Source organism: Chamaea fasciata, unplaced genomic scaffold (assembly GCF_029207755.1).
Source record: "Chamaea fasciata isolate MVZ Bird 193981 ecotype frontalis unplaced genomic scaffold, bChaFas1.0.hap1 SCAF_3, whole genome shotgun sequence".
NCBI classification, from domain to species: domain Eukaryota; kingdom Metazoa; phylum Chordata; class Aves; order Passeriformes; family Sylviidae; genus Chamaea; species Chamaea fasciata.
Genome location: NW_027094088.1, coordinates 51,379,684 through 51,451,772, shown reverse-complemented (window position 1 = coordinate 51,451,772; position 72,089 = coordinate 51,379,684).

Here is a 72,089-nt window from a genome sequence, read left to right as displayed (position 1 = left end):
TATTTATAACCGTATTCAGTATCTTAAAAAAAAGGAGCCTTTCCTCCCACCTCCACCACCCTCCCACTGTCTCATAGTTCAATTACTTGTTTTTCAGACTTGAAAGAGATCCCACACAATAGCAACTTCCTTTGCAATCCCAGTAACACCTGTTCAGAGAAGCAGCTCTCGCTGGTAAGTCTCAAGTACCTGATAAGAAAGGAAGAAAAGTATCCTAAAGCACTAGTTGAAAACTCTGCTGGACAGCAGGAAGGACAGAATATTGCCAGTGATGAGAAATGAGCCTAGTCTACAAAGAGACTATGCAGTGTGGTGGTTCTTTTATTTTAGTGAACAGTGCTGAGAGTCCTTTGGAAAAAAAATTGGAAGAAGGCAAAGCTGAGACAATGGATATGCATATTTGAAGATTTCCCATTTATTTCCTGAATTTTGTCAAAAAAATAAGGCCTTTTTTCATATTACATATTTATACATGTTTAAGAACAGTTTTCAAAAGTGAAAAATAATTTTGAAGTTCCTATATAAAATTCCATCCTTTGAGGATCTTATGGGAAAGTTTCACTCTTGAGAAATCCTGGGAAGAAGGTCTTCTTTTTTTTTTCTTTTTTTTTTTCATATCCAACTTAAAATTGTTCTACAAGTACAAAAATAGCTGGCACCAGAATGCAATCTAGTCTAAATTCACCATTCCTAGAATTGGCACCCTACCTACACCAGCATCTAAATAAATGATCTAATGTTATACAGTAATCATGAAAATTTTCAGAATGAATATATGGTACTCATACTGTAAATACAGTTTGCATTATGTTCATGGCAGTTTTATGGTTTCCTGTCTTATCTGAAATTGCCTCACCTCAGATTCACTGTAAAGCTATTTTACTGTAACATCCTGGCAATTTTCACCAACCATTTCAGTTCATCAAGATACTTGTGCATCTCCAGGAAGTTGATTAAAACCCCATCACCCTTTTGCTTTCTCGAAGTAGACTGCACTTGAATCCCAACAATTTCCATGAGCAAAATATCAATTTCAACATAACAAAGCTTTAAGTTAAAATAGACACAATATTATATTCCCCGGCATAACTGTTTCAAGCCTCATGAATCCATAGCTTGCTCTGTTGCAGCAAATTCTGTGGCCTTTAAGAGAAAGATTTTGTAAAGAATTTAATTCTAATATGTGCAAAGCAGAAGAGTATGGTACAAGATCTTCGGTTAAGAAACAATGATGGTATTGATGTTTTCAGATAAACCAGAGGCTTTATATTGGTAGAACTCTGGGATGAGTGGGATGACTTGATCTGCCAACTTTGAAAGATTTTTCTTGTGTCCTTTCTTCTCCATATCAGTTGACTGAAGTATATAGAGAGGACATTGGTAAAAAGGCTAAAGTTTTGTGGTTTTATTTATGAATATAAAGTAAACACAGAGAATGTCCATACATATATGAGCCTATGTACATACATGTATATACACACAGATAAACTCTGTGGATTTTCAACGATACAGAAATTTTCAAACTGACAGTTACACCCATACATAATCTCTAACATATTACATGTGTGTATAGCATAGTTTTTATATTTAATATGAAACACATATAGGACACACATGTATAAAATATATACCACATATGTATCTAAAATGCATGTTTTGTTCCATTTGGGTAGAAAACTTTTATTTCCTTGAAACACAACATTTCCAGTTAACATCCTCTGTAAAAACTACTGTCTTTAAAAATACATCATTTCTATCATAAGCTATGATAATGGGGAGAAAATCCCCAGCAAAACCATTGTTGCCATAATTCACAACCAGTTTGTTAGAGGCTTAACTGCTTTCAGCTTTGCCTTGGGCCATTAACTAACAAACCAACCATTAACTGCTAGTAATGACCATTTTTTCCCTGAGATTATTGCTTAATTGAACTCCTATGCTGTGTTGGTTATTTTTATGCCATCTCACAATGACTATGCATTACTTCATTTTCCTAGCATACCAGCCACATACTGAAATAAGCAAGATAAGTGTTGGAGAATTGGATCCTTCACTGTATATACTATTTAAAATACATTACTTTAATGAACAGCTTTGATGTAGCAGACGTGCTTTTTCATTCTTCCTGTTCTCCAGAGCATATGCATCAAGGAGCTTAGATGCAGAATTAATGCATGCTGTTGTTCAGTAATGTATACAATGTCAAGGCACTGTATTAGTAAGCCCTGTTATATATTCATTTGGGTAAGACACATTTGATTATTAGCATTCTGTTCTTCAGCAACAAGCCACATGTGCTGTCTGTTGCCATGGCAATAAATTAGGAAGGATAACCTGACTACTTATCAATTTTTATTAGTGCAATCATCCTACCTGCTTAACCCCTCAGTAACAGCAGAGTATTTAAACACCACTGATAAAATCTGTGCAATTCTGGGGGTGTGAGTTAAGCTAATAGGGTGGGGAGGAAGCCAAGGTACTGTGGAGGTGGGGGAGAGAAATACTGACTTACAACACAACATTGAGGTGATTAATTTACATTACAGCATCAAAAATGTTAATGTTTCTGAGGATCTTAGCACAGTGGGAGAAGATGAAAATAAATGCAAAAATTTAAGATGAATAAAATGAATAGTGCTTCCATCCTGCGGTGTTTAAAGCAGTATGTGTAAATGGATATGTTTAACTATAAACCTGAATGAATGAATCAAAACATGTATCTGCTAAATGTTAGGGAACATCATATGTTATTAAATATACATTTTAAAGTAGAAAGGAATGAACTCATGGAACATCAGCTTGATTCTTTTCTGATATTACTTTTGGTCTGTGACCTTTAAGACTACAGCTAACACCCTTTCAATTATCACCCACAGAAAAGTCAATTATTCTGCACTGTGCAGAAATAAGAATAAACTTCCCATTCATTCCAAGATCTTTCTGGCATCAAAATAAAAGTAACAACAGATTTATTCTCAGATATCTCATTTTGATCTAAAGATCTAAATGTTCCTGCAGAGCTAAGTATAGTTAATCCATGTTTGATTGTTGCAAGACTGACTATTTCAGTCTCAATATTAGCATTAATGTTATTGCTGGGTTTACACACATCTTAACAAAAAAGAAAATTTGAACATCCTGTTGACTTTAATGAGGCATTGTGACTCACTGGCGTTAAAGCAGGGTGTGAATGCACAGCACACCAGCAAAGGTAGGACAGGAATCTCCTTGGACCTGCTCTCTGCAGGAGACATGCTTGCTCTGCTTTTGGCTTCCAGGATAACCACTCCCACTGCCTCACTCTTACCATCATCCCTTCACTCTCCACAGGATTTGAGTTGATAAATGAAATCTGTCCATCTGTGGACATGGCATTATTAGGTTAGTAAAAGGCTGTCAATTCAAAACCTTTCCCAAGCCTTAGAAAAAGGGAAATGTTCAACACAAATAACTCCTTATTTCAGCTTGGAAATATTAATACATTTTCCAAAACACCTAAATCCTTCACTTAAAAGGCTGTCCATCATTAGCATTTTAGGAATCATGTGGGAATATAAAAAGAGTTTGGTGGCAGCTAAACCTGGTCTCCTGGAGAAATAAGCAGCTCTGACACCCTGGATGAAAACCCCTTCCTCCTGTGATTGAGACTTTGCTCTAAATGAGAAGCAAATCTCTTTCCTCATTCCTCCACTGGCACCTTGTCACGATCCGCTCACACAAGCGGGCTTCATGATGGTTCGTTTTAGGGATCTCAGAGCGCAAAAGACACAGCGGGGGACAAACTCAGTTTACTCAATCACAAATGCACCTTTATTTAGTGCCAACAAATGCGATAGTGGGGAGAGAAAAGAGAATAGTAAGAAAGACAGAAAAAGAGGGGAAGGGGATTATAGTTACCATCATGGAGGGTCGAGTCCTCGAGGCTTTTGAAGATACCTATAGACGCGAGTTTCTCCAGTGGGGTGATCACAAAAGTGAGCAGGGGTCTCCAGGGTTTTTATAGTCCTCTCTGAAGTGACAGGCAGTTGGCCAAACAGGTGGGGGAAATCATTGCAGTGTGTTCATTTAGAGAACTCAGAACAAGTTGGTCGTCAGCAGGTACAGTGTCAACCAGTACAAGTCAGCAGGCGCAGTCACTTAACCATGACTTGCCCATTGTTTCTGCTCAGGTTCTGATGTTCCGATATGCATGCTGGACTTTTTCATCAAACACACCTGCAGGCAGCACTTGGTCAACATCCCACCTCAGCCAGGCCAGAACTCCTGTATTGAGATTTTAAAGTCCCTTTTAGGGGTTTCAGTCTCTGTCCTCGACGATGGTCGTGAGGCAGATGAGGGATCTTCAGACCATCTCTTACACACCTACAGCCCTCCCTGGGGAGGTTAGGAGCCACCACAGGCAGGCTGCACTTTCTTTCCCCACCATGAGCTTGCTTCACCAAAGCAAGCATTCCTGCTGAATGAAAATACGTCTCAGGAGATGATAGGGCAGACTAGTGTAAATCACAGTGCCAGGAAGGGCCTGGGTCAGGATCTGAAGGGAAGCCAGGACAGGGAGCAAAGCAGGATTCCAGGGCAGGAACTGCTGCTGGGAGAGGAGTGAGCAGACGTGGCATTTGAAGTAACCTGATTTGGGGCAGAATAGGACATCTGGAAGGACAAATACCTTCTTTTACTCATTCCTACAGGAATTGTCAAACAAAGTAAAAATAAATCACAGTTGTAATCAATGTGCAAGTTCTAAAGTATTGGAACTCTTTAAATCTGGGAATCTGGGGCAAGTTGGACAATCTGGAGATTAAATTTCTTCCTAAAATGAGACACAGTCTTTCAGGTCATTTAGGTACTTGCAATTACTGAGCTATATAAGCATAAATTCTGTGCACTTTCAATAACAAAAGTCTCAAGGTGTCTTTGATAAGTAGTCTCAGATTATGAATATTTTATTCCATAAAATTTTACTTGCTAAAGGAAGACTGCCTTGTGAAGAAATATTTCTTAGAAGAAATAATTGAAACTAACTTTGCAATCTACAGCAAGTTTCTAATCAGATAAGCAAGATGTTTTTCTCCCCATTGTCAACCCCCAACAAAACATCAGATCACAGCTAGCTGATAGTTCAGAAGTCTTGATTTATAAAAGTTTAGGGTATCCACTGCCTACAAGCTCTGTGTACATGTGCATGCACATGTGAGCATATTCAGTAATAACAACAGGATTTGGTAGATATGAGAGTTCCTGCCTCTTTCAAGGCTCAGCTTTCTGATGGAAAATACGTTGTTCAAACCTCAGATTTTCACTATGCTTTCCACATCCAAGAAGTTGTTAAGATTATTCATTTCTTTCCCATAGCTGAAGAAATATTTTCCATGGAGCCTGATAATGGTGCCCAAGGTCAAAGCTCAAACTGAATTGATGGATTAGTTGCTCTGTTCCAGTCCAGTCTCAGTCTGTAAGGGAAACCAGGCATTTCTATAAATGCCTGTGCATTGACAGATTTCCAAACAGGGCTGCTGTTTGTGCAGACCTTTCTGGAATGAATCTGTGTGCAAACAGACCTTCTCCAATTGGAAGCTGAACAAATTCCAATATCGCTATCTCTCAAAAAGCTCAACCTTCCTTGTCAGCACCTCTTCTGCTAGAAATGAGTTGCAAACCTCTGTATCTATACAAACTGTTTCCAATAAACTGTAAGAGTAGTGTCCATCTAGCTAATACACCCAGGAATATTTATAAATGTTGAGGTTTTAGCATAAAACTGATGTTGATAGTCAGTACCACTTAAACTGGATTTTTCACAATTTACACATTACTGGACAAATGGGATTGGAACAGCAGCAGAAATATATTCAAGTGACTGAGTCTTGGTATCACACTGGTGTCCAATATGATATTCCCATGGGTTGGGCATATGCTTTGAGAAGGCACACAGCTCATCACAAGCTCAGATTCACATGGAAATCAAAGACATCACAAAAGTAGACACCAGAATACCATTAGGGGCTGTAGAAGAGTTCTGTCTTTGTGTTTAACCAGGCAACAAACGCTTATCAGAATCTCAGACAAAGGACACAATAGGGTAATCCTGAATGTGACAGGAAGGCTGAGTTTTGAAGACAAGTTCTTCAAAACTGAGAGGGGGAAGGACAACTTTTTTAAAAGCCAATTTTCTGTCATCTTAAAATGTTGTCTGCAGATTTAATTCATAAAACAAAATAACATTATTGCAGACAAAGAACAGAAACAAATAATGTAAAGGGAAGACTATTAAGTAAACAAATATGGGCCATTCACTGGTTCACTGATGCATGAATGCAGGAAGAAAAGCTTTCTTTTTCTTCCTAGTCCTGGCTATTTTTAGACTTGACACTGCTTTATAGGAATAGGCACTCTTCTCCAGAAAAGGACAAGACCATGCAAAATAGGGAATTTGTCTCTCTGCTTCATTCCTGCAACTGGAAGTACAATTCCTGCTGAAGATCTTCCACAGACACCATAGCAAATCACTCCTTATTCAACAGCAAAAATACATCAGGCAAGTGGCTGTGAGAGACATTCTGTACCAGTCTCCTTTTAGGACCATGAAGCATTCTTGGGCAGGTAATAAAAAAATAATTTATCTCTAAATAAATAAACAATTGTCTCTCAAAATGTCCATCATGTTCCTTTTTTTCCGTCTTCTGATTCCAGTACATTTGATGAAGAGTTTAGCAAAACATATATATACACCTGGGATAGGGGCCATAGAGAGGAGGAAGAGGGATTTTATGGAATGGTATGTTTGCAAAGGAAGATTTCTACAGGATGGGTACATGTACTAGAAAAAATAAATTATATAAACATTCTTCTACAATAGCTTTTAATTCTATAGAAAGCATTAAAAGGTCAGTACTCAGTTCATTTTATACAATTCAAACATAACAGGCAGTTCAACCTTCCCAGTGTCTGGGTTCCAGTTTAAAAAAAAAAAAAAAAAAAAAAAAAAAAAAAAAAAAAAAAGCTTAATAAGAAAAAATATGAAATGCAAAACCACACGAGACAGCAAGAGTTACAACCGGTGAGCAAAACCCCAAATCCCTACCCAATTAACATCAGTGCAAATAAAATTTCATAGACAGAGCTGTTTGTTTATTTGATCTTTCTTTCCTTTCTCTAAGAAAAGCACAAAAAGTGGTGGGAGAAGTCAGATATACAGAAATTCTCTGACAGAAGAAAGTTTTCAGTAATGACAGTTCAGATATTTGTAAAAAATTGCTAGCACACAGAGCACCTCATGTGCTTTCTAGCTGATCTAAAAGCCTTCCTTCACTTTTTCTGTGCCCTGCACTTCACTATAGTCACAATACAATCTTACACAGTTTTCACAAGTAAAAAGTTTGCTAATGACCGAGTCTGGGGGAATGGATACAACCGCAGCATTCTCCTGAGCTACAAAAACTCATGATTTTGACTGAGAGTTTTATTCATTTTTACTTCTCTGTTCATAATGTACAATTGTGGTTCTTTTTTTACTGCTCCTTTTACACTATTGTCAGCTCTCTTCTGGCTCCTTAAATAAATCCTCAGCTAAATCCCAAGTGTAAAGACCATACATTTTTTCCTCTGAACTAGAAGTATTTTAAGTATATTTGTGATGCCTTTATTTCTACAATATGCTTTATTTTCTGTCTTTAATTTATACAGTTTCTCCAGAGAAATCAGCAGGTGCAAAGGCAAACAGCCAGATGTGGAAGCTGTGATTTTGTATAAGCATTAGATATATTGTAATTGATCACTCAGACTAACAAATAACAGGAGTTTAGAAGAACTCAAGAGAGACATATCTATATGATATGAGAGCAGAATATTTAAGTCAAATACTTAAGACATACAGTTTTGGTTAATTCTAACACAGTTTACAAAGTGGGTCCCTGAGCTCCAAGACAAATGAAACTAGTTTTCTTATGAACATCAGAGTCTAAGATATAACCTATTACTGGAACTTTTCCAAGGTTGAGCATTCATAAAGTATTTCTCCAGAACATGGGGCCTTTAGTGTCTCATAAAGACTGAATTCACAGTGCAGATTTTTCCATAGTTGGAAGGAAATTGATATCCTCCTTTAAGCCCCTTACCTACTTAACCAAAATCCTACAGGAACTTCATAAACTGTAAACTTTACCCTTTGGTCAAATTTGGTTAGAATCAGGGAACTAATGCAAGAGTTGTTCTGTAGGTGTGAAAAACAAGTGGGCACACAGCTTTGAGATGTGTGTGTGCCACATACAGGTAACCATGCACAGAGCTAAGCGTGTAAGCCTTGTTTTCCTTGGAAACTACAATAAGATAAATGGATACTGGTCCATCTGGGTTTAATAGTTTCTCTAGCTGTCAACATGTGTTTTTCCCTGAGATTACTCAGATTAGCAATACAAGCTTTGCAGTGTGCAAAGTCTAGACTGTGAAGGGTGAAAGACAATCCAGGGAGGGGAAAAATTCCTAGGTTCAAGACCAGTTTGCTGACAGGAAGGCACCGATAACATCTCATTTTTTACTTCAGCTTCAGACTGTTTCCCTCAGCTGTGCAAAGCTGTGGGAGTGCCAAGCTGACCAAGGTGTTACATCTCAAAACAGTATCTAACTGCTGAAGGTTTTATAATGCAAAAACAAAACCTGGAGATACGTACCGAAATGAACAACCCTGCATTCTCACTTTCAACAACAGCAATATGAACACCACATTTACCATTTTCAGTGTACAAGGGACCTGGGAAATCACTGAATGCTGTGTCAGAAGTCTTCCAAAGATACCAGCGGGAGTAGCATGTTCTGATTTCAGAAGAAAAAGGAAGATTAATTCTGTGAGAAGAAAAACTAAACAAATAAGGTTTAAAAGCTTGAGCTCTCTATCTGAATGAAGCAAATACTGAACAGGGTCATGGCTACAATGCATAACTGTATAAAGATGGACAACTATTTAATGTAAAGGACAATGTCAACACAAGGACATTGATCCATTAATAAAATTGAGCATGTGGTCTTCCAGCTGGAAGGACACTGGAAGAACTCTAAATGGCCTCCCTGTATGGACAGTGGGTTTTAAAAGGTCAGCTTTTATTTGATAATTGTTCTGCTTATGAGATTTTATTACATTCTTGCCTTGAAAGAAACTGAAGAGGCAGATGGTGTTCACCGTTCTTCCTGTGGAATCTTATGGACTCTTGCATTACTGGTGCCTAAATGCAGCAGACCAAAGGCAAAACTGAAAGCCCAAGGGACATTTTCAAAGAGAAATTTTTTGATTTTGCGTTATTGTAAACAAAATATTATTTTCTACTTTAAGCTTCAAAGAGGAAGAATAAGCATCCTCTCCTCACTATGCCTATGCCTGTGTTGCAAACAGTTAATATCTCCTTTCAAGAGATGCAAAGGTAGAATCACAGGAGGGTTTGGGCTGGAAGGGATCTTTATGATCCTTCCAACAGCCTGTCATAGGCAGGGAGCTTCCAGTAGACCAGGTTGCTCAAAGCCCCGTCCAGCCTGGTCTGGAATATTCTCAAGGATGGGGCATACACAACTTTCCTGGGCAACTTACAGTCTATCACAATAAAGATTTTTTTTCGTAATTTCCAAAAACTTGCCCTCTTTCAGTTTAAAGCTGTTAGCCTTTGCCCTATCACTACTTACCCTGGTAAAAAGTCACTCTGCATCTTTTTTGTAGGCCCCATTTAGATACTGACCTCTATTCAACTCTTCAGACCAGTTCTCGATTCCACCGTTATCATTTCCCTTTCACGTGGTTTAATCTCTTAGAAAACATCTACAGTTGTGGGATTTTTAATTATTATTCCAAAGAATGCTGTTAACTACCAACACTTCTGTCTTTATGCTCACTTATATCATTTTACCAAGCAAGTTTGCCTTGGTTACTGTCCTAAAAACCTCATAAATTCATAATACAGTCATTGTGAAAATTAAAATCCTACTGCTTGCAAAAGTGTTAAGGTTTAGCGTTTGAGAGTCTGATCTTTGCAGAGCAGTACAAACTTTTTGAAGTCAAGAAGTCTATTTCCCAGCTCAAAGGCAGAATCAACTACACTATAGTTTTTCTAACTGATGAGCTTTAATTCCTCAATTCCCAGATTTTGATCCTACCCAACTACTGAGTTTGAAATCATAAAGTTGACATTAGTGTCTAAGAGTTAAGCAAAGATTCAAACCAATGATTTCATTTGTAAGCAGTAAAGTTCTTCTGATGATTGCTAGGTCAATATTAAACGAGCTGGAAACATATAAGTTCTAGCCCACAGAGCTTCAAGTGAAAATGTTGAGTTATAGCACACCAGCAGCCATATCTAAATTTATCCATTCTAATTAATAATTTTGAGACACAGTACATGATTTAGGTCCAAGTATTCGTTTTTATCATCCTTTGTGACTCCTCAATAGTGCAGAGATACCAAATTGGCTATTTTTAAATGAATGCTTAAACTCTTGATCTTTTAGGTATGTGTATCTATGGTTATTTGAAGAAGTGTAAACTAGATAGCCTGGAGACATATTGCATTTCAAAAGACCATTCAAAAATGGGCAGAAGTGCTAAGAGTCCTTCTTGTACGTGAACTAGATGAGCACTCCAGCTGCATTCTGCTTTCAACTACTTTTGAATCACCCCTAATCCCTAGAAATAAAATGCAATTTAGGAAGGAAAACACAGTTTGAATCCTGCATTTAGGTAAGAAACAGAAAAGCCAACAGATAGAAAAACAATGTCAAAAGAGGCATTTTTAGACTAAGTCTTACTCTTGGGCTGCAGCAGGAGTGTTCTTCATGTCACAGGCTAAGATTATAAGATGTCTGCCTGAGCTTTCCCTTAATAACAATGTTTTGAGCCCAGACTTTCTTAAAAATAGAAGTTTGTTCTTTTTTTCAAGAAAACAATGAACTGTTTTGGAACAGATGTACAGAGCTCGATAAGATGACTCATCAGCTGTGCTCACTTACAGTGGCTTTATCTGCAAATGTGCGCAGAGGAAAAGCCACTCGAGAGGTCCTGAAGGAACAGCCAATCTACTGAGAGCTAATCACACAGTGCTATTCTTGGAGGAACACAATGTTTGTACGTAATGACAAGGGTTACCAATTATTGCCTCTGCTTGGAGAAATGAACAGATCTGTGCAGTTATTTCATGGTGCTCTCTGCAAACACTCTATTTCAAATACTGGAACCTGTAATTTTTTAGTGCTGACCCGATCTGGCAACTGAGCATTCTGCAGTGTGAAGGCATATATGCTTAACTTAAGCTTGTTTTCTCCACAGTAGATATCCAGCACCCAGCCTACTCACTATGTATATTATAATATGTAATTTGCGTAAGGTTTCATTAAATTCAGGAAAATGGATTAAAATCTGCATTTTACTGACAACTGTTTGCATGATATCTGTCTTATGAGGAAATGAAAGATATCCCATCAGATTTCTACTGATGTAAATAAATTACACCAACTTTAAACATAAGGAATATAGGGGTGAATCATACCCTTATAACCAAAATAAGCATTGCAATCTCATTCCCTCTGATGTACAAATTAAAAGCCATTTATTGTGGAAAGTTTTGTTTCATAAGTGAGTACTAACAACATTAAAAAAGAAAAAACATAATAGAGCATCCCTACTAGTAAATTCATAATTTTCTTTTCAAATCAAACAATTCCATTGTTTTCTAAAATTTCTCTTTTGTGACTATTATTGAAAAGTTCCACTTCACCTTTAAAATTCTTCAAAGTCAGCTGTGGTGCCTCTATATTATGTGCTTTTTTTTAACAGATATAAAACAAATTATATAGATTTAAAGAAGGACATATGGTAAAAGACAGGCAAAGAAATTTGTATGATTTATTCATATAATTTTGAAGTAGCATATTTAAAATTTTGTCCTATTAACATCCATTGCCCACCTAATTACTATAAGTAATTGACAGCTCTCATTAGGAAGAGACAAAACTAAAGGGAATTAGGGTCTTGATCTTGCAATTGGATTTCCATGAGCCAGTGCCTTCATTGTTTGGAGCCTCTTTGGCATATGTGGGCCCAGTCTGGATACAGGAGTCCATCTGTGCAAATGTGATTGCAAGATCAGGGCCTAAGTGATATCATGGGAATTAAGCAGATTCTGTAATTTGGAACAGATCTGCTCCAAAGTTACACAGCCAGTTAAAAGTTATCAGTTGTCCTGAAATAGATAAAATACATGATGTTTTCTATCTGAATTTGGAAAATACTGCACATGACCCACAATCTATTAATCCAAATCTGAAAGTAGAGGAATGGATAATTTTGAAAACTTATTCTTTACACTCTTGATGCAATTAGTGAATGTGCAATTTTAAATTATTATTGCTATTTAAATGCTATTGTGGAGATAAATACTGAAATCCTGTTGCAAATTATAAAATTTGTTCATGCAACTTCCCCCCCACATCTTTTCAAATGTAGCCCTCCAGCTCTAATCATGCATTTGGGGAATATAATTCTTTTTAGTTAATAGCCACTTTTAAGATTAAATGTACTGTATCATACTTATTCAAAATAACTTCACTCCTAGTTTACCCACATCCAGATGAGTCAAATTTATCCATGGACTAAACAGCTGTAAGTCCAATTGTGGTGCTCTGTCTAATGCATGACAAAACAATATTGCATGTTACACATGTCAATAAAGTGATAGGTAAATAATGAAAGTGGTGTGCCAGAGAGAATATACAGGAAAGTGTTATCAGAAACATATGCAAGGAGAAGCTATAAAATATCATATCAAAGATAAAAGCATATATATTTCATTGTATTTCTGGCAGAGTAACTGACCCACACATACAGGCAAGTGCTCCTGCTTTTCTGTCTTCACTTTTAGACTCACTCCCTCCTTGTATTTGCTCATTTACTTTCATAGTATGTAAGATCTATGCACTAAATAGATGCAAAATCAATTTTGATACAATTTTTTTTCATATGTAGGATAACTACTCATGGGATAATTGCCACTGTATTTAACCACAGATTCTAACTCCTGGAATAACAGATTTACTGAGTGAAGAATGCAGTGCAATACTTCCTCCACAGCTGTACCCTTTCACAAGCTTTTCCCACTCCTTCATGTGCTTCACACCTGATGAAAACTTCCCCTTTTGTTTGCAGCTCCATCTCATGAATCTGACTTGTTTGAGATATGAAAGAATTGATTGGCAGATGCCAATTGTCATTATCCACACAAGAACTGGGAAAGTAATTCCTTTCTCATGGAGCAGTTAGGTGTTTTGCTCATCTTGCACTTGCCTCTCATCTGAGTTTACTTCAGGCCTGTCTCGCCTACCCAACCCTTGTAGCACAGTTGACACAACCCCACTGGCATTGCTTCTTTCCCAAAGAGATAAAAATGTTCCCTGAAGTACTGCAAAACTGTGGAAGGGATATTCTTTTGTAAATGCTTTAAAAAAAAATACTCCATGAAGGTCATATTTTTCTTCTGTATATGTTTTCTGGTTTTGTGTTTGAACACAAGAAAGAAACTCCCAAGAAATAAACAGAGTAGAACTTCTGTTGTCTATTCTCTAAGGTCACTGTGGGCTGGGTGGCTTCCTTAAAAAAGAAAACACCAAAAGGAAAAAAAACCCTCTTTTTCAACACTTTATGTGAAGGGTATGAAGAATTATAGCCTATATCATAAATATCTTCTTTGCAGCTGGGAATGTGGAAGAAGGCTTAATGGCTGAGAAAAATTAAGTTTATTATACTGCAAGAAATATGCAAGAAAATCAGATTTTACAGGAAGATCAGAATACTCACTGTTAAAGCTCTATGATCAACTACTTTAGAGCTTGTTGGCAGAACTGAAAAACAAAATTCTGGACTTGAAAATAAGACTTCTTGGTTTTTCTCATGAAAAGAGAATTTTTTTTCTTAGTGAAATTAATGATCATTTCATAATATTTTTTATATAAATCAAGCACTAATACCCAATCATAGCACTCATCTTAAATGATATTAGGTTCAAATAGATCTCTTTTTCAATCCTGTCTGATAATTAATTATGTTGTAGATAGCAAGTGAGATAACTTATCTACACTGTCATACATCCAAAAATCTGCCATAGGCAGATAGTAGTGCTACTAAATATATACTAGTAAAAAAAAAATAAAAGTATATAATACTCAAAAAGTTAGCTTGCCGGGCAGAAGACGGAAAAAAACTTTCAATGCCAAAGGGGGGGAAATTGCAAGCAATGCTTTTCAAATCTTGGCTAGTAATTACCACTTATTCCAAGACAAATTGCTGGCAGGTTAAAGAAAAGAGGTCTTGATCCTTTACTTAATGGAATTGTTATTGTGAATTTGACTGAGAGGGTTACTACTATTTCTTCTAAATCAGAATCCAGAAATGCAGGACATAACTTCTGACCTACCTGGCACCATTTTAGTATTCAATTTAGCAGGTCAAACATACCAGTCACAACTGTAAAATAAGTATTTTGGTCTGGCACCAGATGTTTTTCCTTGTCTTATTTCCTCATTCACAGCACTTATGCTTTTAAACTTCTTGGTGATAGAAGTAGTCCTGCAAACATGCTTGGAATATGAGAGAAATCCACAGCAACAGAAAAATGCATATCTTACAAAAGATGAGTGGTCTTGGCTGAGCCTCTTCAGCTTTCTCAAAGGCAGAAAGTTGCTGCCAAGTAACAAACTGGTAACCCTCCTTAAGTAAAACCTTTGTTTTTCCTGTGCTTCAAAGTAACTGGACTCATCTCCCCTGCAGCTTAGGCTAAGCTTCCTCCCTTTACATCAGTAGCACCAGGACCAACCTGGGACCAGCAGGCCTGTAGGGAACAAGGGCTGAACATGGGATCAGGGGGGCAGGAGGGAAAATCCATCTCCAGTGTCTTGGCAAGGATCAGCTTGAGATACAGAGATGAAGACAAAGCGCAACCACATTGTGTGTTCCCATCGTTTACTTTTGACACCTCTCTCACACCACTTTCAACATGACCGAGAAAATAGCACTTCTGTGGCAGCGGGATAAATATTTATTCATTAATTCATATAAGTTTTTGAGAATAAACTTCAAAAAACTAAATCTTGCTTTTTGTGACATACTGATTCCAGAATGAAATCTCTGAGTAAAAATGTCTTTTAATGAATATGAAGAAAAACATAAAACTGAATGTAGAACAGATGTTCCACTATATATACACACATATATGTTTATAGCATGCTCTCTCCCATTCTCTCTATGCATATCTTACAAAGACTATTATATAATTTAAATAACAGTGGGCAGTTCTGACATGGCATATAAATTGCCAATACGAGCAAGTAAGAGGTTCCAACCCAGGAACCCTGTGCTAACACCCATGTTTCATTTTTCAATGGGCAATATCATTACTTTAATACCCTTGAGTGATTAGGGTACTTTAGAAGGTTACTGCAGGAATGCTAACAGAATTCTTCCAGGCAGAAGCTGAGGAACATGGCCTGTCATGGCATTATAATTTCAAATGGATTATACCAACATAAATTGAGAGTCATCAAGCTGTGACTGCATAGTTATATACATTGCTGAGAATGTAGAACAGGTTCAATCTGTAGACGTAAACACATCTGTTAAATAAATGACATGGCAATCCAGTTCTCTGCAAAAATACAAAATGAGGGAAACACACAAGTATGTATAGGAAAGCTTACTGATTAACTGTGTTCTCTCTAGTACCCACATAAATCTATCCACATTTTCTAATGAATATGGTATGATATTTACCTTTCACACAGGAATGAGGCAAGACATAATTTTAATAGTGTTTGCAAAGTGCTATATAAGTGCAAATGATTGATAAAGCCAGTGAATGGCAAAGAGCCAAAGAATATTTAGACTGAGAAGTGCTTAATCCAAGGGCCTTTAGAGAAAGCATTTCTCTTGTAGCTTCTTCATCGTTCACAAATCAGGAATTGGAGGCTTTTTACATTTTCTTATATATTGAGAAAATGAAATAATTTATCAGCAAATAGTTGATCCATTTTCCTATCTCATGAAGTATAAAAATAAAATAGACATATGATATGTAACTATTACACATCAAATTCCCTGGATTTTTCACTCTTGTAACTAAATAATGATCTGTTTTTCTTGATTAGGTTTTGTGGGTTGGTACTATATAATGGCATTTAATATTATTACAGTAGTTTTCTCACATCTAGAGTGCCTCAAAAAAATTCTGATTAATGAAAGACATTTGTCCAGCATTATGTACATCAAGAGGGAATTTCTTAAAAGAAGATAACACAGAAAAAATTGGTACTGACAGAAATAAATCACTCTAAATTACTCTACTTTGTCCAATAACATGTTTAGATTCAAGGATTTAAAAAAATTTTTATTGTACCTTGTAGTCACAGCAGCAAATTCTATCAAAGGATTAGTTTTCAATAAGCTCTGTGTAAACTTTGTCACCCACACAAAAATCACACTGGTTTTCAGGAAGCTGCAGTTTCAGTGCAAGGTTGCAAATTTTAAGAATGGGGGAGGCCAAGGGGGAGGAATAGAGAAGAGAGGCTAAGATTTCCCTGACATGGTGGAAAATACATATCAATAGGCCCACATTTCCATCCATTGTGGTGAAAACACACTTTTTGCTGCCTGCCATTATGCTAATTCTTTGCTGCCATCATTGAAAAGACAATTTTTAACAGTAGTTAAACCAAGACTACTGTTCAGGATTTTGATGGGAGACAAAAATGCCATGAGAACACTCACCTAGAATGCAGAAGAATCAAAGACTAATTTACTTCCTAACTGGCTTCTCAGAAAAATTGAAGAAGGAGATTTCTCTCGCCAGCTCTGACTAATACTGGAGTATGATGGCATCTCTCCTCCCAGGAGAACCTAATGGCCAGACAGTTCTCAGATAAGATGAGACAGCACCAACCTAATATTTTAGGAGTCTGATTTTACAGCTCAGGGATATAGGAAATCCAGATTCACTTTCCCATTCCACCAGCTTTAAAAGATCTAAGATTTCTCCAATGTGGGGCAAAACCTAGCCCAGAAATCTTTATACGATTTACCAAAACTGAATTCTTGTTTCCTGACCAGCCTTAAGAACCGCATACAGCAGCATCTGATGTTGCATTTAATTTAACACCTCACTAGGAAAACTCTCTTGTGTCTTACACATAGTTCTACAGTGATAGTTTAATATCTAATCACCTGCTTATGACAATCACTATGAAAGAACCCCCAAAGCCTAGGAAAATTAAAAGCATTTTTACTCTTGCTCTGAGATTCAGATTTTACCTAAAAGATGAAAATCACAACAAAAGATTATTTTCAATAACAACAACAACATGCCCCTCTTATTAATTACTATCATCAGCCACTACTTCTTATTTGGAGATGGTAAGAAGAAAGGAGTGAACCATAAATCTTAGTGCTTTAGGGAACAGGCTAATTCAACATAAAATAAGAGTGTGAAACTGTTGAAGACATAAGTGGCGTCTTCAAATGAGGAGTCTTTTAAAGAGATAACACTATCAAGGTTTTTTTGAAGATTAGAAAACTCTGGAGATTACAGGGCTGGAGTTAGGTTACATCTTTGCCAGGATTATTTTATTCAGGCTGTATATGTAAAAGGAGCCCGCAAAGATAATAAAAGGAGAAAAGAAGTTTCTACAAAGCTCCTGGTATGTGGAGGCTTAGACTCCATGGCCACTGATCAAATATCTGTAGGAAGTTAATCAAACTTTTCCATGGCCTTCAAGCTGTCAGTTTAGTACAGGCATTCTGCCTGTTCAAACAGAAATTTTGGCATAGGTTAAGCCTATCAGTACTGATTGTCAATCACATCACCAACTTCTTTCAGTTAAATACATTGCAGGGACTTTAAATACACTCATGTTATCCCAAGGGTTATTTTAAACTGGCACGTAAAATAGGACCTTCAGTATTATAGATATGGATGCCAGCAATGTATCCTTTTTTTGTGGGTTTAGGAAAGGGCAAGAGCACAGTAGCCTACAGCCACCAAGGCCTCTCTGAAGTGTGCAGTGAAAAAAATGCCACTACACACAACCTGGTGGTTACCTTCACCAGAGAACAGAAACAATTTTAGTAGTAGACAGGGCTGGGTTTTTCCTCTCCCTCCAGAATTCTGTTCTTGCTGGGAATGTCTCTGTGTGAAGTATTATTCATCAAAGTACTCAGCGTGCAGAACAGCTCGGAAGTGATTGCACAACATAAGACTATATTTCCAAAGTGGGCTCAGGCACTCCTTGTATAAATCACAGTTGCAGCAGTGATAGGAAAAATATACAGAAGCATAAACTGTGCTGTTACAGGTTTTAGTAAATTATCAGAGCCTTGAGGTTGTTCATGGATTTTTACTCGGTGCAGTTACTGACTGCTGGCTCTCCTGTTGTCAGATAGAAAGCACAGGGCAAAACTGGATGCTGTGGGCAGGTTCTACTTGGTCCAATTACGTGCATATTAATGCTTTTGAGGGAATGTTTTTCCTCCAGAGTATCTGGCAACATCAGTGTGATTCACTAGGTGGATCACTGGAAATTCAAGGACTTCAGCAATAGAAATTATAATTGTGGGAAAGTAATTTAAAATTCAGTTCTAAAGTTATTTAAGAGTAAAAATCTATAACTACACTTCAAACTACATGGCACCGTGATAAAAATAAGGGAACATCATTCCTCAACAACAACGCTAGTGTTATTCTAAGAAACACAGACAGATCAAATAAGAATATGAGAAATACGTTTCCCAATTTATGTGCACATACACAAACACAAAAACCAACAACGATAAAAAAACCCAATCTAGCAACAATAAAAACCCAACAAAACAAAGCCAAACCAAAACCTCAACGAGAAAACCCAAACCACAACAAAGATCTGAAAAAAAAGTGCATAGTGCAGAACAGCACTGGCAGAATATGCAAGTTCTTCTGAGCAACACATATTTTGAGAATTATAAATTTAAGTAACTTCTACGATTGATGAAAAGTTTTCCTTTTGAGATCCTGGTTTTCTTTGCATATCAGAGATTACAACAAAAATTGAATTGTTGCCCACTGAAATTCCTACCTCATAGAATATAAGCAGTAGAAGTCAGTTTTCATTGCTTTGGAAATTCTAAGGGTTCTGGACAAGACTTGAGAATTGCTGATATCTTTGCATACAGCCTGGTTGAGCCTACAGGATACTTCCCACAGATCTGAAAGTTGTAATGGACCAGATCACTCCCCATTTTGTCATCAGAGAGAGTGTAGGTCAAAAACGTATGCTTCCCTGTGCCATCACTCACTGGCTAGATGCCTTTTCCCACCCAGCAAGGCAGCTTGACATCCTAGAAAGATGTATGCAAAGGTCTAAATTCTTCAAACTTTACATACAGTATGTACAAATCTATGCAGTGTGCTATACTGCTGGAGTTCACCCATGTCACTATGGGGTGGAGCTTTTATATTAACTCTGTTACACATCAAGACAGAACTGTTTTCCATATAATCTTCAGGGAGTCCTGCAGAAAAGTGGAAACAAAGGATCTGGAGATTCATTTCAGTGCCAGCTAGCAGGAATCTTAAAGATTATTCTATGTTACATATATTGCATTGCACAGCTGATTTCAAAGCTAAAAATGTGCTCATGTGTAGTGTCTTTCAAGGCAGTTTTCTTTGTAAAATGTAGAAATGCATTTCAAATGGTTTTATCAATAGAACAAAAAGTATGCAATGTCAATATTGAAATGGGGGAAATCTGACTACTAAAACCAGTTTTGATTAGGCTATTCGATAAGTTCATCTTCAGTGCTCAGTAACTGTGTGACTATGGTAAGACAGTGAACAGCAAGGAAGTGCACTGATGTTGTTTAAACATGACAGTACTATCTAGTCACAACCTTAGGAAAAAGTACTCAAGATTTTATTTTGGCTAATAAACAGATTTTTATTCCCAAATAGGGATAGATTTTAATAGAAAATAATTCCTAATATTGGGTAAAAAAAACCCTTTCCTGTAAAAACGTAAAAAAAGGTTACAATTCTCAAAGGACAACTAACCAAAAAGACTACAGAGACCTCAGTTCCTACTTTTCTAGTAAATAGTGTTTTCTTCCTAATAAACACTGCCACAGTTTCTTTCACACATGCTGGCCTATGGATTGCTCTCCACAAGGCTTTAATCACAGGTCAGAGCGTTTGCAGATACATCCAGGTATGCATAAAACAACACAGAATGAAACAAATCTGTGGAAAATAAAAAGCCCACCTTCATGGCCTGTACTAGTTGCAGGTGATTATTTGAATCCCTATGGCATTTGTGACCTGCAGATCTGTGACATTTACAAACTTACTAAGAATCTTTCTTTATCTCTGTGTCCACTCTACCACCACCCTCAATTTGCTTTAAATCTCCCTCAAATTATTTCCTAAGCATATTCCTCAGATTTGTGTTTTACAGCTCCCACTTGTTCGCAGTGTGCTCCTGACTGCCTGCGTTGACTCAGGGCCATTACATTTTGTTCCTCTTGCAACCACAGATGGACCTCCTGGACTCCATCCTTGAGTTCGAAGCCAAAACAAGAATGACATACCTTTCATGTTCTGTCTTTTTATATGTAAAATAGTATATTTCTTTCTTGATGAAGAATTAGGACTCAGTCTCAAGTCTGTGTATATTTCTGAAGTCAGGTAGGTCTAGATCACCTTCAAGGTTTAAATGATAATTTTGAATTATAGATGCATTTCTATGTTATGTGCCTCCTGCCAGTTTTGCAACTATATAGTTACCTCAGAGAAGAGAAATGATGCATAGCACACAAAGTATATATTATTTTTTACAAGAAAAGAACATAATCACTTTGCTTTTCTTTTTCTTTGCCACACAAACTTAAAACTGCCTTGTATTTCTGGCTAATATTTCAGAACAAAGTTAGATAATGAAGACTTCAGTGTGCCATCAATCTCAGTGTCACCAGCACTGTTATGCAGGGCTGTTTGAAAAAGTTTTATGAGGTGGGGGGGGAAATAAATATGTCTTTTCAAAAAACTGCATATAGAACTATCCTTCTCCTATAGGATCTTACCTATTCTGATGAGCTGGGTAAATTGAATGACTCCTATAAATAGATAGCTTGCCAAAAACTGTGCTTCTATTATTAGATATTAGATAGATGACAACTAATCAGCATTCACTTTTCTAATTGCACTGCATCTGGATTCTTCTAAGTCCTCTGTAATTGTGTCTTTTAGGAGAGGAAAAATGGGAAAGGAAAGCTCTGCCAGTTTTATTTGCACATCTTTGCCAAAATTATGATTTAATAGCAATAAAATTTCCCACAGCAATGCAATTTTTCCCTGTTTTTATCCCAAAGTCATATCAAGTGAACCTGAATCAATGATAAATGTCTACATTAAAACCATCATTGCTAATAGTATTCTATATCATTCGTCTCTTGTTCAATGTGACCAAATTACAATCAGCACATGACTATAGCTACTTGTGATTAATGGTGGTTTTACTTAGTAACTGACAGTGAAGCTTCTGGGAGGAAAATGGCAATATATTTCGAAATTCCAAGCTATAAATTTTGGAAAAAAATAGCTCTATTTTCAAAGCTGTTAACATGTCTGCTGCTGCTTTTACCACTGTCAGACTGAAGTGCTTAAAATTGCTTGAATTCTGAAGGGATTATTCCTCTCTTCACAGGGTGGAAGTTTTGGCTTAGGAGGTCTTAAATCCTTTACAGACTATACACAGTATTTCAGAAGAACTAGAGAGTATGCAGGGAAGAGTATTGCAATTACTCTGGAAAAAAAATTAATGACCTGGAATAAAGTCTCTCTGAGAGCATGGTAAATTAAAAAATTATAGATAACCTTTATGAATGAATGAATTAAAGAGTAGACTTTGTGAAACATTGGAAGAAAGCTGTGAAAGCTTTCACTTGGGAGAAGCTGATCTTGATAAGGTCAGAAGTGGATAAATCCATTTTTACCATCTGATGGCCACTCAGCAGCTTTAGGCTGGTGTTTCTTAGTCTGGCACAGATGTTCACATCAAAACAAGCACTCCTGATAATCTCAAGAGTCTGATCAAACAGAAAGACTTCCCAAGCCTCTTGCCCACAATTATTCTGATACTGAACAGCTGGGCAATGTATGAAATACCTGTGTTGCCATTGCCAAATTTATTATAAACCTGAGAAACCTCTGCCTTTGGAACTATCAGTCTGTAAATTGTGTCAGCACTATGACTATTTCAAACTGAGAATCAAGTAAAAATAGAAGAAGGTATGTGTTTTAAGTGGCACTTGCTACAGTATTTGTCAAAGAACAATGGTTGCTCTCTACTCTTTACCCCTTGAAGAAGGCAGCAAAAAACACCTCTACCTCTTGGAGCAAAGTGCTTCTGACTCAGAAGAACTTTATAAAAAGTCTGTTTTGAAGGTAAAACCCTGGATGTGAGGTCTTTATCAAAACTTCAATATTGTACTCTAATCCTCCCTATGCAAGAAAAAAAAATCTCATACATTTTTTTAAAAAACATCTTATTAAGAGAAAAATTTTGGAATACATGCAGAGCAAGGGGAACTGCCTCTATTAGCTGTTCCTGTGATCTATTCCTCAAATAATTTTTCTGTCTTAATTTTCTGATAAGTTAATTTGGGATAATTACATTTACCTAGATTCATGTACTGCATTAACCATCTTATGTTCACAAAAACAGTATGCATCCTAAATGTGTGACTTCACAGTGTGTTTTCTTTTCCTATGGATCAGTTATCTAAATATATATAAATGTCTATTCACTCTCTCTCTCCCTGTCTCTCTCTATTTTCTCCACATTTTGAAGTAAAACAACTGGGAAGCATAAATACATTCTCCATTTTTGAGCAAGAGAAGGAAATGTCATTATCCCCCAGAATTTCACAGCATTTGGCCTTTCTGAGTTCTTCTTGAGACCCAATACAAAAATCAATCAATGAGCTAAAGTATCACTTTCAATTTGTGGCACTTTTCTTCCCTCTGAATTATATTATATAATTGATGTCAGGTTATACATGAATGCTATGAGTAATACATAGCTATAGAAACATAGTTTCTAAAGCAAATTAATTAGCGGATCTTTTAAAATTAATTCCTACTGTGACTAGAAATGACATCTAGGAGACTGTTGAAGGCTACCTGTAAAAATTTTGGTTCCTTTTTTCTTTTTTTTTTTTTTTTAACTAAGTAAGTAAGTAGTTGTGGGGTATTTTTTGTTTGTTTGTTTTTAAATGGCAAAGATCTGTGCATCAATTCATCACAATTTTTTTGTGGAGATGACCACTGTTATTCTCCCCCCACTAAGGTTCATCATTAGATATGCACCAGAGAAGGTAAGTTGTTTGTGTTTAATACACTTGAGTCACTACTAATGCTGATGCAGTTCACCACACAGCTTATTTTTTAATATCTCAGAGTTTAAAATTGCAGAAGGGCAATCTCATAAAAATTGACAACACATTCCTCGTAAAATGAGCAGGTTTGATCTTCAGACTATAGAAATATTAGTATTACAATACCTTCCAGAGTAAAAATACTTTGGTTGACTCTGCTTCCTTTAAAAATTAAAGGCCTCTTTACCCTGCACTGCTCTCAGTTCCAAAACTGTCACAAGGTAACACAACTGTGAAGACATGGTTAAATATATATGCAATATTTTGTAGCAGAACTACTTACATAAGGTTCATTTTATTTTTAGCTCATAAATTCTTTTACTCTTTCTGCAATTTTGATGAGAGAAAATCAACAATGTAAGCCAGTGAATTAAAAATAAAGATGCTGCCTGAAACTCTTTTGTACAACAATAACAAATACTTTGTGACATTCAAACCTTGCTGCAAATCCATAGAAAGCGACCTCTGCAATGATTTACAGGAATGTAAATCTGCAAAAGAAATAAGGGAAGTTTACACCTAATTACTTATTCAGAATGTCCCACTAAAACTGCTGCATGCCATAGAATAATATTATACATAAAAGAACACTCTTTCCTCCTTCTGATGCTGCTATTTACAATGATTTTGTCTCACCTTTTGTATGAATGACTTAGCAAAGCACCTTAAGAGTCAAAGATTTTTCTCCAGGATTAGTTAGAGTAAACTCCATGAAATTCAGCGCATCAGAAAAACTACCAGCTTCATTACAACACCTTCAGACATTTCTTGCTCTTCATTTCTGTGATCATTTTCCTTCTCCCACTTAAACTATTGGAATCTTAATTATGTATTTTGACGAGATCAGTATCACATTCGAAAATCACTTTTAGTTAACATTCTGCAGTGTCAGTTACACAGCCTATCACAATACAGTGTGCTATCATTTGGTAAGGTTTGGTTTTCAGGTTAGCTTTAAGGTCAAGAAGTTATCATTGCATAGAAGAGAACAAATTATATCACTGATGTTTTGTGGGGGGAGAAAAAGCACAACAAATCCAAATCAGCAGATTTTATTTTGGTAAGGAAAAGAAAAGCAATATAAATGGTTTGTTTTGACATTGCCTTAATAGTTCAGTTATTGTGAAGACTGAAAAATATTATAAGACACCAGCGACTATGAAGTGTTTGGGAAGTTTTCTTCCAAAATGCCAGGTTTTCTGTGACTTGTTTTGTTTTGTGTTTTTCTTACCAAAACTGATGCAGAAAATTACTTTCACTCCTGTATCTGGAGTTGCTCTGCCATTAAAGATTAAATGTTAGAGATTGTGAATTGGAATCAATGTCAACAAATTGCTGTCTCTTTACTTTGCTATTTTTTTTGGTTATAACTATTACTGTCATCAGATCTGTCATCTGGTAGTAGCCAGAGCTTTCATACTTTGTCCTTTAAAAAATGACTTCTAAACACCCTTTACTTATAACTGTAGTTTGCATATCAAAATTTTGGTGTGAGTTATTAATCTAACCTGGCATCTTATGCTGTATCAGCCTTTCAGCCTCAACTTCCTCAATATCAGCCCTGAGGCCAGTGGTTTACTACTTTCAGTTGAGAAAAGATATATTCTCCTGACTATCAATACCTTGCACAGAGTCAATAAACTACAAATTGGTGCCATGTGTATGAAGAAAGAAAAAAAGACAGCAGATTTCAAATTACTAATCCTCACTCATGGGAGAAGAGGCACAAAATACCTGTCTCTGAAGAGCCAGTCTTGTAAAGCATTAAAGAAATTTAACTTCAAGCTTGTAAATATTCCCACTGATGCCAATGGAGGTCATTTATGTCAGCAGCACTACTGTCTCCTCAAATGGCAGATGAATGTGGACACCAGTTTGGGAAAAGTGAATAAATGGCATCTATTTAAGCACTGAACATCTGAGGCCCTACTTAAAAATGAGTTACAGAGCGACTTAACTTTGGATACTTTTTGGGGCTTTTCGTGTGTCAAGAATATCCCTGTTTTTATCCCTAAACAACTTGTAATTTCTTCACATACCCTGTCAGAATGCTCCTATTTTGTTCCAATAATACTAATACTAATCCTCATCATCATCATCATCATCATCTTGATATTTTATGGCTGTGTGCTTTCATTAGGATAAAAGATTCAATTCCAGATAAAAATTTTGGCCTGGGGCTACTCACTTATCTGATACTGATTTTCCCCTAACTCCATTAAGCTTTCTTTCCTGTTCTAGCTTCCTGTAATCCCAGAAAGCTGCCCATGGCAGTGAAAGTTTACAGTTTGGATTTTGTATAGATTTGTACTTGTTAATATTTTATTCATTGTTTTGAAATGCTTAGAGCAAAAGAATTTGCCTTCTCTTAAAACTTTGGTGTGTAGCCTGCTGTAGAGGGTAACGTCCCAGACCATAATGTGGCATGCAGCAAGGTGTCTCCAAAAGGTCCCAAAAGGCTCCAGAAACTTGCAGAGGCATTCTATCTTGCACCTGGAGCCTCCTGTACTCTGGCATAGCATTATGTCACATGAGCAGCTTCCAGCATCTTTGTTTTTCCTGTGAATTATAGGGAATAAGAGCATAGGTTGAGCCCCAGAATTTGATCTTAACTTATGATGTTAGAACTTTTTCCTTTAATTGCAGAAGTTTGAGTGACTTGGAGAATTTGACCTGCAAGAGGTGCCTCTGGGGGGAACACTTCCTGCAGAGGAGGTAGATGCCACCAACCAGAGTCTCTTTTGCCCCTGTCAATGTGCCTCCTAAAGGAGCATTATTGCAAAAACAACAAACTTTGAGGAAATGTAAGAAAATGCTAAATTTTCCCTGTTCGTGCTATTTGAATGTCGTCTTGGAGAGGAAGAGATACTAAAATGTACTAAAAAGAGCACAAAATATTGGTATGTATAAAAAGACTGAATAATCTGAAAATACTGGAAGACACAGGCAAAAATATGAAGAAACTGTTCCAAAGCCATGCTCTCAAAGCCACGTTCTCTTGCCACATTTATTACATTTACACCTTGTCTTTACACAAGTGCCAATATTTGCATGGAAAATGTCATCTCTTTGTCATATATCTTTGCTAAATGAACATAAAATCTAAGCAAACCTGAAACTTCAATGTAGATTTTTACTCATGGGTAACTGAAGTCAGAATTAAATCCTAATGGTTCATTAAAAGTGAAACCATTAATCAAACCCAATGAAATTAATAACTCCACCTGTCCAGTTAGCACTATAACTTCCCAATTAATTTTCAAGTCACCAGGTAATATATTCAATGTCTCAGACAGAAATGTGTACAAGGAAAAGCAACATGATTATTACAGTACTTTCTAAATGTCCTATGTTTTTGTTCCATACCTTTTTGGTTTTATCCTCCTTCTTTTTTTAGTTTTAGTTTATTACTAAGTTAACCTGAACACACACAAATCTTTACTTACATGGGCTTGGGATACTTTAGCTTCAGAAAGATGTTGAAAGCAAAAAACTATCCACAAAAAAAAAAGTACTCTGACTGAATTTCCTTTGGTAGCAACACTTGAGCTTGGGTTTGGAAGTTATTCTGCTCAAATTATTTAAATGTAGAATTGCATGGGTTTTGCACAAATCCTTTCAGGGTGTACCAAATGTTTCCATGGGCTAATGTTTACATGGGGAGTGAAATCTCTCATATGGGGTGGCCAGGGAAGTTGTTGGGATGTTGACAGAGTATCTGTTGCAAGGTCCTTGCAGGAACGTCTCCAGTGAAATTAAGAGCTGCAGCCCTACTGGTCCATGGTCCTGCATGATCACTGCAGTGCATATAGAATCCATTTCTATTTATGATCTTTAATAACACACAAGGTCACATTGTCCTATGTGACCATGACTACATCTGTAAAGTATCAGTTTAGACTATATCAAATTATCAATGTGCAGTAATCAATTCTATCGTAAGAACTACAGGGAAGTACCTGCCATAGCCAGCTCACTCACCCTGGGAATTAACCAATGCGTGTTAAGGAAAAAGGCTGTGCCTATCTGTTGGTTTGTGGGTATCAGGAGTTGCCTGAGGTTCTCACCAGAACTGTCTGAGTTCCAATAACAGTCAAATGCCTTACTGTGAAGCTGGCTGCCATCGTAGTCCTCACCTTGTTGCATGTCGGTCCTGTCTCCACCTGCAAAACTGTAACTGGAGCATCCCTGAAGTAACAGGGAAATGCTAGGTGTCATGGGTATGCACTCGCACACACACACAACTCAGATGCACCTCTACATTACAGCTGTAACAAGACCAATTTTAATTTCATCCTTACATCACCATTATAACTTACATGCCCTGGATCCTAGTGTCACAGGTCAAACTACCTTTGCATCATCACCAAGTTAAAAAATCAGTAGGATCTGTGGTCACTACAGGAATGCGTCATACAAGTATTCAAGAAACCAGTGTCTTGCTTTGAAAAGATTTCAGAGAAGGTAGTTTACAAATAGCTGGGAGGAATGCAGAAGCCTTTATCCAGAAAATATCTGCATAAAAATCTAGTAGGACTAACTACATATGCAATGTGGACTGTCAGATATGACAATAGAAAATATGGAATTGTGAGAAAAGCAGTGACAAAATAACTGAATATTAAAAATTCTAAAGAGTTCACAGTAATTTATTTACTGAAATAAAAAGCTATTTACTTAATAGCATTAATAGTAAGAAGTAAGTGAATATCTAAGCATACTCAGTATTATACTCATATTTGTATGAAAGTATTTGTACTTTCATACAAATGGAAAGTGAGACTTCAACTGTTTATACACTGGAATATAAATAGGTAATTCTGCATGTGACATGGGAAGATTTTCTCATTCAGGCCAATTGAGGAAGCAAAGAATCAAGTTAAAAATTTCCAGTCAGTTGTGGGTCCATCTCTAGCAGAAGTGCTCCCTCTACGCTCCTTCCTCACCTCAGGAGCAATTGACCAACCTACACAGCTACTGCTCTCAGTTCAGCAATCAGCTCTTTCCTTCTCTTAATCATTTGTCACCAACCAAGCTAAAAATGGCAACGTTCTTTTCACAAGTTCTCCTTTTTCAGTTCTCATTTCTAGGCAGTTTCCATCTAATGGGATCAATTTAAGGATATTATTTCCAACAATGTTTTCTTGAATCTACTCCAATGTCTGTCACTTTGCTTCCCACTGATTAACCCCCAGCTAGTTTGTGCTGCACCACACCCAGGGTCTGCCCACTAACAATCTTGCAAGATTATACAGCGCTACTACACCTCCTCAGCCTTCTAAGTGTATTTTCTGAATTAATTCTTTTTTTTCCTGTAAGGTTAGCTGAGGAATATATATTTTTATAAAGGTGTGTCCTACCTTTAAAAAGTCTTTCAACTACTAGCTCATAATTTCTGCTCAGCACCAGAGCATAATGAGTTTTTCTGCTGGTACCATTTTAGGGTGTGTAGTTACAGCACAGTAAGGGACAGAGATAGAGAAGAAAATAAATATTCACCCAATTGAACTAGCTAAGCTTGTCTTCTATGTAGATTGAAGTTCAGTAGCATTATTTAGGCTAAGTGAAACCTCCTTCTTGGTTTAAAATAGTGCCAAACACTGAAAAGAAAACTTACAGTCTCTCAAATGCACTACCACTGATACTGCTGTTATGGCAGATTAAATAATATTTTTCTCTTTCTACTCTCATGGTTTCTCACATATACATACATAAAAATGCATATGTCATGACCTGAAAAACCCAGCCATGTGTTAAAGTGGATCTTGAAAGTATAAAAATAACACACACCTTATGTAATCTGTCCTTTTTTGGAGCAAAGACCTCTTAAGAGTATGTTCAAATATTTGCCAGACCTTGTCTAGTTGAAAAGATAAAGAAATACTGAAAAGCCTCTGCAACAGTGGTACATAGTTAATGTATGTTAATTTTTTGATCATTCACAGACAGATAATGAAGAGATAATAATAAAATAACCTTGCCAGATTACTTCAGTCCCCTCTGCATGTCAATGTTTTCTTTCTATCTCACATTTCTACATCCACCACTGCACAGTTTGCATCATCAGTCTCTGACTGCTGACTTAAAAATGACAAATAAAAAGTTAGTGTTATTTCATACATCCATCAGGGAAATTCCCTGAATTCTTAGCGTTCAATATCTAGGATATCCACTTTTCAAGAAATCTACTCATCTGACAAGGAGGACACAAACTGTCAATATGGAAGAACAATTTTCCTTAGGATGTTAAAATCATTCTAATCTGCTTTGTTCTTAGCTTCACTTCAAATATCTAATCTATCTGCTTTACTTTGCTGTAAAAACAAAAACTGAAATGCTCTTATAACAAACCTGCAGATTTTGAATTTTTTAAATAAACATAAGTTGGTATATAGAGACAGCCACTCTCAATTACAAGATTCCTGGGAACCTTAGTCTTTATTTTTCTGGATCTGTTCAAGACTGAAACCTACCTTTCTCTCACTATGGATCTAAGATCGTCTGAGCCAAGATTTAAGTCTTTATCTTTTGACTGATTTACATACCCAAAGAGGAAGCTGGAAAAGTCTCAACCACCATGTAGATAAAATCTGCCACCTTGCTGCTTTTGCTGCATATTTTATCTTCATTTTGACAAGGTAGAGTCTGGCAGCTGCAAATGAAGAGCTAGCACACAAGAGATACAGAGAATTGAGACTCATTCCAACAGGACTCAGAAATTATACTATATAATAACTACTTATTATTGTAACCAATAGAAACAAAACAAAGCAAAAAGTTAATTGAACATTTTCCCTTTGTGACAAAGTTTTAGAGAATTTGAAATTTTCTCCTAGAAACCAAAGTCCAATATAAAAGTGACTAAATTCATGAAGTATTACACAATATCATGTAATGTGGAACACCTACAGAAATAATAAAATTGCTCTTTGGGAAAATACAGTATACATATTTCTGCCTTCCAGGTGATCAGTATCAAAGGTGCTGCCTATGTGATGCTAAGGTTAGAATGTATGGTTCTTCCTTGACATTAATCCCATCTTGTCAAAAAACTTGTCACAAACTTCTACACCTACAATTAGATTTCATATTTTTTAACACTATTCCAATGTTTCAGCAGCTTAACATGCTTCTATGTCTAACTTCCTTGCATTATATTCATCCCAGGATAATTTCCAACCTTCCATGATTTTATCTTCAAAAGGCTACCGTTTCTGTCTTTATTTTTCCCCCCCTCCTCCCCTTGTGTTTGTTTTGTTTTGTTTTGCTTTTTAATTCAGAAACTGGCCTGGTCTCTCAGCATCTCAATATTAACAGAAGGATGAGAATTCCCAGCTAAACCATATTTCTCACAGCATTTTCTACATCATGCAACTCCATAGAGCTTATTCCGTGCAGTATGGCAGCAGTTTCCTGAATTACACTCATAAGGCAATGTACAGGTTTGACTCATTACTGTTGGTTTTGGTGTTGATATTTTTGTTTTCCTTTTTTAATTGCTAAATATATTGTGATGATCCAGCCAAAGAAACCCCAGGAGATGGTTGCATTTCAGGTATCATTCAAAGACTCACCTTTTTTGTTACCTAGGAATACAAATAATTTTTAAAAGGAAAAAAAATCTAACTTTTTCATGAAAATTGTGCATAAAAAATTAACTGGAAGATTTTTTCTATGAAAATGATCAAACCTTTAGAAGCTGCAATTTTCTTACAAACTATTTCTATGAAAAATTTTGGAATAAAAATTTAAATCTCCTTTTCATTTCTGTTATTAGTCTTCAACTTTACTTTGTATTTTCTATGCCTTCAGCTTCCCCTCATCACTAGTTTTTATTATTTGGTTATTATTCACCTTTCACCCAACTCTTACCTCTTGCCTATTACAAAAATCCTCTTCATAAATCACCTCCTACCTGTGCTCCCATTTCTGCTGCCCATAAAGTGCCAGGTAGCACTTAAGAAAATCAAATTTTTTGTGCTAGAACATATTTTTTACTTCTGCAAATATCATCCAAATCATCTTTGTGATAATAAGTGCTTAAGAAATTTTTTTAAAAAAATATTTCTAAACATTTCTCTGTAAAAAATAATCATCACAGAATCACAGAACAAGCTGATTTGGATGGGATCCATAAGGACTATCAGGTCCAGCTCCTGGCACAGCACAGCACCATCCCCAAGAGTCACAAGCTCAAGACGATTGTTCAAATGCCCCTTGAACTCTCTCAGGCTTGGTGCTGTGACCACTTACCCGGGGAGCCTGTTCCAGTGCCCAACCACCCGCTGGGTGAAGAACTTTTTCCTAAAATCCAATCTAAACCTCCTCAGACACAACTTCAGACCATTCCCTCAGGTCCTGTCACTGGACTGTCACTCTGTGGGATGATCAGCACATGGAAGACCAGTGCCTGCCCCTCCTGTTCCCCTCATGAGGAAGTTGTAGATTGCAATGAGGTCTTCCCTCAGTCTCCTTGATATATCAGTGACTTTTATCTTCTTGTACCTCTGAATGAAAATGCCTTACTTGTTTGTGGCCTTTTTTTCAACTTGCTAATGCAAAGGGTTTTTTTATTAAAATATCTTTAACATATCAATTCTGGAATTTTACAGACAACCATTATGCCAAGATGCTTTCTTTACCCTATGATTTATTACATTTTGTAGAAATACTACCCTGCAAGTGACTACAGGGATATTTCCCTCATATGATTTCTAATCCACTGCCTGTAGTATTTACTCACTGTGGCACATAAGCTTTCTGCTAAGACAAAAAAAATTAGGACAAAAACATTAAACATCTTTGTGGGTCATCTACGGGAGGAAAATATTTTATCTGAAATGCTGAGTACCTTAACGCTGTTGGTATCACATTTCCTGTCTCCTCACATTGCCTTTATGTTTGAGCCTTCAGTGGTGGGTTATACCAGATATGTCCTTTACTCTCTACAGCTGGGTTTCCCATCTCTCACCAATTTCCTCACACTAACTATGATTTTCACTCTTCTTTCTTCCTCTTAGTGTCCTCCTATATCTTCCAGGAGTTCCCTGACTTCTCCACTGTACATTGCTCTCAATTTCTTTCCACTTTGCAGTTGTGCCTCCTCTTCTACCTTTCTGTCTTCATACGTGTAACTCATCTGACTAGCAAACTGAAAAGTTGTCCGAATGAGCAGTGATGTCTTTTTATTTTTCTAATATTAAATACCTCTTCTTTCACTTTGTTTTATGGAAAGACTCTTCTCTTTCACCCTTTTCACATTTGCATGTCAGTCAAGGCAACTTTTCTGGTTTCATTCAGCAAACCCCAGATATTTTCTTTTCTAAATATCTTTGGAGAAAAAAACGTGTTAAAAACCCTCACAAATTTTGACATTTCTTTTAACTTCATTCTATTAAATACCTAGAATTGTTCTTAGGCATGTATTTTCAAAGGCATTTAGATGCCTATCTACATCACTGCTGAATTTCAAGCTGTGATATCTATATATTAAAATGAAAATAATGTTTGAATGGAAATCTTGTATATAAATGGCATATTTTCAACAAAATCGGAACAAAAAAGACCTCTTCATGTATTATGAAGATTGCAAAGGTTAATATTTAGAATTCTGATTACAAAAAAGCTTTACAGAGAAAAAAAAACAAACCTGTGTATACCGTATCTAAATTAGAGATTGTTTTGAAATGTACACAAAGTCTCCTTTACAGGAAAGAACTAGGTTGGCCAGTAATTTTTTTAAAAAGCCTTTAAACCATTCTGAATAGTTTTTACGAGTTTTCCAGTACTTTAATAGGTTTTCTTCACAGTTTTCTCAATAGAAAATTAGTTAGCGTAGCTACATAAACCTAAGGAGAACTAGATTATGTTCCCTTTTCAATCTTTGTACCAACAGAAAAACAGAAAATATGTGTATAGCCATTTGGCACACTATTGTTGAATATCTACAGGTATTGTGAAATGTAACTTCCCTTTCATGAAGATTTTCCACTTCTCATTAAATATCTAAATGTTCCTTTGATCCTTGTTTAATGGATATTTTGTTCACTGGTCATTTTTAAAATTGAAACAGCAACAACAGTTAAAATTTAGGTCATTTTCATCCACAGAGTTCCTGATAATTTCATGGTCTAACTTTTTATAGGAAGTATATATTGGATTCAGGTGCAGTTGGTCCTGTCTTAGATTGAGAAGATGGAAAAGATATCTTATCTTTCCATCTCTTTTTAATGATTCTTCATTTCCTCTCAAGCTAAGGTAACTTTAATGACCAAATCCAATCACCGGAAACTTTAGTGAATGAATCACTGGACTGTGATGAAATGGCTGAGGAAGTTGGGGCTGTTCAGCCTGGAGAAGAGAAGGTTGTGTGGAGACCTCCTAGGAACACTCCTCTATCTGAAGGGTCCTAAAGGGAAGCCAGAGAGGGACACTTCATCAGGAGCTGTGGTAGGACAAAGAGTAATGGGTACAAACTGAAAGCAGGGAAATGTAAGGTAGAATTTAGGAGGAAATTCTTGACCATGGGGGTGGTAAGATACCAAAACCAGTTGCTCAGGGTGGCTCTGGAAGCCCCAACCCTGACAGTGTTCAAGGTCATGTTAAGTATGGCCTTGAAAAAGGTGATCAAATGAGAGGTGTCCCTGCCCAGGGAAGTGGGGGTTAGGACTAGATGGCCTTTAAGGTACATCCCAACCCCTTAGCTTTCTATGATTCTATGACTCTAAGAAATACCATGACTTATTTTTGAACATCATTTTCACTGCTTTTCTTATAATTTTCCAGAAAGTAAATTTCTTACAATTTTCCATAAAGTAAATACTTTGCTTTTATGTGAAATGTTTCTTTATACAGGAAATAAATTCTTGTCTGAAACCAGTTCTCATCTTTAATTTTTTTTCATTTTCAGCATGAACTATCGCTTACTAAAAAATTATTATTTTTATCTTCCTGTCCCTAAATATAGTAGAGGAAGATTTAAAAAAAAAAAAAAATTATAACAGCTAGAAGCTAAAGCCTGACACAGCTGAATGTGTCACAAATTGGTACTGCTGGAAGTGATTGACTATGAACATGAACTGCCAAGCGGTTGTTTATCTATTGATACTCACCTATAAAGATTGTGTGGCACTCTGTAAAACATATCTGTCAAATATATCATCGTACTGTGTAGATAAGAAATAGGAATACCTGATGTATCTAATTGTCTCTTTGGCCTTATTATATGTAGTTATTGTAATTGAGAAGATTTATTAGTCAGAATTGAGACCTTTGTTCCTAAACAGCCATCTAAATTTTTCCGTAGGAATGAGTTGGGAGCTTATCTTAATTGTTTTCAGCCAGGATCAGTCTCACTGAAACAGATTGGTCACTGTGTGATTCTTGTCTATTGAAACCAAAGAGCTCAACTGGAAATTCCTTTATTTTAGCATGTTGAGTGTCATGCCGTGTTATCAACCCAGAATATGGGAAGAACAGAGGAACTGGTTCCATTTCAAAGCCTTCTGTGCCAAAGGCTATTTCTTAACAGTCTGAGATTCAGTACAACTGTCTCAGCATATCCAGAAATCTTCTTCACACCAAATTAGTATCAAATAATTTCTCTACTGCTGCTTTAGAATACTTAAATAAACAATATTTAGGAGACGAAAAGAATTTATTTTTTTACTGTAAACTATATTTTTGCGTCATAATCCAATTATAGCACTATTTATCCAGCTGTTTCCTTCAAACAACTTGATTTCTTCTGAGTGACTTTAACAACTTGGGAAAAAATGAGAATTTAATTATTTTGAAATTTTAAATATAGAATAGAATAGAATAGAATAGAATAGAATAGAATAGAATAGAATAGAATAGAATAGAATAGAATAGAAGTTTTTAGGTGTTTCCATCTGTGGTAGTATAGTTTAGTATATACGAGGTAATATAACACGGGGTAATCCGCAAATGCAGTAAGTCTAATACAGGAATGTTCACACACAGAAAAGAGAAGTATCACTGTTTCATGTTTTGATTATTATATTATTTTCATTTTGCATACTTCTAGATACTAGATTTTCAGCACAAAAATATTTATCTCTATATTAAAGCATTTGTATTTGTTTTTTTAAGAACCATGTTAACTTTGATTTTCCCAATAATGTCAGGGTTCTACTTTCACTTTAAATTCTTAAATATTTAGTCCTAATCGTAATGCTTGTGAGCATCTTCCATATATTCTATAGTCCACATTGGGGACACAATGCCAGTACTCACAAGAGGTGAGAAATTCACAGCCAGTTGCATTTTTTTCTATTTGCACTAGGTTTTGATTAGACCGTATTTTTGTTGCATTGAAATGTTATATCTATTTTTTCTCAGGGTTTTCTGTACTTTGAAATTAAGGGGATAGGTAAGCCAAATATTCTAAATCTGCGTCTCTTGGCTATAGTAATTACAGTTACCTATTCCAATTTATTATGAGACCCTGCAGAATTGTGCAAAGAGGATCTTACCTTTTGAATTGCATAAAAGTTTTGTTCTACGTAGTCAGTACGTACATGCAAGCACAGAACTTCCATTTAGTTTAACATGAACACAGTTAATCTTCCTGTGATAATCAGTCAAGCTCATTTGGCATGATCATAGGAGCTATCTCTGAAACAGCACAAAAAACAATGGGTTTATTTTCCTTTCCAGGCCTTTACACTGTACACCCATGACTTTGCTTCTTCTGTTTTTTTCTGAGCAAAGAGCTGAAGTGAGAGATTTCTAGACAGTCTCAGACTCAGTCATTTCAGCACAGTGTGACATCCTTTTAAAAATTAAATATATATATATATATAAAAGTCAAATAGAATTTTTGTGTGGAGATAAGTTTCATTGCTAAAATCTCAAATGCTTAGTTTCGAAACTTACAATGGGAGTACTATGTGATCTGCCATACTACTACCACCAAAATGTTGGCATTTCAAGATGATTTTCCAGGTGGTCTATACTCTCAACAGGTTTTTCTGCTGTTTTAAACCAACTTTCATCCTATCAGTTATCATTTATATGTCTTAATTTTCCCTGGAGTCAGGGTTCCCTCCTTCAAAGAGCGGGCAGTTCCCAGACCTCTGCCCATCTGTCAGTCTCAAAAATTTGCCAGGCACCGTCCTCAAGGACCAAAAGCTGAACTCCACCTAGCTCGCAGACCAGCATCTACAGCACTGCCATTTCCTCTGGAACCACGGCTTAGTGCTGCCTCAGCCTCACTTCTGCTCTGCCCTTCAGCAGAGGCTGGCAGCACCTGCACAGAGCCAGGAGAGAAAGGCTGAAGGGATCCTCCATGGGTACTTCTCCCCTTTTGCTGTGCCCACCATGGTGACTTTTGCTGTCACTCGAATGAGTCAATGAGCAAGAGGGGGCAAGGATAACACTACTCAGACAAGCTGACAAACAGGCAAGATACCAACAGACAAACTAAGCCTGTGTAATTTCACAGATTCTATAACTACACTCAAATAATCCACAAGACTATCCTTTTATGATTTTTGTTTGGTTTGTTTTTTTTTGTTTTTGTTTTTTGTTTTTTTGTTTTTTTGTTTTTTTTTTTAATTTTAGTTCTCCTAAATTACCAAGGAATATGGACACTATAAGTTGCAGTATGGTAATTTGTGCAGGTCATGCCTCATGAAAATCCTTCATATCAGGTCTAAAAAAAATCAGCTGAATATTTCACAGATTGTTTCAACTTTTCTGCAGTTAATCAACCCTTGGCTTCTTCAAATAACATGCTTGCAATGATCTCTGATATTGCCAGTGGGGCAATGATGTTTGCAGTGATAATACTTGTCCAGGGCAACTGTGGACAGACCCCAGCTGCTTGCCCAATGCAGCTTTCTCCATTGCTGCCAAATACCAACAACTCATTCCCTGCTGACCTTGGCTGATTTCAAACTACAAACGTAACACTGAATTTTACATGTGTTTAATATTCTTATGCCTAGTTCAGCCTATAATACAGTGACTTCCTTAAATAAACCAATATCTGATTTGCTGGGTTTTAATAAATAACAGGTATAAATTGTTACTATAAATAATAACACTGATTATCCTGTGTAATCAAACTCTTCACCTGCTGTGAGACCTACCACATTTATGCAGATCAGCTGTAGGCTTTTCATCCATGAAATTATAGAATGTATAATGTGATGGGCCATGATATATTTAGTGTACTGTAATTGCTTATTTATAAAAGAGCTATCAACAGCCCACTTTAAATAAATTCAGAAATCACCGTAGGGTATTTCAAAATGAATATTTTATATGACATTTCGAAAAGATTATGAGCATTTCTTTGAACAGTAAAATTAATGGCTGTTTTGCTGTTTAACGTCATCCTGTGTAGATTCAGGATAATGGCATATAAACTGTAATTGCTGTATTTGTGTTTTAATTAGGAATATAATAATCCACCTCTCTCATGCTGTAGTTTTCCGAAATTAATATGGGGGATAATTTTAAATGGTCTGTTTGCTAATAGGATAGTTATAAGAAAGTGAATAAATTAAGCAGTAGGATATATATTTGCAGCTCATTTCTAACAAGAGATATTCTACAGGGTCATCTTGCCTATTGAATTTTAGACTCACTGGTTGATCTTCATCTCTTCCTTTAAGTAAGTTTTAATGACAACTGAAGATGCCAGATTTGCCTATTTCCTTCCAAACACCTACAGCATGCAGTGTCTACATAAAGAGAACTAAGTTTTCTCCTGTAGGCAGTGATGTTACTTTTGGAAGAAGAAGGGATGAAAGCAGGGTAAAAAAACACTCTGACAGAGAAATCTAAAACTTTCAAAACCCCTACTTATTGAGAAGGCCAGTTAAGCTTCTATTCACTTTGACACACCGAGATTAATAGGTAGATGGAAAAGCAATTTCATACTTTTAGTGACTGTCAACACCTATTCCATATCTTCCAGAGCAGTGCTATTAATAAACATGTTGATCCATGGAACAATATATCAAAATCACCCTTCAGGGCCATCATTTTGTTTATACCTGCCCCTGTGTTTATGTAATTTACAAATAAAGCTTGAAGAAAAGAAATGCCCAGAGCCTACAACTGCTGTTTTCTTTACCTGCCACAGAAAATTAAACTGATTACGTGTTCAGCTACTGTGTTTTCAGCTGAATCTTAACGTAACGTAAAAGTTTGTATTTATGAAACTAGCCTTGATATTTCCTAATTAAGAATTCCAAAGTTGGAAAATTAATGAAACCTGATATGGTTTTCATGTCTTGATCTTCTAGTAGCTAATTAGTGCTCCAATAAGATTTTCCATAGATGGGAATATGGGACTCATAATATGAGACTCATATTTATTGAGTCTTTTGCAGTCGTATATTCTCTGGTAACTAAGAAGGTATTAGCTTATGTGGCAGCATTTCCTTTAGAAGGGTCATTGTAGGACTTCTGCCTACTGAGTCACATATTTCAATGGAAGCCAGAGAGATCACTTGACAGAAAGATCCTAAAATCTATCTGTCAAATTTGGTTGAAACTGGTAGAGTTGGGTGCAATTGCAGACTGAGAAGTGTCTGGGGGACAGAAAGAGACAGATAGGAGTCACAAACAACAAACAGAACCAAAACAAAAACCTTACTGTTTTTCAGCTAAAATAAGGTTTTTCATTAAATATTGGCATTCCGGTTCTCTACCCAGCCTGAAGCAATTTATATAAAGCGCAGGAATGGTAAATTATCAAAAACTTGCCAAACAAATTCCAATTGATTCTTGAACCAAGACCCAAGTAGGGGCATAAAGTAATTTCTATTTTATCAAAACTGGTTCAGGTATCTGGCTTATTTTTATTCAAGTGATTTTTTCATATGCTTTTCCTTCTTGTGTTTACAAGCTGTCTGTGTGATTTCATTAATGCATGTAAAATGTATTTTTCTCCTTTCTATCACTGAATCGAATTATACCCTAAGAGGCAAGGAACAACAGCTGAGATGTACGAGTGCCAGAACAAAAACTATTGGTGTGCCTTGAAGCAATTTCCCCATTGTTTCTGGCTTTGCAGTGCAGGGAAATCTGCAGTCACTAGACCATCATGAGTGATGTACGTTTTCACAGTGAATTGGATCAAAGATGTTTTGCACAGATGTTTCTGTAATTGTGTTGCATTGGGGAAATTTACTGTTCAGTGTCCCACAAATACATATTTCCACCTGTGCAATGGTCTCGTAGAGAAGCTGGGTCTGTAGCATAAAACATGTAGTTAAGATGGCTGGCAGAAAACCAGCTAAGATAATTTCTTAGAATTGTCTGTGTGTGTGTATTTCTGTAACCATATTTCTTTGTTTCAGCAACTGGACTTCCAGCTTTACTTCAAGGAAGAAAGAAAAGCAATTGGCAGGCTTATGGGAAGTTTCAATTTTGTTGTGTTAGAGATAAGATGGAAAACATGCTTTTTTAACCAATTTTGAGTGGGGGTATTTATTTCTTCTTTATGTTGAGAATATGAAGTCAGCAAAATCTTCAGTACAGACAGCAACTTCCTTGATCCTGATGCATGCACATGCTAAGTTTCTTAAAAAGTCTTAGGTCAACTATATGTGTGGCATAAGGAGTCTGCATGAATGAGATTAGTTACCTTTCTAAAAGACACCTGAAACACTCCTGTTTGGAAAATGCTTCAGTCATGGATGGTATCATTAATTCTCAATCTGATTTCTCACTGAATAATGATCTTCCAGAACTTGTTTCAGTTGTGACAAAAAATCCAGTTTGTTTTTTTCTTCAAAGCATTTTTTTTTAGTTCAGTATATGTGGACCTTTGAACCTTAAAGCAAGGAGAGTTCAGCAACCCCAATACTAAACAAGAGATATTTTTAAGTAGGCTGAAGAAAATAATGTAGGAGATTCAGATTTTATCTCCTCTTTGTTTAGCAAGTAAGACACTGTTCTTCATGAAGTTCTAATTGCAGTCAATTTGAGGGCTTATTTGTGGTGTTAAACACGAAGAAGAAAGATCCAAAATAATAAAACCACACGTTCAGTTCCTATTTAAACACTGTATTTTTGCAGTGACAAACTGCAAAAGGAAGTTGCAAAAGTCAGAGATAGAGTTAGCCTGGCAACCTCAGAGCAGCAATACCCTATGTCTGAAAGTATTTACTCTTCACATGGCCACTAAGATAAAGGAAACACACATTAAGAGCAGAAAAAAACCAAGAATTTTTAGCACATCCATAACTGATAAAATAATCATTGATTGGTTTTGATGGCTTTCAACTGTCTGCTCAACTCTTTTCTTTTTTAATGAATAATCCTAATGCCACTCTGACAACCCTGGTGTCTTAATCTTGCAAATCCTATTAACCTCACTAAATCAATATTCAAAGGCTAAATTTTATCATAGGCTCATTTTGGAATCTCTGATTCTCCCAATTGAATCTGTTACACAGTACTGTCACTCCACTGACTCAAAATGAATGACTTTTACATTGATGTAGATGCTGAAAAAAACCCCCATGCCTTAATGCAGTAGAGAGCTCTGCATAAAGGTTAAATGCATACCATGGCTACAATGGACCAATGGAGAAGTAAAAAGAGGAAAAGTTAATAAGTATATAATAGTGAGAAGGACAGCACAAAGAACAGAGGCAGGAAACGAAAATGAAAGGAATCAGAAATTGTTGATTTGTAATTGTTTTAAAGGAATGATGCAGTGCAGAATGTGAGAAGAAGAATTTGGTTTTAGGACCTGTTCATTACCACCATTTAGCTCTTCATTACCACCATTTCAGGGATTGCTTTTATTCTGCTTTTATGGCCCCTGTAAATCAGCACTAATATTGCTCAGGCACTACTACACTACTACACTGGCTGCCAAAAAGATGTGCAATCAACAACTCCCACTTTAGAAGTCTGGATCAGTAGACAGAAGGATTTTTCTGGAATGGACTGTCTGGGCCCACCCTGCCACCTCATAGCTGCTCTTTGGCTGGCATTGCCCAACTGACTGGCTGCTCTCCACTGTGGTGCAAAGGATAGTGTCTGCACAGCCCCCCTCCATCAATGTCACAGCTGAATCTTCACCTCTTAAACTGCCCCTAATCAAGGTCATATCTTCCAGGATGCAGCTTAGCCATTTATCCTGGATTTCAGTTGGGCTTTTGACACTATCTCCCATAAGGTGTTCATAGAGATGCTACACAGACTGAAAGAATCAGTGAGGTGGATTGAAACTGAAAACTGGCAGGGTCCAGATGGTGATGATCAGTGGCATGAAACCTAGTTGGAGACCAGTGAGTAATGTACCCCAGGGGCCAATACTGGGTCAAATAATGTTTAACACATTCATTAATGATCTAATGATTGGGCAGAGATTTACCTGAGTACACCAAATTGTGAGGAGGGGCTGGTACAGCAGAGGGTTGTGCTGTCATCCAGAGGAATCTTGACAGGCTTAAAAATGGGCTGACAGGAACCTCATGAAATCCAACAAGTGGAAATGCCAAGTCTGCATCTGAGAAAGAAAAACCCTAGTCTGTGCAGCTGGAAGGCTGCTGGGGGCTCTCCAGCTGGAGACACCTCTGTGGAGAAGGACCTGGAGGTCCTGCTGGACACCAAATTTAATATGAGTCAACAGTGTGCCCTCATCACAAAAAAGACTAATGGTATCCTGACCTGCATTAAGAGCTCTCCCAGATACTTGAGGAAGCTAATCCTTTTCCTCTAATCAGCACCAGTAAGACCACATCTGGAGTGCTCTGCTCAGTTCTGGCTCAGTTCTCTCTTCTTAGAAAAAGGGCCATAGATATATTGAGGAGGATCCTGTAAAGGTCCACAGAAATTGTAGGATTGTAGGATCCCATACAGAAAGAGGCTGAAAGCTGTGCCTGTTTAGCCTGGAGAAGAGCAGGCTCAAGGAGCTCTCATCAGTATCTATAAATATCTGAATGAGGGAGAAAAGATTGATCTTTTCATTGGTGCCCACTGACAGGACCAGAGTTGGGCACAATTAGGTAGACAGAAAGTCTCAGAATACCAGGAATCACTTTTTTTTTGCTGTGTGGTTGACCAAGCACTCGCACAGGTTGCTCAGAGAGTTTTTAGGGACTCCCTCTTTGACAATATGCAAAAGCCATCTGGACACAGTTCTGAGCAGTCAGTTCTAGATGACCCTACTTGAGCAGGCGGATTAGACCTGATGACTTTCAGAGATCATTTCCATCCTTAATTATTCTGTGATTCTGTGATCCCAGAGACAATCTCAGTAGTTTCTCAATAAAATATTTTTGCAACTTGGAAGGGTAACATATGCACTAAGTTCACACGTTTAAAAAATATTCCTTGAAGCACCCAATCTTTTTGGCCTTTATTTCCTAGTCACCCATGTAAGAAAGGATTATTGTAACATTTGCTATGCAACATATACTTTAAAAAAATATTTACTTGCCAAGTGGTATGGCATTACTAGGTCTGAGAAAACAAATTAATCTATCCCACACTTACTCTCTCCTCCATAAAATTCTCCTTTCTGCCAAGGAAATTTAACCCTGTGTTGGAGAAAGCACAAAAGCTACATACTATTTTTTTCTACTTACTTCTAACTTCCAGATTGTAAATTAGTCATAATTGCGAACTGCTTTTTGCATAGTCTCTGCTATACATCACTTTATGTGCATGCCTCTGCTGTCTGGAGCTGATCAGACAAAGGAAATACAGGCAATACCCATTTTATTGTATTGACAGAAAATCAGTTTGTTGTTGACAACTTTAACAACATCTTTTTAACTCTCAGAATGCTTAAAAATATAAGTGCTTCTGCAACAAGCATTGATGTACCCAGTCAATTATGTTACATACATTACAAAGCAGCAATTTTGATTTCTGGCAATGGTATAATGATTTGAAAATAAAAAACAGAAATTGAACAAGTGGTTTGTGAAAATGATAATGAATAAAATCAGTTGAATACATTGAGCAGCTTTTTTAGAGAGCTATAATTAATTTCTCACCCCCTTTTCCTGCATCATGTAACATCCTCCTTTTCTTCATATACATGTAACTTATTTGTTAGAAAAGCAGGCAGTATTCTTAGACTGTTAAAGATGACATCAATCATTGTCTTGCTTGGTAATGCTTCAATTACTCTGGAAAAATACTGTCATTTTCATGGCTACAATATGATGTATGGAAAATCCCACCCACCCCCTCCCCAAACAGTAATGTTTGCATATGAGAAACGTAGGCAGTGTTGGCAAGATGATGAACCATTAATAAAGCTTTCTTTGTGCCTCCCAAGAGTTTGGAAAGTGTACTGAATCTTTGTGAGATTAGCCTAATGCTTTGTCACTTTATACTTTTCTGCCTTTTTTTTTCTTTTGCAGCTTTTGTACACTGAATATTATACTTGACACTACAGTAGGTGTCTCTGTAGCTGTTCCACTGGAAGTTGCATACGGCACGAGCAGTTGGAGCCATTTGGGAAGACACAGGACTGATACTGAACATCAGCCTATGTGCAAATTATTACCAGCATATTTTGCCAAGGATTGTCAGGACCCACAACAGTTCTGAGGGCCTTACATAATGTAAAGTCACTTTCATACGAAAGAGGAGAAAAGAGAACATTTTGACATAGAGGAGAAAGGATTTCTTTCTTGAAAAGAAAAATGGAGCCAACAAATACACTAGTCTTTTCAAAAACATAATGGAGACGTGGAAAGGAAAGAGGAACAGCAGAAGGGTAAAGGGAAAGAAGGAGGAGTAGGGGAACAGGAAAAAAGGGGAAGAGAGAAGAAGGAGAAAAGAAAGGGTAAAAGATTGCAATAGGTAACGACTTTGTGAGATATGTTGGTAGAGCCAAGCCATTTGTTACAGAATTTAGTTACAGAACCAAGCTAGAACAAAGTTCTGTATGTTCCATCTTTAAATGTCGTTTTTTACAGGCTGCGTAGTTTCATGCTGTTTTTGTCTTCTGTCTCTGTGCTCCTACCGGCCTCTGTTAGATCTTGATTTCAAGCAAGACCTTTGCAGCAATAGCCACTGCACATTAGTGCAGTGTGTGATTGAATAACGTTTTGTTCCTCGGTGAGAACTTTAGATGCCCAATTTATAATCCTATATTTTCAGATGTCGGTCTGAATCTTTGGTATATTCCTGTGCCCCCATGTGACACCAGAACATACAAATTGCTCTATTTCTTCTTGCCATGAATAACAAACACCATGTTTTCTATCAGCAGGCTCATTCAATTAACTTCTTGCAGCCCCCTATGGTTTCCTGGAACTATAGACTCTCCTCTCCCAGTTCTCCATGGCATGTACCACGAAGCTGTCTACAACACTAAAACTCCATTCAGCACAATTACTTGAACTAGGCTTCTTTGAAGGCTTTACACGCAGCAAGCAGGGGCATGTTATCACATACAAGCCAGACAAAAGTAGTATGTTAAGAATCAAACTCTCCAAACATCAGAGAATGAATAATAAGCAGAAAAATCAAAGACTTGGACATTATGATATAATTTCTTCAAATATATTTTAGAAGATCCCCCTACTGTGAAGAAATGGTAAAATCAATTGCAAAAATGCTTTAATTCTCATCCTTTGCTGTCTTTACATCTTTGTAACATTCTTACCTCTATTCTGATACTTTCACACTAGTACAGACACAGTCTGCTTCTATTTTAAACCTCCCATTTGAATTCAAGAATAATAACCACCTTGACAACATTATGCTTGTTACTCTTCATGTCTCTTGGACTTTAAAAACAAAATTAAAAACAAGACAGAGCATATTTGTTTCTATCTGAAAAGCATGAGGCTTCATTCTCATGATTATTTGCCACCTTAAAGTCTCATTGTGAACAACTCAACAAAGGCAATAGAAGAGATTACCACCATAGTTGTAATAGACTACTTCAAATAAGATTCCTCAGTTAATTTTGCATAGATATTATGGGTATATTTACATGCAAAATTCAGTTCTACATCTTTTTTATTTAAAACACTGTATCATATGCAAATATCATCATGAACAACAAAAACCAGAATTCATTTCCTAATAAAAGCAATCCATCAATACATATGGTTTAAATGCTTCTGAATGCTGAGTAAGTGGTCTTTGACTCATCTGTATCTAAATAAGCCTAAGTAATTTAGTAAATCTAAACAGCCTAAATAAATCTAAATTCAAATTCAATTTCTAAGCGTGTTTTTTGACTGAGTCATATATTCTCACTTGACCATATTCAGGGCAGACCGAATTAGCTTATTACTTCCTGAATATTGTTTATTGAAAACAACAGGAATATTTAGAGAGAAGAGTCTTTTCCTTTATTTGCAAGAATGGCCAGTGGTCACCCCCTAGAAGAACTGCTTTGTGTCCTGTGCTGATGTGAACCAAGTCTTAAACAGCCATTTTCTTAGAAGTGGCTCCAGCCTAATACATGATACCCATCCATTCCCAGGTGTGCTGAATGAGCATCGCTATCACTGCTTTACCATCCCAGTTTCTTCCTCACAGGCAAGACCACTCATGCATACCCATGAAGTTTTTCCAGTTTTCTAGAGCTTTAGCTATTACAAGGATATTAAAAACAGCCACACAGGGAGGGAGCATGGCAGTATTTATGGGGTTTTTTTTTCTTCTGAATATGCACACACTGTACAAGACTAAAAAGAGCACAGATAAGGAGCTTGACAGATTGCTCATTTTGCTGTTTTATAGTAAGATGAGGCAGTGATGGTGCCAATATGCTGTCATTTTGTTTAAATGCAAGATGGAAACAGAGGGAATTTGTTTCAGTATTTAAATCATTGCAAATCGAGTTAGCCTAAGTAAAGGCATTTCACAGAAAAGGTTTCATGGTTGTTATTGTCATTTGGGCATGACAAAACAGTGTAATGATTTCACGTTCAAGTTTTTATAGTCTTCCCTTAGGGTGTAGACAATATATTTAAAAGTCACAGCAAGTCTTACTGACAAAACTTGCATGGCTCCTTATCCTATGCATCTTTCACACTGCAAAGGGAGTGACAGGAGTGGAAACTAAAAGTTTAGTTGCAGATATTCATTGCACTCTAATAACATTTCAGTTAATTAAATATTTAATAAACATTCTGGTCCCAAATCTTTTTTATAAACAAGCTCTACCAGGGACTGGAGGCTCCAAGGAGCTGACTAGAGCTCATCAATTCAGCATCTTTTAACCCAGGCACACAGTTTCTTGAATTAGTGTCAAACCTCTGTACTGGGCAGGCTTCTACCCACCTCCAAGTCTGCAAGTCCTAAAATCCACACTGCTCCAAAATGGACAACACTCCTCCAACCCTTCCCCCCACCTCTGTGCAGTCTTTGCAAATAAGCTTCCAAATATATATCCATATGCCAGTTAGTGCTATCCAGGCTTAGATGTTGGAGGTGCTGTGGTGTGCACTGTGGTGTGAAAATAAATGGCTGCATTAGTCACACACAGGGAGTCACAAATGAGCTATTCAGGACCTCTAACCCAGCACCAGGCTTATTAGCTTGGGCACAGCACTATGCTTAAGCTGCTGGCCTGCCCCTAACACTGGGGCTCCCCTGATGTCCTGCAGCTCTGCCAGCAGGTCCAGTTCTGTGGCATGGCCTTGTGTGTAGTAGAGAGGCTCTCTTGTAAAGAAAACTTCTTTACACTGCTTCACATACAAAAGAAAGATGCACAGTTTATCCCCAGATACAAACACACTCCCTACAACTCAGCCATACACGTCATCTTATAGTGGCACATGACAGCTTTTAGATAGGGGAATGAGCTGACAACATCCAGTGCTAAACATATAAGATGCAAGACACTGGAAAAAATGGTCTTGACTTTTAGTTGAGTTTTAGCCATATCTCACACAGACTGTTCATGGCAGAAAATCTCACTTGCGTTTTCCAATGAAATACAATGACTTAAAAAACAGTTAAAGGAACAGACAAAACAGCACCTTTTTGGTGGTGACCAGAGGTTTGGACTATTAAAGATATGAAGGATACCTAATAAATTACACTTATTTCATAGTCCACTGGTTAGCCAGACAACAATAGTAATTGCCTAGGAGAGCATTTAGTATATAAATGATCTAAATGATAGTTGTAAACAATAAATGTAACTGAAAACGCATAATTTTCTTAACATTTCTTTCTCTCACCCTTCTTAAGACATAATTGTGATCTCTGCATAGGTTTAATTTTTACACTGCTGCGATAATAAACTGAGGGGGATAAACTCTCTCCCCACTGTAAGTGAAATTTTGGTAATAGAGGGGGAGGGGGAGGGGGAGGGGGAGGGGGAGGGGGAGGGGGAGGGGGAGGGGGAGGGGGAGGGGGAGGGGGAGGGGGAGGGGGAGGGGGAGGGAAGGGAAGGGAAGGGAAGGGAAGGGAAGGGAAGGGAAGGGAAGGGAAGGGAAGGGAAGGGAAGGGAAGGGAAGGGAAGGGAAGGGAAGGGAAGGGAAGGGAAGGGAAGGGAAGGGAAGGGAAGGGAAGGGAAGGGAAGGGAAGGGAAGGGAAGGGAAGGGAAGGGAAGGGAAGGGAAGGGAAGGGAAGGGAAGGGAAGGGAAGGGAAGGGAAGGGAAGGGAAGGGAAGGGAAGGGAAGGGAAGGGAAGGGAAGGGAAGGGAAGGGAAGGGAAGGGAAAAGAAGAAAAGAAAAGAAAAGAAAAGAAAAGAAAAGAAAAGAAAAGAAAAGAAAAGAAAAGAAAAGAAAAGAAAAGAAAAGAAAAGAAAAGAAAAGAAAAGAAAAGAAAAGAGAAAAAAGAAAAAAGAAAAAAAGAAAAAAAAAGAAAAAAAGAAAAAAAAGAAAAAAAAGAAAAGAAGAAAAGTGTTTGAGGTACCTGTAGCTAGATAAGATAGGACTTTGAAGATAAAACACCTGTAAAACCACCTAAAAGGTCCTCCTTTATTTAAAAAAAAATCACAAATACATTCATGACCATATCTGAGGGATTCAGCCCCTTCTAGGCTAGGTACAAAGGATTCTTTTGTTTGTTTAAGATCATAACACAGTCCAGAGCCATTTGAGGTAATTCAACCTGCAAAAGACATGGACTTCAATAATATTGAATGAGAAAGATCACAGATTGCTTACCAGGAAAACTTTGTAAAAATTATTGTAGAGCACTTCTGCCCAGTCAGCACATCTGGACACTCAATACGATTCCCAGATTATGAACAAAGTTAATAAATGGTATGTCTTCTCTTTGAATTACAGTCATATACCATTACTATCCAATCTAGCCGTTAAAATGTTTGCTTCCTTATCCGAATCCTCTTTGTGTAAGTCTGAGTTGTTCAAAGACAAACAGAAGAAGTTGGACAAGACGGAATACAAGCATGCAAATGCCGTGAAATATTCCAAAAATATAAAGTATTCTATTGCTATACATCTCAGCCTCTGACTGATTGAGTATGGCCTCCTGTGTTGGTAGCCAAATGTAGTTGGAACCTTGTCTGTCTTCAAAGAGAACAGCAAAACTGAACTCACTGCACTAGTTTGGCCACATAGTATGTGCTCCTTACTTATGCAGAGCAGTTTCCTCAAACATGCCACAAGCCATGCTCATGGCAGATCTCATGTAGACCAGTCTGAGTCGCAAATCAAATGAGCAGGAAATTCACCCTTCACCCAGCACGGTCAGCAGAGGCTGCTGTACATCAGATGGAGGACTCTTGTCAAACCTAGGGCCTCTGACTTGCTCGCTTACTTTGCACTGCTCACCCATCTGCCAGTGAAGGCTGTGCCTTTAAACACCTTTAATCCTTTCTGGCTGGCAGCACTAAAGAGAAGCCTCAGCTGTTTTGCTGTGATTTCATCAACCATACTATAGAAAAAAAGAATTCTGGACTGGGCACCAACTACTGATTAACCAAGCACTTCACTTTCAGCAAGGGTATTATGACAGACATGAAGGGACTCTTTCTTCCGTGCTCTGGATCAACTGCAAGATGCATTTACGGCTTTACCTGACTTCAAATTAAATTATCTTTGTCTTTCAGTCATCTCCTCTTCTAAATCCTCTATAGATGTTGGTGGCTTGAAAGTGAGGTTAAAGAAACTAGTCCAGGATAAACATTGTTTACAACACCTTGTAAAATCATAGACATTCTATTAAGTATTGGCATATTGATATGTCAGTATTTTTCCACATAGCCCTATGTCTCCCAACAGTTTTCACATGTAACTTTTAAATACTTGTCTTTTAACAGCAGCTGTGAATTACTACAGCGTTCTACAGGGAGACTTTTTACCTTAAATGCATCACCAAATATTTACGTGTCAAATAAACAATAGAGAAATCTCAGTACTGCCTGATGATTCATTTTTTAAATGCATTCCTTAGTAAACCACATTTAGAAAAATATGATTTCCAAAAGACAGTTGAGTGGAAAATGCTACTCATATAATAAGAACATTAAATAGTAAAAAGAAGTAATTTAAAATAATCCATTGTGTTATGAAATATGATTTGCTTTAGTATGAAAAAGACATATTCATTGAATGCAGTTTTAAATAGGCTACATTCATTGTATTTTACCTTCAGGGACCCCAGGAGTTTATTCTTTCTAATGAGCTGTGTACTGTACATTATGAAGCCTCCTTTTTTGTTATTATGTATAAAGATTTTTTTTCCTGCTTTAGGAAATGCCAGTTTTAAACAAATTCATTCTTTTCCTAGACATTGTGCTAACTGCATGGGATAACATCTGAAATGTTTACAGTGTTTCTAACAGTTTAAAAAATATATATAATGTTTTCAAGCAGAGTATTTACATTAGTGATATCCTACACTGGAATAGGATTCTCCCTTCTGGCTCTATTCATTGTTGCTATCCAAGTAGATGTTGTTGTTTCTATCCAAGTAGAGTTTAGATAGCAAATCTTTAATGTCACTAAAGAAAAAGAAAATCCCATTAACAGTAATAAATCCTTGTTTAGGCAGGTTCAAATGGAAATAAAAGGGGGGGGCTAATAGTTTTGGGGGTCAATATGTTTTCAAAAGGTAGAATACTGTCATTTAAGCCTTGTAATCCACTCACAGAGTGAACTAAGATATTTTAAACCGCTTTTCAATACTAAGTTTATTTAGGATTTCATGTGTAGAAGAGGTATCGTAAACTTTGGTAGGCTTTAGCCCACATCTTAACTACATAGTACTACTCACAATATTTGTCAGGATGCCAGATTAAGGTGTTCAGAAAGACAGGGGTTAGGTACATGTGGAGCTACCTTCAAGGTTATCTTGCACAAATCAGTACATCCAAGTATCAAACCCTCTTCCACCACACAAAACTCTCAGATCATCATCATCTTCAGCTTACTCTTTACTGCGGAGTCCATCCATATTCACAGACATGACTTCATGATATTTTTTACTATTCTGCCACAAAACTAGGAGGTATGAATTAAACCTCTCCCTGCTGTTGGCAGGCTCAGACAAACTGTGGGTACCATTTTGTCCAAAACCACATATTGAAGCCATGGACCTGCTTTCAGCCTCGTGGATACAACCTCCATGGGTTTGGAAATCATCTGGAGAACCTAACGGAAGAATAGCCAGTCTGGGGCTACTAAATACAAAACTATCACCTCTTGCTTAAAACCATCCTGGGCCACAGACTGCTTGAGGTGAGGAGAATGTACAACAGAATGTTCGTCTACCCTAACCTTACATTGAGGCTGTTGTTCTGGACAGGCTTTTATTCAATCCCAGTATTTGCTGCATCTTTATTCTCACATTATTAAAATAAAATAAAATAAATTTGAAAAGCATGAAATTCTGACTGACACTAATGCTTCACTGTTTGCAACTAATTGAGAGCATTTGGGATCTTCTCAAACATTATTGTTAAATCAGAAATCGGGAACAGACTCTAATCTGTGGAAGTGTGAATTCTTCAGCAACCCTGCTAAATGCTCATTGCTTTCTCCTGCTGTGTTCAGTGCCCGAAAACTGAGTGTGCACATAGACTGCTCTCAGGCTGGGGGTCATCCTCAGTTGTGCAGGAGAGGAGGGAGAAGTGGCTCACATCTGAATAGCAGGAGATAAGGGACTCCTTTTCACTGACCTCTTTTCTCATATCCTATGGAAAGAAAAGAGAAAGAGCATTGTCACACAGGAATACTTAGCCCAGCTGGGCGGGAGGCTCTGTCCTGAAGAGTCGAACCAGGGAAGTGGAGTGGAGAGGCTGTTGGCAGGATGCAGCAGTGCAGAAGAGGAGAGACAGTCAGGAAGTAAATATAACAAAACTAGGGCAAAGGAGAGCACATTCCTGCTTCACATGTTGTGGAACAGCAGAGAGTGTTTTCCTAGGACAGCTTCTTGGACTTGGAAGTGGACACACAGGATCGCATCAGGTCCTGTAGAATACTGTTCCCATCCATCCTTGCTGATGTGCAAGTACTCTTCTGAAGGGCAGTGTTTAAAGCTGTTGAATGGTGATTACCCACATACAGGACGTAATTTTTGAGGCAGTCATGGCATAGGTCTACAAACTAGAGAGTTTTCTATGCAAGTTCTTGTCCTTTATAACTGAAGCCAGTTCTCACTGTTGTAGAGGCTTCTTTCTTCCATTTTTCTTACAGCACTCCACAGTTACTGTCATTTACAGCTCCCGTTGGGACTGTTTGATCTTTTTCTTCTTTATTATTCAGCAGCTATTTGTAAACAGTTCTGAGTATACCCAAACCTTTCTGAAAAGTTCTCTATCCTCATTTCACTAATGCATCTAATTTGATACACCTGAGATGATTTAAAAACAAATTTGCAAATCCAAAAGAAGACTTTTTTTCTCCTCTCCTCTCCTCTCCTCTCCTCTCCTCTCCTCTCCTCTCCTCTCCTCTCCTCTCCTCTCCTCTCCTCTCCTCTCCTCTCCTCTCCTCTCCTCTCCTCTCCTCTCCTCTCCTCTCCTCTCCTCTCCTCTCCTCTCCTCTCCTCTCCTCTCCTCTCCTCTTCCCCCCACCCCCCCCCTCCCCTCTTCCCAATGGAAAGAGAAGCAATGGGATATAAAATGATAAAATGCAGACTCTCATTCCCCAGCCCATAAGGTAACCTTCTGCTGTTGCTGCAGTTCCTGCTGCCAGCACTGTCAGCAGCTCCAGTGCTTCTATAGCAACAACCACTTCCAACAGTGCACTACTTGCACAAGACAATATTTTAGTGAGGACTGCATGTTATACACTTGAAACACAGCATCTGTCAATAAACTCTAAGTTTGCCTCTGATTATAATTCTTTCCAAGCACCTTCCTCACACTTTCCTGGGCAACATAAGTTTGCAAGGAAACAAATATTAGGAGAAAGAAAACTCCCTCCATTACACCAAATATACACAAACAAAATGCACAGAAATTTACCAGCCAAAGAAGCATCCAGAACAGTTAGTAGAAGGTAAGTATAAGTATCAAGGTAAGTATCGGTATCAAGGTAAGCATTTTAAGAAAAACCAAAGCAGCTTGAGCATTTCTCCTTTGTTCAGGAATCTGTCCTTCATCTTGGATTATGCAGAGGGCATGTTTCATCTCTACAGAGTCCTAAAGACATTTCTTAAGATAGAAGAGACATAACCTAAATCCCAAAACTCTCTTGGCCAATCCGCAATATCTGGTTACCACCTGTCATCCAGACAAGGAGCATAGGCAGGTACAGAGAGAAACATATGCAAGCACAGATTTCCCCACTGTTAAAGATTACCTGAAATCATGAGAGAAACATGAGGTATAATGTTTATCCCATTATAATATAATAATAGGATAATGTAGGTTTATTATATCTTTGGACATGATAATTTTATTCATTTATTTACTCACTGCAGTGCCTAAGTTTTCCACCAGTATTTTGCATGGAAGAAAAAGTGTATGCCATAGGAGCATAAAGCTGGGTCAAACAGTAATATTTACTGGATTTGGAGCTCATCATATACAAACACTTCTGCTTGCTTAGCAAGGCTCTGTAAACTCCTGTAAATTGTAGCTTCCTGTATAGAGATCAATAAATGTGAAGATTTCACACAGTGCTTCCAGAGGTGGCAGCTGCTGCAGTATTTAGTGAGGATTTCACCTAATGCTGTCATCCAAAGTCTAGAATTAGCAGTAGGTTCTGCTAACAAGGAGGATATTTGAAGCAGCAAGTATAGCAAACTACAGAAACAAAGTTCAGAAGATGAGAAGGTCTCACTTCCTGATGTCTCCAGATTTCTTTTGTGCTCCAGTTTTTCCTCATGTTTTGCATAATCACTACCAGCAGAGATCATGCACTTATATACATTTACTGTTCCAGCACACTATTCACTCTCTACATTTGTTTCATGTTCCTGGTTTCCTAGTCACACTGATAAAATTAATACAAAAGTGATACAAAAGAAAATCCTCTAAAATAAAAATTCAAATCTTTTGTTTCTTCATTGCTCTTGCAACAAGGCTGAAAAATCAGAAATATTTTAAACAGTGTGAAAGTGGCATTTTCATGTTTGTTTATCTTTTGCCAAATTTCATACCACTTCCCAGTGTACCAACCTATAAAAAGACACATACCAGCTTTTTCTGACAAAAAGAAAGTATCGGAACCACTTAATTCCTAGTCTACAAAAAGAAAGCAAAAGGGCCAAATTTTGCCTTCTGGCCTATAGAGGGTAGCTTGCTTCCTTTCCCAAACCCACCAGTCACCCTTGGGGAAACCACTTGGCAAGGCACTTAAGGAAACTCTTTTTACCACCAGTTTAAATTTCACCATCCCATCTTGTTCTTCTGAATCTGTTCACAAGTGAATAAGACACAGCCCACCCCCTGCAGCCTCAGCCATATGCCTGACAAGAAACAAAGAATACAGCATTATGACTAGAAGATGGAAAAAACACACACTAGACCAGTAAGCAGAAGATAGAGACCCAGCTGTCATCAGTTTGTAAGAGGTCTGTGGTGCAGTATGTGGAGTTTCTGGCTGTGAGCAATCCAGTGGCTAGCCTTGGAAAACAGCAGGTAAGATCATAAACTTCTTTATAACCCAAACCAAGTTTGAAAGTGAATGAAACATCTTTGCCTCAGTGGTACTACAGAGATAAAACTTGAAGATTCTTAAATTCAACCTACAGATCCCAATGATAAGTTGTGCACAGCTTCCAGGCACGGTAGGGGAAGCAGAACTTATTAATTCAGATATTAAGCAAGGTCGGGCTTTAACAGATGTTGACATGTGAGAGAAGCTATAAATCCTGTAAACAACTGACAACAGATGCAGAAAAAGATAAACAAATGTGTCTTTCAACATCAGTCTTTTGGGAATTGTTACCTGGACTTCTCTGCCTTGGCACTGTTAACCCTTTTTGGCCCAGACTCATCTAGAGAGTAATTATATACTGTAGATCCCTTGTCTCTGTGCATGAAGTTTGTTGGCTGACAGTTCCACTTGTATTGAAGTCTAAAGATTTTGCTCAGCTCTCAATTTCCACCTCTCCTTGGCACAGCTGTGTGTCTACTTAAAACCTGTTTTCCACTGCAGTACTTCCAGGCTTTTCCTCCCATTGCTGCTCACAGCCCTTGGCTTCTCCTCCTCTCCTATTTCTCATTAGAAGCCTCTACTGGCTTAATGCTCAACTTCATCTTTCTTCCCACCCTAAAACTGAAGGAAAATTTGAAATGCTTTTTTGTTTTTTTTCTTCAGGGGTGCTCACCACTGCATTGTGCCCTGCTAAATCATTCATGTCAGAAACTATTTATCTGTGTGCCTGAGAAAAGCACTTTTCCAGATCAAACCCAATGTTGTTTTGGACTAGTACCCTCCAAACAGACATGAAAGCAGACAGACATGATCCTCCCAGTCCGTTCTGTTAACTTGCTCCCTCACTACTTTCCAAATATGCAAGTAAAACATTTTTCTACTCTATCAATAAATTCAACAATAGAATTTCTAGAACAAAGCTGAAAATTTTTCACAAAGAAAAATTAATTTTTTTTTTTTTCCCAGCCAACTACCCTTTCTTGTCTTGTACTTTCAGGGAACATTTTTCTTTAAGGAAAAATTTAACTTTTATGTCATGTCTCAGAACTATTCTTAGTATATGTACACATGCACTAAAGCCTAGTTTAAGGACAAAGTAGCATCATCATTTTCAATAGTGATTTGAAGGCATAAAGACTCCTCACATTATTGCAAACTGCATGCAGAGTAGAAACACGACAGACAAAACTCTCAAAAATCAAGAAAGTATATTGAATAGATCTTTCTGGGAAAATAAAATATATTTTAGTCTCTCACTGAATTATTTGGCCCTGAAAGTATTTCTCAGACTATTAGAGAAACACTGAGAAGATTCAAAAGACTGTAACAAAGAATGGAAACAAAGAGTGTCATGCTTCATAAAAGACCCGACATTTTCTTAAAATAGAAATTATCATAGCATCAACTAAAGTATTCCCAAATGCTGAGAAACCGTAGAACCAGTTACAAAAGAATATTGATATTTCAACTAGTCATGGAAATCTATTTTTATGATAATATATTGTATTTCTTTTTTATTTGTGTGTGACATTTATATATTTAGTGTGCACTCTGGTCACATAGTTCTCTGCAGACTGAAATGAAAAATGGAAACAACTTATTCATGACACAATCACATTGTTATAGTTGCATATGTGGAAAAATAGACTAAAAACAATAGGAATAAAAGTTTTCTTTTTAACCACAGGGGCTCATCAGCTGAGACTTTAATTAAGATACCAGAAAAAAAAAAACTGTAGAAAGTAGCAAGCACTTACTTACCAGGTTGACCTGGGTGTCAGGAATACAAAGGAGATACAAAGGAATACAAAAAAAGAGATACCCTGTGTCTGATTTCATCCCTGAGAGAGGGATGGGTGCAGAGCTGGTCCTTTGAGAGAGGCTTTGGCTGCAGTGAACGGCACCCTCCCACTACCATAATGGTGTCAGGTCCAGGTTAACACTGCGACTTCAGTCACATTCTGCTCAGAGGATGAAAAGTTGTCTCAGCATGGATCATACCCAAAATCACACACAATTCTCCATCTAGTTAATTTAATGCACATGATGAAAAATAGGATGACTTTTACATCCTCTCCAAACACACATTTGAGAATAAAAATTAATTATTTATCATTAGTCACCACAACATAAAGCTCATTATTGACCCTAATTCTGGTTTGAATTTGATCCTAGCAACAAACTAGAAAGTATTTCCACCCTCTTACTAGTCCTTCGAAGTGCACTCAGCCAGAAAGAAACCTGGCATCACTACCAGAGTTTGATACTGTTATCATGTCTGGCATTTTGTTCCATGCCATTGTCACACATGCAGGTACAATAAAGATGCGGGATGATCTTGTTTCGCAGTGAAGAAATTCACTCATTCAGAAGTTTCTGCTTTGAATGTATTTCCAAAGTTATTGGCAACTTTGTCAAAAAAAACCCCTGAAATACCAAGTGTGGTGAGGAACTGACATTGCTAAAAGTGAAGGTGAAGCCATTTCATTCAGACCTTGTCCTGTTCACTTCTTGCCCTGCTTCAGGTGCCGTTAGGTTTGACAGTGCTGACAATGGAGGGGTCAGGGCTGACGGGTGACTGCAGTGGACTGGAGTGAAAAGAAAAATCTTCCAGATAGGAGTCTGGTAACATTACATGTTTTGCTTCTGTGAACCCAACTGATTAGGACAAGAGAATAAATGAAGCCTGATCTGGAAGATTGTTCTCATATCACAGACTCTGTAACACAGAGAAGAGAACTGAGCAACACATGGGTTTAGAACTGATTCCGTGTTTCCACAAGGCATTTATCAAAAAGACTTTGTTGGATTGACCATATATGGATTAATTTCTCTTTTAAGGTCGTCATGAAGCCAAAACTTAGGAAAATGATAATTCAGTCTTTATGTCAAACCACAAATAAAACTAAATTCCTCTAGGATTTGCACATAAGGGTTACCCTAAGGGTAGTTTGCTAATTACTGTATAAAATCAGACACAGCACATTGCTCATGAAAAAGTGAAACAAGCATATTTGTTCTTGTGTAAATATGACTTTGTATGTTTTGCCACCAAACTTTTATGCAGTTTTTCAGAATCATGGAAAGCTGAACAACCTTTCAATCACAAATATATTCACACTTAGTCTAGCTAGCAAGGAAGCTGAGAGGAGGTGATTTCAAGAACGTGCTCGATACCTACAATTTCTACCTAGTAATTATGTCATCAGTTTTGTCTTATCAGAAAGCAGCATTAAAAAATGAAGTAGAAGAGGAAATGCTAATATAGAAACAAGCATTTAAATTTTTAAAAGGGAATAATTATACTGTAGAGCTTCTAATTCTCATTCTTTTCACTAAATACCCTTTCCTTACCAAGACCACTTTAAAATGAAGAAGTGGCATCCACTGTCTTTATGAATGTCTGCATAATTATGGATAACTATCTTATAGGTATTTCAGTCGGCATTATTGTACTCATCAGCTAAAAGTTGTTTGTAAGGCTCAGTCACAAAGAATTGTCCATTTCTAATGACATTAATTACTAATCTATGACCAGAAACGGCTTGTATACTTGAGCTAGCAGCAGCACTCTCAACCCTTGCCATAAGTGACTTAGAGAGCTGAATCTGTGTAGCTTATCAAAAGGATAGAGAGGTGACTTGATTACAGCGTGTAAGTACCTTCACAGGGAGAAAATGCAAGAGCTCTCTAATGTAACTGAGGTGTAACAGAAAACAGCAGCTGAAATGAAGTCAAGAAAATTAAGCAGGAAATAAAACACACCATTTCCTAGAGATAAGGAAGTAAATCACTGGAACAACCTACAAAGGAATCACAGGATCATAGATCATTTGGGCTGGAAAATACCTCTAAGATCATGGAGTCCAACATTTCTGAGCTCCTATAATCTCAAGAACAACATCGGATGCTTTTCAGGAAGTTACAATTTAGCTCAATGTGGTGTGCTTCAGCTGAAACACAGGTTATTATGCTCAGCTACAGGGTATCTGGGGGATTTCAGTGACCTATGATACACAGTAGGTCAGATTTCAGCATCTATTACTGTGGGAGAGGTAGGGATTTTTTTGGGTTTTTTTCCCTGTTGTTGTGTTTTTGTTGTTGCTGCTTTGTGAGGGTGTTTTTTTTTTTACTATGTAAGACTATGTTGCTGCCAAACAGGCAGACTTTCAAGCACACAAGCCTTTCTTCAGGTACAACATAAACTGAAGCATCAGCTTACAATGCCGAAAACAAGCTGAGAAAAATTGCTCCAACTTTAATTGCTGTTCCACATCCTGGGTTAAAATGTCAGAGGTTAAAAGCAAGGGGATACTGACAGGGAGCAAGGTGCTATACCCCACACCTTTCTAATGAGGGCTAGTGATAAAGGAACAGACCAGAACCTGGTTTGTAACTACATGAACAGAACCACTGCTGCCTCTTCTGTGCTGATCCCAGGTGCTGTGTTATCTTTGTTAGAACCTGTAACAAAAATAGGGAAGTGTCTCAGCCTATTCTCTCCTTTCTTTTTTATTCTGAGAGTAAAGAAACTGAAATCTTTCTGATGAGAACCTCATCCAAGCTCAACAGCTCTTTCCTACTGTCCAATTACACCTTGTCATGGCAGGAGGAGGTCATGTTTAAAGCAATATCATTATTAGTCTCCTGAGCAGTTCATTTGTCTTCCTGCACAACAGTTAATTGATTATGAACTAGTAATCAGATAAATCCTCAGCAGGAGGTTCATAAGCATTATTCCATTATATCAGTAAAACTGTGTTAATACATGACAGCTGAGAAACTCCAGAAGTTTTTCCCTGGACATTCTCAAACAGGATTTTCCCATGGTCCCATCTGTTGAGCTATACATGCAGTGTGGCAATAATAAGGAAAAAGTATTTCAAGAATTTTTGCTATGACACCAACCACTTACAGGCAATTCAAACTTTCAAACTTTTTATTTAAATCCAGGAATTGAGAATAACTGCTGTCATAAATGCCAAAGAAAGTGCTACTTTCCTTTGCAGATTTCCAACAGCAACATTTTGCTGGCTTCAACACCATAAATGTGCCATAAATGATGTACCGCAGAGGCCTGTTTCATGGTCTTGAGAAGTTTATTCAACCAGTCTTTTATTTAGACTTGTAGTTGTTGATTGTCAGGTGAGGTAAACTTTGCTGGAGCAACATCTCTAAGTTTGGTGGCTCTTCTAATCAACCAGACTTACTTAAGCTCTGTAACTAAAGTAACCTTCTCAGTAACAATGTTCCTAGAGCTCCTTAAGGGGACCCTGTCTTTTCCAAGCCAACATCCTACAGACTTCTACTGATAGCTGACAACAATTCACAACAAAATCATCAAACACAGAGTGACAGCCCAGAGTTAGGCACTTGCACTGCTGAACATCACCATGGCAGACTTTGCCCCATCCATTACTCATTGGTATTTTTCCCTTTACTGCTTTCTTGTGCCCCAGTCTACAGGCAGGAAAAAAGAATTTTGTAGGCTGTTTCTCCAGTCAAAGCATTATCAGAAGCATCGCAATCTTAACTCCCCTTGATCCTGACACAGACTGTCCAATTAATATCAGCAGTGCAATTGAAGCACATTTTATGCATTAGAAAGAGTGCACCAATCCTCAGCTCTTTTTCAGTCAATAATGAGTACAGATACAGAAAACTTGGGATTGAATGGACCAGGATAACAACGCAATAGTAACTGGGTAACAAGTTACTGTGCAAGCAACTGTGACTTACTGTAATAGCAGCTCTTAGCAGTAGGTGCTTACAGAAAGTGACCTTGATTTAGCAAAGATGTTTAATTAGAAGTTAAAACGCTTGCTTAACAGAGTACTACAGCATAATGTAGCAGGATGGTTTATGAAAAAGTCATTACTACATGTAATTTTACCAGTAAAAAAGATAGGAGAAAGATCCATCGGTTTGCAAAACTCTTCTATGATGTCTTAGCAAGCTCTTTGTGCTTGGACCAGAGTTTCATAGCAGGTAATCTTGATATACAGCAATCATACTGAGCTGTTGAAAGCATGTGTTTGTAATACATACAATTTTCTCTTACTACAATGTGTATGGCTACTACTTTCTAACAGGTATGGATACACTTGAAGAGAATGCTAAATCCTGCCCTGTTTAGTGCCTTAAAGTAGTCCAAAGCATAAGTCCACCAAAATTTATTAGGAAATCCATTTCTCCAATAACCATAGTTCAAATAAACTAAGGTCTCCAATACAGACAACACATTTTTGTAGGAGTGGTGACCAATCAGTACAAAAATGAGTAAGTAAAAGTTCTTATCCTCACAGAAGTGGAAAAGAAATCTCAGTGCTCAATTATTTTCAATAAAAATGGTAATACTAAAAAGAACATTTGCTGGAATTCATATCCTCCTGTGAGAAAATATACTGGATATGTATACAGTGCTTGGATGGCATCAAGGCCTTCTCTTTCTCCCACTCTGGCCCCTTTAGCAAGTAGATGGAGCACACAAGAAGTTGGCAGGGTAAGCCACACCAAATGACATCATGGTCAGCAATAAAACTCAGGGAAATGAAGAGGAAGGGGTGTTCAAGTTATGACATTTGTGTTCCACATCAACTCTTAGCTGTGCTGAGAGTCTGCTTTATTAGAACTTGTCCAAGGATGGAAAGTAGTGAATCAACTCCTTCTTTTGGTTTGCTTGCATATGCAGGGTTTTTCCATGTGTTAAACTGTCCTTATCTTGATGAATGGGGTTTCTGCTTATTCTTACACTTCCCTCATTCTGTGTTAAGAAGATGAGTGAGAAGCTGGTGAGTAGTTGGTTGACAGCTGGGGTCAGCCCACCACAAGAAGGCAGAGTCCAAATACACAAAATAAAGGACATAGAAAAAGAAAATGGTAAGAAAGGCTGACAGACAAGTCTAGTTCTTATATGTGCTGAATCCCATGGTACCTGAGGCAGAGGGGGTCTGGGTCTGAGGCATCAGACCAAAAACACCCAGTACATTTCTTTGCAGATGACAGAAACGGGAGAGGGAAAACAAACCATTCAGTTGATGTGAAAGACATTTCAGCAAGTGGACAGAGGCTTAAAATCCAAATGCAAAATATCACCTAAAGCAGAATTACTTGACCATGTCTAACCTGTGGAAAGTGTAGAGAATGTGACTAAAGAAGAAGGACACTAGGTGAGCTGAATGAAGGGGTCAGATAAGTATGTACCTTGTGGAGACATTCCCCTCACTTATTCCTGCAGGAAGGGAAAGATAGAAACATACACACCAATTACAAAACCTTTTTTTTTTTTTTTTGTTCCCAATACTTAGAGCAAATCTTACTATATGAATTTTTTTTAAAAAAAATAAATAAACCAAAAACCCCAAAACAACTCCTTTGTACTTTTCAAGCTCTTTGGAGTTTGCTGAGAAGTCCGTGATGCATTCTCAAGTCTTCCTCTGCCAGGATCATGGGATAGAGCAGAGATGGTTTCCCTTGAACCACTTTTCAGAGTAGAAGTCTGGGGAGGCCTGAGTCACCAGCAGGGACAACTTCTACAAGATTCTAGTAAGCTTTATATGATGATATAATTCACCAGTTCTTAGGAGCTGTGTTGAATGTTGTAGGGATTGTTACACATACCCAGATCTTTCAGTACTTTGGGATGTACTAGGTATGGCTGTAGTAAAGCATCCCCCATCCCCAGGTAGGCATTTCTGTATAAAAAAAGAGTTTCAGTTTACCTTAGACATTTTAGGAAGTTTCCATACCCTTCTGACAGTGATTGGCTCAGCACTACGAGAAAAGAGCCTGTTGGACCTTGACACTGTTCTTCAAATCCTGTGCCTCTCCCTGTTGGCAGCAAGCCAAATTGTCCCTCCTAAAACATTAAGTATTTATGAAGGAGCACAAATGCACTAAGAGCTTTTTGGAGTGTTTCTAGCACGGTGTCAGAGGTTTTCTTGGACACCCGTTCACAGCTTTTCTTTTGTTTTCTGTAACATTTGTTAGTTTTCATTTATTAAACCTTTTGCTTTACAAAACACCTCTGAAGAGCAGTCTCACTAAAATTATTTTAAGACAATCTGCAAGGGCTGAACCCTCAGAGATTGATACATTTACACCTGGTTCATAACACTCTGGCCATGTTTTCATCTGTATCATATGGGTGCAAGAATTAGCTCTCTCACCACACACAAAGCAAAGTGGTGATTAGACACGTCCAGAAGCATTCCTGACGTCATCCTTTTATTCCTTCCAGAACATAAAGCCTCTAGAGTTCTGCAGTACAGTCATTTTAGAAAGAAAAATGAGCAGCAGGTCTTTCTTTGGTTCCATTCAACACAGAGTTGAGTATAATTTCCATAGCCTAAATCCTATCTTTATTCTGATATCCACTGTCCTCCAGAGAAAATTGGAAATTAGGTTACATAGAAGAAACTGTTTGCTGTTCTGTCTTTTCTTCTCTTCTCCAAAAATAATATTTTTTCTCACTTCAACCTTGTATTAATTCCTGCACTTAAAATATGTTCCAGGAGCTACTGGAAGGGATCAAGCTTAGGATCAAAAAGATGATTAGGTGTTTGCAGCATTTCTTTTATGAGGAGAGACTGTGGGATCTGGACCAGTTAATCTGAAGAAGGGAAAGCTGAGAGGGTGTTGAGTGTTGGGTGTCATCAATACACAAAGGCTGATGTCAAGAAGTGGTGCCAGATTCTTTTCAGCAGTGCCCAGCAGCAGGATGAGGAGCAGTGGCCATAAACTAAATCACAAGAAGTTGCACCTCAACATGAGGAAGAACTTCTTTGCGTTTAGGACGGCAGAGCACTGGAAAGGCTGCCCAGGGAGGTCATGGACTCTCTCTGGAGACACTCAAACCCCACCTGGATGCATTCCTGTGTCACTTACTCTAGGTGACCCTGCCTCGGCAGGGTGTTGGGCTAGATGATCTCCAAGGTCTCTTCCAACTTTAAATATTTTGTGATTCTGTCTCAGGACCACATATGACAGAAATCAGGAAAGTTTTGCTGAAGGCTTAGTTGTCCACTTTATGTTTATTCACAGGGAGAAAATACTGTAATTTTTTCCCTGTCAAGTGGGAATAACTGGTTGCAGGTTTGCCCTGATTTTATTAACCACCGCATTACCTCTTTATACTTTTGTCCAGAATACAAGTATGCACCTCTTTATACAGTGTCCAGACTTTTTTTTTTTTTTAGTGACTATATGATCACTTGAGATCACCTGTGAGAAGACAGGACCACTAAATAATGTCTTCAGGAAAAGAGGGATTGATAGGCAGCATTCAAGTATGAAAACAGTAGCGCAATTCATCTTACTTTAAACCTGGCATTGAGAAGAATACAGATTCTCACTTTCTTCAATCAAGAGTAAAGAAAGCCTTTGGTCACTAGCTCAAATAGAATATGTGGTACAGAAAAGAAAATGCAGGTGACATCTTTCTACTCTTTAGCTTTTGCAGTGTTTTTTAGATCCAGGTAAACTTAAACAGATCATCTGATTTAAAATCTGAGATGAGTCCTGTATGTGGGATTAAATATATGGTGGGTGGTGGGGGGAGGGTGTTGAAAAATTAGTAAACCTCAAATTTCTTTAACACAGGAACAAAAAGAAATACAAGATTTTGATAATTTGGGGAAGGAAGAACTTTGCTGTTATATTTCATGCAGCCTTGCTGAAGCTGAACACAGTACTAGTGAAATCTACAGAATTTGAATTTATATTCGTTATACAACAGCAGTAAAAGTACACAGGTGGCAGAGACTGGATGACTAAGGAGACAAACCAGCAAAGCCTAAAGCATATTCAAGTGGCAAAATCCCTCAAATTCAGGTTTAGCTGCAGGCAGAAAGGATGAGTTACCTGCCCTATTTTTCTCAGCTACAGAGAAGGAAATACAGGTTTTGCAGCCTCATATGTGTATGTCATCCAGATCCTCAGACAGTCCCGACTACCAGACTAATAATGAATCCAAGCCGAATACTGTCAAACAAAATAATAAAAATATGTGAAATCACTTACTGCAAACTTTTTTCCAGAAACACAAATATAGCTCTTATTTTTGCCAACATTATGTCTTGGGGAATATGACACAGAGCAGATTTAATAATTAATACCTTGATATAAAAATTTCAAAGATTTAATGCCTGAAATGGTTTAAAACTTGTGTAAGGATACTCTGAACGTAAGAACATATTCTGCATTACGTAACTTCAGTGAGGACCTCATACTAGGCTGGCGTGTTGCCTTCACATCACTGGTATCTTAGCATGCTGTTAGTGTGGGGATGTTTTCCTGATCTCAAGCATCAGTCCCATCAGACAAGGGTAAGTTTGTAGAGGGTATATGCTTGTGAACAGCCACATAAAGATTTGTACATTTTTATTATTCTGTCTAAGGAAAGTGCAATTCTGACCACAGTTTCTTAAAATCAATTCAGCAGTTGCTAACAATGTTAATAATATATTTCCTGTGTGATTGATTTAGTTTTGTAATAGCTAACTACAACATAAAAAAAAAAAAAGGTCATTTTTTTCATCTCCCACTAACAGATTTCCTGGAACAAGTAGAAATTTTGAAGATGAAAAAGCCTTGTTTAACTGTGCTGAGTTAACCCTGACTGGATATCAGGTGTCCACCAAAGCCATTCTGTCACTCCCATTTTCAGCTGGGCAGGGGAAAGAAAATTCAATGAAAGGCTCATTTGAACTGCCAACTAAATCAGAGTAGGATAATGAAAATAAAACACCTTCTCCTACTCCTCCCTTCTTCCCAGGCTTACTTTACTCCCCATTTTCTCTCTCTCCTCCCCCACAGCAGCACATGGGGACAGGAAATGGGTGCTGAATCAGTTCATCACATCTCTGCCACTTTTTCCACCTGAGGAGGAGGATTCCTCACACTTTGTCCCTGCTTCAGTATGGAGTCCCTCCCAAGGGAAAGAGTCCTCCACAAACTTGTCCAAAATGAATCTTTCCCATGGGCTGCAGTTCCTCACAAACAGCCCAGAGGGGGTCCCTTCCACAGGCTGCAGTTCTCCAGGAATTGCTTCAGCCTGAGTCCCCTGTGGGGTCACAAGTCCTGAAGAGAAACCTGCTCCAGCACGTCTTCTCTCCATGAAGCCACAGGTTCTGCCAGGAGCTTGCTCCAGCATGGGTTTTCCATGAGGTCACAGACTCCTTTGGGCATCCACCTGCTCTGTGGAGTAGCCCTGCACAGGCTGCAGGTGCATCTCTGCCATAATATGGACCTCCTGCCTCCCCACAGTCTGCACCGTGGGCTGCAGGGGAATCTCAGCTCAGGCACCTGGAGCACCTCCTGCCCCTCCTTCTACACTGACCTGTGTCTCTGCAGGGCTGTTGCTCTCACATGTTCTCACCCTGCTGTTCTCCGGATGCAATTGCTGTTGCACAGCAAGTTTTCTATCATCCTATATCTGTTATCCCAGAAGTGCCACTGCTGTTGCTAATGGGCTCAGCCTTGGCCAGAGGCTGATCCATCTTGGACCCAGCTGGTATTGGCTTCACTCAACACAGGGGAAATTTCCGGCAGCTTTAACAGAAGTCACCAGAGTAGCCCCTCTCGCTACCAAAATATTGCCACATATATCCAATATATTAATATATTCCAAAGACAATCTGTGGTTGCTTACCCTTTTCAGAAATGTGTTCACAAGATAAGGCTTCAATTTATTTTCTGTACAGCAATATAAATTTTCAAGTAATTATTATTTTCATGGTCCGTGATATTTGGGGCTCACGTACCCTAGGGAATTAGGACAGTGTCCCTGACCCAATTATCTAATTTTATAAAAACTGGCATTCATTCAAGACTTAAGTCATGTTTCTCTAATTAAGGGTTTCAATAATATTTTTATACAATTTGAAAGAAAGAAAAGGGGAGGCATTTTACAGTTCTAAATCTCACTTAACTACAGAAACCTCACTGAAATGTTGACATAGAAAGAAGACTAAGCTTTACTAAAAAAAAAAAAAAAAAGGGGGAGGGGGCAAATAAAATTAAAAGGAAACAAAACCAGTATCATAAATTCTCTTAGGAAGTACTACACAAGTTTGGTATGTCGTATGCTGTCAAAGCAAAAAAAAATTAAATTCTATTTCTTTGGCTCAGATTTATTTCTATGAGAACACATTTGAACATGAAAACCACAGAAGTTTGCATCATGACTAGAATTCTTCCTTAATACATTCAAGTCTATCATTAGAAGAAATCTTTTCTAAATAGTGAACATTTAATATTAGGCTTTCTCTAATTTTCAAGGTTTAATTCATTACCTTATGTAAGGAAGCTAATATAATCTCAAGTAGATCTATAATTCCCTAGAACTGATTGACAAAAAGAACTTTAATTTAGAAAAATAAAACCAAAGTCATTATGGAGCCTGGTGGACTTTAAACTGCATAAAGTAAATTTTTAACCTTGACATTGCTGTATATCATCAATGTTAGTAGCAAAACAATGCATTACAGCTCTGAAAAGTAATCTGTTCTTTTCTGGGCTTAAGGAAACTTCCGTCAATACTGCACTTTTTAAAATCAGCGAGGCTTAGTCCTCTGGCAAGAGTGGATCTACTTTGCCAGCTGTACAAGATCTGGAAGATTCAAATGCCCTGATTTAAAGTAAGTCACCAGAAGAATCAAACCTGCAATATCTGTGTGCTTTTGAGTATTTCTAGCTCAGGAGGAAACATCTGTATTGCCTATCTGCCAACACAGGAGTTAGACACATCACTAGTCCAAGTAGAAGCACAGCTCGCACTTATGTTTCAGCTTACACAGAGCTTATAGAATTCTCATTCCTTCTTCTATCCAAATAGCGACAAATATTGGGTAAAAGAAGATGAGTTTAAAGCAAAAGATAAATAGGCATATGTTAGTAATGATGTATCTTCCAAGACAGCTACAAGGAATAGTACATCTCTCCAGTAAATAGAAGACAGCTGTGCTCATTCTTCTAGTTTGGAAGGGTAGAAAATGGACAGATCAGGATATGCACATTGCAGGCCATTGTATTTTCTGAACACATGGGACTAGAGCTGGACTTGCAGCTCTAAAGGAACAGTGAAGCCATGGGTGGTGGGCTGTCATAATATGGAGAAAACACACAACTACAAAAGTATAGAAATAAAAAAAAAGCTGAAGCAGAAGTGTAAGGTCTATAAAGACAAACACAAAGAATCCTGGAAAGAAGGTGGGGGAAGGTGTGAGAGTACTTTAATGGGCCTAAAGAAATATGCCATGAAAGGAACAATGATACTACTGACGATTCCTGATGACCTTCATAGAGTGTGTTCTCAAGTTTTGGCCCATGCATCCTGATGAAGAATTGTTTGCTATACTATAAGGTAGAGCATATGTCATTGTGTTGGTTCTACACCAGGTGAAATTCACTTGTTCTATGCAACAGCTTACTCACATGGAAGGTCACATAATTTGGAGGGTCAATAATGTTGGCAAAGCAACAGCTTATTTTCAGCTGGCCAGAGTTAAAATGCTGAGGACTATGCTGAGGAACAGCTAACAGGAAGAAATGTACTTGTGAATTTTATTAGCTCGCTTCCTAGAAAGAAGGAATCCCCAGAAGACAAGTCAGCCCATCAACAGAATAAACAGACAGCAAATGCAAGAAAAGATGGACACCATGCAAATATGTTTTACATAATGTATCCTTTCACCAACAGGGCACAGTAAGCAGCATCTCTGTTCAGAAATGGCCCTCCTATAGCCCACTTTCACTAACACACAGAACAGTCTGATCTCAAGGAATTCAGAGCAACTCAGGACAAAAGTGAAGGATACAGCTTGCCCCTCAGATACTTTGTGGCGCAAAATCTTAAGTGGGGAATGTTTTTTTGTTTATTTGGAGCATATGGGTATATTTTTCCCTAAACGATGTAGGATAGGGTATCTTCTTGCTTACTAGTCATATCTGACAGTTTCTGTCATTTCTTTTTCCTCACTGTATTTGTCTGCCTTCTTATCCCTCCACTTCATAGATGCAGTCAAGTTGAAATCAAGACAGCTTTCACACCTATTGCTAAAGGGTTCAGTCTTCTTCATTTTACCCAAGTTCAGATTAGTACTGTATCTCTTTTTTCCCCTCCCCAGCACCATCTCTATATGGCATGGAATTGTTGAAGGGGGATGGAATTTATGAAATAGGATCTAAAATCTGTCCCTCTTCTCCACCACAATTAGTTATTTTCCTAGTTTGTTAGAATAACGCTGGAATTTAATTAAAAAAATCTTATTAAAACAAATTTAAACAATGCCTATCCTCTTTGAAAGTTAGGAATTTAAACTAGAAAACATTAAATTCAAACTCCTGGCAAAGTTGATTGTGTAATCATGCTGGCATACTCTGTATTTTCTCCAAGTCTTGAAATGAACGATAGCTATTTCTCTTCTGGAAGAAAAAGCAGTTTGATGTCAGGTGAATCAGTTAAAAATACACTCCTTTAAACAAAGGAGTAAATAAAAACTGCGATTTTTGTTTTCTGCGATTTTAATTTTTTCATGTTTTTGGTTGAATAAGGGAAGGGAACATAAACATTGTCTGATGTGTTCTTTTTCCAGATGTAGACATCCACAAGTTCAGATCCTGGAAGAGATGTCATGTGATTATCACAGTTCATGTCATTATACTATAAATAGATATCCACAGGCATAGGAATGAACCTTGTTGTGCTGTTGTTCACAATGATGAGTGACTGTAGTAATGTTTTCCCTTATAATCTCAGTTAATGACTGCTCCCCTCAGTACTCTATTTTTGGAAAGGACATTTAATTATATGCCTGGTTTATAATTTCTTATATTAATTACATCTAGAGGTCATGTGGTACCACTTTTAATATTTAATGTTTTGAAAATAAATTAAAATACATCATTTCAGGGTAACTAATTTCCAGATATTACAAAAGGATTACAGAAACAATTATGCTCTGTATTGTAAGTCTAGATGACTCAAATGATAGCTAAATGGAGGCTGTGTCTTTCCTCTTTAGGATATCAATTCAAGTCCATCTGGTTTACTAGAGACAGAAAGATAGATTCAAATATGGGTGGTTGAGTCATTTGCTAGAACAATGAAACTGATTCAGGGCTGGGATTTTCAAGGCACCCCAGAAGCATCTTATCTCCTCGGATACCTTTGGAAATCCTAGTCTTAGGTCTTTTTTTTTTTTTTCTTCACAAAGTATAAAGTCCTTACTCCATTAAAATCAATGGTAATTCTTGACTTCAGCAAGACCAGAATTCAAACTATTCAGGCCAAGTACTATTTTGTTCATTTCCAAGGAGGGTATTGACTGTGTTTGAAGTGCTGTTTCCAGACACTTCAGGAACTTTTTATTTCATCCTAACTTATGGATTATTACTGACTTTGTGAAGAGGGGAACGGTTGGAGGCAAACTTAGCAAGAAAAGGCGAAAACAAGAAAATTATCCCAGTATTAATAATGTTGTTCGGACGCATCTATTTGTCAAGCACAGTCTCCAAACTAATGGTCTTACTGAGAGAGATTTTAGAAATCCTAGCATTGCTCAGAATCTTAAATTCTGGTGATGCCTGTAAGGAGAGCCTCAGCCCCATAAGATTTGTAATTAAGCTAGTTAGAAATAAAATGGTGAAAGCTGTACATCGTCACTCCTCTTTACATATGGATAGCTAAGGCACAAAAATCTGAAAAGATTGCATCATATAAGATGTAAGTAACCAACACAAGATCTGCATTTAATCTTCAAAATCCTCATCAAGCATAGTCATTTAACCTGTATACAGTCATATTTTCACTCAAATATTTGCATGTTGAAATATTATATTTTCAAGTAATACCTCTGAGTAGAAGAACACCAAAACAAGTAATTCTCAGAGTTTAAACAATTTATTTCTTTTATTCTGTTTTAATTTATCTCTCCTGAGTGCAAGAAGCTCAACAGGATCCTGATGATGACACCGAACTGGGTGGTGAGGTGAACAAACATGTCAGATGGGAGAACCATCTTGCAGACATAATGGGACAGACTGGAAGACTTCCTACCAAGAACAGTATGAAATTTCACTGAATGCATAATCCTGTACCTTGACTGGAAAAAGCTAAGAGCCCAACATAGAACAGGATCTATGTGGCTGGTGAGCAGCCTCACTGAAAAGGGTTTGAGGGACAGTGAGCTGAACACAACAGACCAGAGTGCTGCTGGAGGAACAAAGGTAAATTGAATCCTGGGGATTACAAGGGACATTACGAGCAGAGGTACAGATGTGATCATTCCACTCTACTCAGCAGCTGTCAGGCTATATCTGGAGTAGCATGCCCCTTTCTGCTCAAGGCAAGAAAGATATGGGCATATTGGACAGGGTCCAAAGGAGAGTGGCAATGATGTTCAAAGGACTGGAGAGCCTGCCCTGTAAGGAAAGACTGAAGGAGTCAAGTCTCTTCTGCCTGGAGAAAGCTCAGGTGGGACCTCATCACAATATTCCAGTACTTAAAGGGCAGCTTCAAAGAGGATAGAGGCTCTCTCCTCACAAGGAGCTGCACAGAGAAGACAAACACGCTGGGAGTAATTTCACCTTAAGAAACATCCTCTCCAGGGAGGTAGGAGAGTCTCTATCACTGAAGATTTTCAAGATATGTGATTGGACAGGGTGCTAGATAATCTCCTTTCCCATGAAAGCTTAGACCAGATAATCCTTTAAGGTCCTTTCTGGACTATTCTGTGATTGTAGGATAAGTTAGTAAATCACAATTATCAGGAGCTGGTAGCACTGAGATAATTTCCAAGGAGTCTAATATTTATATATCTGAATATAATTCAATATTTAAAGATTGTAAGCCTAAAAATAACTTCTTTGGTATGTTCCAGTTCTTCTGATTTGCACCAAGATAATTTGAGAGTGTTACTTGTCACCTCCCCAGCCACTTCACACTTACCCATTTGTAATGTTTTTAGGAGGTGCACTGGCAAAATGTTACTCTTCTGAGCTTTCAGGAGATGATCATATACCCGAACTCTCATGTTTTGTTCTCCTCTTGGCAATGGCAAACAATTTCATTCCAGCCACTAGCAACCCACTCACCTCTCTGCAGGGCACAATTGCAATTTTTGCTCATCCCTTCTGGAACATGGAAACAAGAAAACAACTTTAAAGGAAAAAAAATTGATGCAGAAAGAAACCAATCTGGTTTTTCTATATCCAAGTCCATTATATAAGAAGTGATTTCCAGTTCTTGGACTTTTGTGTTGAGGACTGACTGGATTGGGTTGCTTATTTTGTTGTCAGTGAATGCCTAAATGCTGAAGCAACAAAGTAAGCAAATGCTTCGAAGTTTAAAAAGATTGTGTGTGAGAGAAAAGAATTAATAGAGTAAGAGCACAGGTGAAAAGATAATTGCAGCTTCTCCTCTGAGGCCTCTGAGGGGATGAGGAAGATTTTTGCAAAGACAAACCATTTCTTGAAGGGATTTCCAGATACTTGGTTTTGCTTCTGGGACAGAAAGTGTCTCAGTTACCAGGATAGATCTCAGACACTGGGAACTTTTTGCTGGAACTTTTTTTAACCCGGAAAGGTGAACAGAACCAGACTATTACATCCATCTC